We start from the raw sequence: 72089 nt of genomic DNA, 5'->3' as shown, positions 1-72089 counted from the left end.
AATCACCCAACCAACAGTGAAAACAATAGTTACCAGGCTTTATGACGTCGGAATACGTCTCTAGCCTAGACTTCTAGATGTTGTGCATTAGGTTCCAAAGCGTTTTTAGATTCATTAAATTTATTTTATAGTTGATCTTGCTTAAGAAATTTTCCTTTCAGGTTCACCACGTGATGTAGATGTACAATTCCTAAAATGCAATCTAAGATGATAAACAATCGTTTAATCTTCTTTTTGCAATGAAAATCCTAGCTGCTAAGGAAAGAGAGACGATATTCTTTCAACATAGAGCAGAGAGCACACACTATATGCACTGTCCTAAATCAAACCAACAAACAGTCTAAATGCAAATGCACATGCATGTATTTGTTTTCAGCCTTCTTAATGTGTGAATGATAAAAAGAAAGCTAAGTGCAAATCTGAATTATTTTTCAAAGCGACAATTACTAACAAGCTTCTTTTCAAAACAAAATGAAGACAATGACGACACTTTGTTATTTGGAATTGAAAACTTGCTTTCGACACTTGAAAAACTATCAATTCAAATCAAATACAAGAGTAACAGTGTAATCGACTATCAAGAACAATCGGATTCTCTTCTATGACTGAAAACGACACTTGCGACACTTCCAAATCAAGAAACGATAGTTCAATTACGCTACTTCTTTGTAAAAGAGAACTGAAAATGGCTCAAAATACATAAAAAAATTTACAGTTCTTTGCACAATGGAGGCAGAATAATGGCAAGGAAGGGGGTTTCTAACAGAGATATACTGACTACAGACAACAAAACTCCTGAATAGAGTTGAAAGGAGTAAACACAGAAACCAAATTCTAAGAGCAGAAGAGGTCTTGTCTGATCAGCGCACCTGTAACACAGGGAAAGTGAAATGCAGCGCACCTACTACACTCGGGAAGTGCGATGAATTCAGATTCCGAAGAAGAGACAGTGCGATGGTCCAGGGACGAGACTTCAACTGGGTTCTGGGTCACAGTTTGCAGCTTAGTTCAGGGATTTAGGCCGAGCAAGTGGTAATCAGTAAATGAATCACAGGGGTAGATATAAGGAGGTTACTAGAGCCACCACAAGGGCAATTAGAGAGCTTGTAAATCAATTGTTTAATTCATAAACAAAACCCGGAGATAGACTGAAGCAGCATTGATCTACTTTGGACTTGCACAACAAATGTAGTTCGAAGGCTAGCTGGCTTGACTTCAGGTTCCGTCTATAAGTTTATAAAGTAAACAAATACAGACAAACAAACAATCTATTCGCTCCCTAGTGGAGTCGCCATTTTGTTATCGGCAAATCTAGTGTCTATGCAGAGCTGCTAGTCCCACTAAGGTTGGTAGCTACCTTAGAAACAAACTAACTAAAACCACTTTCGTTTTCCTTTATGAGAAGTAGATAAGAGGGGAATAAAGGAGACCAACCTCTGTCTTGCACTTGGTTCCTTGCTTGATTCCTCTCCCTTCTGGTAGATCTTCACCACTCGCTTCCTCGTTTACCCAGCTTCAAAGAGCACCTGTAGAATCAAAGCAGCATAACACTATCCAAGAACAGAGATCTACTATCATAAACAATATAGGACCAGATATATGTTGACCACACAAATGCATAAATCATCAATCATACAAGAATGTGGAGGAAAACTTGAATAGCTTTATTAATAATCAAGAATAGCAAAGAGGATTACAACCAATTGATCTGACCCAACGTCATCCTCTCAGCAAGAAATCCCTTCTTCACCTCATGAAAAGCTTAGATCACCCAACACTATGATGTTACACCAAGAAACCAGCAGCACTTCCTTACAAGATACAAAATTCCAGCCTGTGGATCTCTGGGATGAGGGATCCATATATAGATGTTTGCAAGGGGGGTGAGTCAGCGTTTGAGATTTGATTAGTGTCCTCTCTCTGATAGTTCTTGATTCCATTTGGAGATTGATGATCTCTTACTCATCCCTAGGCGAATGCAAAGAGGCAAGTGTCACAGGAGAAGTTTCTGAAAGATTCCATGATCCTCCACCTTGCAGATTGACCTTTCCATTTGTCCACTCTCGCCCATCGCACCCGATAGAAGGGCTTTTCAACATGCATCGCACCTCCCGAGTGTATTTAGGTGGGATGCAGCGCACTTTGACCATGGAGCAGGTGAGATGGTCCAATTTTGACCAGTTCTGAGTAGTTTTTCATGGAGAACTTCTGGGAGATGATGTAATCAGTTGACCTTGTTCTTTTAGGGGTTGGAACAACACTTTTAGGGACTTAGGAGCCCTTGGTTTATGGACATTTATGATTGGGGTTGTAGTGCCCAAAAATGTCTATAACAGTTGCCCCCTAAAGCATGAGGTCGTTAATCTTTTGATGTCGGGTGAAATGCTTTATCATGAGGATCCGAAGTTTTTTCAAGCTGGAAGGCGACCTGTAATAAGATACAATACAATACATTATCTTCATAATATTTTCATTATCTAGCTGAGGCGGGCATTTCCCATGCTCAGCTTTATAAATTCATTTTCATGTACATAAGATAGACAATCGTCTGAGTGTAGTCTGATGATTCTGGTAGAGCCATCATCCCTTGGATTGGATGATTATCTGTGCAGCAATGATGTACATTTGATGTATTTATTTTCGTGAATATATATCACAGCCCGGATGGATGGAACTAGATCCGGGGTCTTCAATCGCGTTCGATCTTCACTCAAAGCACAGGTTGATCAATGTGAGAGATGTTCTGGAGTAGAACATGGAAAGACATTGCCTGATTACCAGCCAATGATGTAAGCTGTTAACAGGCGCGAGAGGAATCACCGATAATGATGATGACCCTCAAGGTACTACAGTACAATTCACGTGGTGTGAATAAGGGACTTGGCGTCGAGCAGCACGCAAAATCTTTCGGTCGAAGGCCATTGATGTAAACCTGTCGTCGGAAGTGAGAAGCTTGACATTGAGGCATGCAAGCTTCAAAGTACTTAAAGGGTTGTTCTTAGATCGATTTCTTGTATAATGAGCTGATGTCGACAAGAAGCGATCCGTCATAGGAGGGCCTTAGTGAATCCCACATCAATGACACGGAATGGAGCAAATGATTTTAATGGAGGTGAAAACGATCTTATGAAATTAGGTTCAGGGTGGCGGTCATGAAAGAATGGAGCGTGAATGTATTGTAGCGGATGAGACACAGGAGAATTCTCTCAGCGACTTCTCTTGAACATATTGGTGACACTGACATGATGGATTGGTAGCATTAACCCCAAATATGGATGGTGTGATGGACCAATGGTGATATGACCAGTGAACGGAACAACCCAACCCGACTCGGATGCGAAGTGAAAGTGTCATGTTCAAGAGCGACTTGCTACCAACAAAGTTTCTTCAAGTTTTCTTCCCAATTTTTCCCCAGTCATTGCTGACCAGTACCTCTTTATTTTTGTCAAGCTTGAGAAGGATAACATATGCTTGTTCTATAATTTTCCCTTCGGGCAAACCCATCGCTATGTTTTAACGAGCCTAGCGATAGTGAAACTTTTTCTTATCTGTAGGGACAAGTTTGTCACTATTCGGTTTTAACGAGTTTAACGACAAAGATAACTCGGTCCTTTTCAATTTTAGAGAGTCTGAAAAGGGACGTAAAGAAAACTCCAACACTCATTTTTCGTCATATAATCCCTTAAGTCCGAAAAAGTATAAAATAATACAAAAGGGATGAATTTTCGGTAATTTTAACGAGCCAAACAAAACAAGCGCTCGATATTTTTGTGTAATAATCCCTCAGGTCCAAAAAGATTAAAATCTAAAGGAGGGATAGCACTTCTGGTCACTTTAACAAGTTGGAGAGGGCAATTCCTCGACAATCTTTTCATATTTTATGAGTCAGTTGAAAAGAGCTTAAAGGAGACTCGTTTTTTGAGGAACGAATGATAAATTTGGGTAGCAGCTAATTCCAGGTAAGGTTTGGAATTTTCCAATCACGGCAGTGTCACAAGGATGGCTAACAGGATCACTCTTTGCAGCTGTTACACTAAAAAATGTCACCTTGACTACTTACAGTTAGTATGGCTCAAATCAACAGTCATGCTACCCTCTTAGGCAAGTCTCATGCCTCTGTTATCCATCTCAAACTCAAAGAAGAGAGAAAGTCTTGTAAAAACTATGTTTATCTCTGGGGTCGCAGGTTCTCTCTAGCCTTACCTGCGGGGACGCTGACCATGTTCACAAAATCTGCGTCCATGGACGCTCTGTATGTTAAGGGACAGGTGCGTCCCTCTGTAAAAGGCAAAATGCGCGAGTTTTATCTTGAAAAAGTTACTTGTGGTTACTTCTAGAACATTCTAGAGGTCGGTTTGATGAAATGGATGCGCCTCCAGTTGGTTCATGTATCTCTATTAAGGGGGAACTTATCCCATCAATAAGGGAGCTATCCCACCCATAGAGGGGGATGATCCCATTGATAGTGGACCTGAATAACCTCTTTACAGCACTATAAATAAAGGCATTGAGCCAGAAGGAGAAGAGGTTGGAACTATACATTTTCTTTGGGTAAATGCTGCAGGATTTAGGTCTTCCATTAGAGCCTTTGTGAGGAGAGATTGTCTTCACTTGATTCTACTTGGGAGAGGGTGAGCTTTGTCAAAGTAGAGGAAAACCCTTGATGGACCCTGGGAGGAACTTGCACAACACCAAGGCCAGGTTGTAAGAGTTTCTTTGTTTCGTTATTAATACAAACTGGTTTATTTTTCTCAATAGCTTGTGTTAATGAGTTATTTCATGTGTTCCTTGGTCTGCATGTTGAATATATGTTTTATTATATGAAATGCAAGTGCTTGGTAATTGTTTGATTGTTTGTGGTTGCAGGAATTGACTTGAAGGAGGAGCTCATCCGGACCGTCAAGAACGGACTTCAACAACAGCGTTTTGGAATAAGGTAAGCCTAAACACTTGTAGTTTTCATGTTGTAAAAGGTGTATTTAGAGAAAGATCACTCCATTTTGTCTTGTTTGTCATTAGAATGTCTTAGACTTCTAGGAAGGTCAGTCGTGTCCGCACCCTTGACAGATTCCGTGTGACAAATTGGCGACTCCGCTGGGGAATCCATTAATGAGAGAGTCTTTTCCTTTATATGAACTTTGCTTTGAGAAAATCATTTTTATTTTCTGGTTTTTGACTGTGAGAATTAGTATTTGGGTGGCTTAGCTTTAGATTTAGTTAGATTTGGTTTTTCTTCATTTTTCCAGAAGGACGCACCCTCTTAGTACTGCACAGTGCGTCTTTGGACGCGCTGTTGCCGTCTGCACAGAGCGGGGCCGCACCTGTGACAACGGGTTGCCTGCGTCTTCCTGTAAAACTTAAGAAAATTCCATTTTTGCTTCAAATTACTTTTAGATTTTGTTTTTCCTTAGTGTTTTCTGCCCAGATCCTTTAGTACCCTGTCAAGAATTTTCACCTAAACTTGTTTTGTGAGCTTTGAGTGTTTTAGTGGTTTTCAACGAAGTTTCGACCTAGGGTTTGATTTTTGGAAAGGCTTTGTAGTGACTTTGATAGTAGAAAGTTGTCCAGCCTTAGATCTCTCTGGTTAGTCAACCTTCTTAGAAGTCGGGCCTGTCGTAAAGTCTCCTTTTGTGAGCAACTTGCCATTTGAGTTGTTTTGGGTCAAATTTCGAATTACTTGTTTATAAAGTATTGATTTCCATTTTACAAAAAGAACAAAAAGATTAGAGTTTTGTTTTGGCTAGTTTTTGATTCTGCAATAAGCTAGTCCTTGATTTGATTGTGATGAAGTAAAACACCTTAGAAATAATCATTGTTAGTTTTGGCCTCGTTAAGATTGCTTAGAGTAAATTTGCCTTTAGTTTGCTTATGAGTGCATTTTCATAGATTTTAAGAGTTGTTAAGATTGTTTGTTGGTTACATTAGATTTACTTGTTTTATTAAAAGAAAAATACAAAAACATCTTCTTAAAAAGTCTTGTTTCAAGTAGCTTTTTGTTTTCGAAAGAAGAAAAGAGTTTTTTCGTGCATGTAAAGAGAGGTTATGTTTTTATGATTGGAAAAGAAAAACGAATTGTTTCTTTGATTGTCTTCAATTAAGAAGTTGCTTTTACAAAGATTGCATTCTCTCAACTTTTTAGTTAAAGCAATTCATCGAAAAAGTAAAGTAGTGGATAAATCATTCTAGGTGCATTTTGTAGTGGTTTCGAGTCGAGTCAACACACCACTGGTTTCACTTCCATCACCTTTTGACTTAAGAAACAACCTTAAAAGTAACGCTTAAATTAAAATCAATCTAGTAATCTTTATTTTTCTAGGGCTCTGAAGCACCAACATAGCTTAGGCTAGGGTCTTGGAGTAGGTGAGTACTTAACTCTCCAAGACTACAAAACCAAACAGATAGTCTATCTTGAGTAGAACAAATCCAATTGTTTCAGTTACATTCTGGGAAAGCTCCTCTTAAAGGAGAAGCACGAGCTCGTGTCCGAACCAGTGAGGGGATCATTCCTCCCTCGTTGGGAACGACGCCAGGCAGTACGTATTACAAACGGTAAACCTCGGATTAACCATTGTCGAGGAGCCAGGGGTCACTTATCGGTAAACCTTGGATTGTTGTCAAGGAGCCGGTAAGGGGATTGGAGCTTGCTACTCTGCCCTTGCGTGCTGTCGGAGTTTAGACTGTTCCCCCAGGTGTAATTGTTGTGATTGGTAACCTTAGTGGCCATAATATCTAGGATTCTACCCAAGGTGACGGTGGAGGGAAGGTCCCACTGTACCTGGAGCAGACGTCGGTTATACTCACTTGGATTTTCTGGGGGGTTCGCTTCACTTCGAGACGGTTAAAGTGGAGGAACTTGGTCCAGTCTATTCATTAAGCAGGTTGCCGGGGTAACTGTTCCACCCACTATTTCTGTACTGAATCCTGCGAGGTTGGGCCTAATCACCAACTAGCGTTTTTGGTCCGGAAGACTACTGTTTGTGTGTGGTTTGACGCTCTAGATTATTTAGGCGTGTGCTTCAAATTTGATTGGTTCTTTAGAAGACTTTAGGTGGTTTGATTTGAAATTTTTTACTTTGTTTTCGTGTGTTGTAGTTAAAATCTTTAATTGTGGCGGAATTACCGAGAAGGTCCCGTCGAATTGCGGGCCAGTCTCCTGAAGTTGTTTCTGTGGCCGAATTGTTGAGAAGATCCCGTAGACTTAGGGGATCCCCTCCTCGAGACGACCCAGGTAATTTAGAAGGGTTAAAGGTCCTTGTAACTCCTCCTAGTGGCAGTAGAGTAGGATCACCTGAAGAAGGAGAATTTTCCTTGGTGGTCCATCCAGATTACCAAAGTTTAGAAACAGGTTACAATCCCGAAGCTGTTACAGTTTCCGAGCTTGCTGGTAGTTTTTCATCTGCCAGTGAAACAGGCGAAGAACCTGAAATTTCAGAACCTGTTACTCCAACTCCTAGTGTTCCTGATTCACCAAGAATAGAAAGAATTATCACCGAAAATCTTCCTGTTGGATTAATTGCTATAGAAGAACTTGTTCCAGAGGAAGAAATAGGCGTTTCTGATTCTGAAGATCTAATTACCCTTGATCTAAGGGAGCGTGAATCCATCTTTTACAGTCCTCCTAGAAGTGAATCTTGGTACCTTGCATTAACCAATTTTTTAGACAACTCAGTAGGTTTTTCTACACCTCGTACTCCGGTTCCACCTAGAGGAATTCATTCTCCTGTAAATATGTCTGGTCAGTCATCTGTGTTTTCACAAAGTCCTGAATCATTTTTACATGGCGGTCCTTCTGTTCCTACTGGGTATCAATCACTTTCTGGTACCTTTGCGGGAGCATCTCCTCAACCCATTGATCATGGGTTATTAGTTGGAAACAGTGGTAATGTACCATTGAGTATAGGTGAAGTTTATATGATGTCAGGTTCAACTCCCATTAACCAACCTCAAGGTGGCCAATTACCGCCTGGGGGGCAACCTTCGTTAATGCCTGGGGGGCAACCCCAAGGTACTTCATTCATGACTGGGGGGCAACCTCAAGGGTATCAACCCCAAGGGTATCAACCCCAGCCTCAATATGTACCCCAAAGTCAACCTCAGTATCAGTATCAACCTCAAGGATGGCAACCTCAAGGATGGCAACCCCAAGGGTATCAACCCCAAGGGTATCAACCTCAAGGATACCAACCTCAAGGTCAAGGTCAACCCCAGTATTCGTATTTACCTCAAGGTTATCAACCTACGGGTCAATACCCTGGTCAAGGTTATCAACCACCTCAAGGGCAATCATATGGGACTGCACCTTACAGTTATCAACCCTATCCTCAATACGGCTATGGATCTCAGTATCCTCAACCTGTTACGAGTCAATACCCTGGAATGTTAACATGGGATCCGTCACAGGGTCAACAGATGTCGCAACCAAGTATACAGTCGGTACCTCAAGCAGGACAACCTGCAGTTCCTGGTCCACCCCAGCAACCGCAACCTGTCCAGTCAAGTGTTCAGACCCCTGTAACTTCTGTAGTTACTCAGCCGCCAATTGCACCTGGTACTCCACCTCACACGGCTGCAGCAACTACCGCTTCATCTACCATGCTTACTTCTGGAGTATCGGCAGCTCCGGTTTCTACTGTCCCTGTAACCACTCCTCAGACATCTGTACCGTTGTCTGGACCCACAGTTCAAACCACAGTCCAGATGCCTGTAGGCCAACCTGGTACAAGTACGGTTGTTACTACTCAACCTCAATTTGTTCAACCTCCGTACCAGGGACAGTATCAACCTGGGCAAGCTGCCCAACAACCGGTTTACCAGTATCAACCGTATCCTGGGTACACTTATCAACCACCTCAGCAACCCCAGTACGGTCCGGTTAATCCTGGTTTTCCAGGAGGATATAATATCCCCAATGCGACTCCTGTTCCTAGTTATCCTGGATATCCTCCTCCTGGGGCTGGTATTGTGACTCAGAGTTTTAGAGATCCTAACCGGCAGTTACCATTTATTGCAACTTTAGATTTACCCGACTTGACGCGCCTAACGAACGATCCAATTCAATATCTTCCGTTCTGGCCGCCAATGCCAAATAAGTTGCCCAGCGATATACCCAAGTTCGAAGGTAAGTCTGGAGATGATCCGTCTAATCACGTGATGACTTACCACCTCTGGTGTGCATCAAATTCCATCTCAGATGATTCCATCCGCTTACGTCTTTTCCAGCGTACACTCATTGGTCTCGCAGCCAAGTGGTACATTGAGTTACCACGGGCCTCTTTTTACAACTTTAGCCAGTTAGCTACCTCGTTCTTAACTCATTTTCAGTTACCAGTCAGATACGATAATGGTACAGAGTTATTAACTTCGCTAAAACAATCGACATCCACGTACATTTCTGATCACATCCATGAGTGGAGACGTCGAAGAAGATTAGTCAAAGTTTTTATCCCGGACCAAATCTTAGCTGAATGGTTTGTCAAATCATTATTACCAAGAATTACTGAAGATGTAGCTAAGGCCGGAGTAGTTACTGAGGAGCAAGTCATTGCTCAGGCACAATACCTTGACTTAGTTTACACTCAGTCGGGTACGTTACATGAGAAAATTACGGATCTTCCAAAGTCAAACCAAATCGCTGCTGCTCCTTCGGGATCTCATGCCGCTGATGGTATGATCGGTATCGTGACTACGAAGAGTAAGAAGAAGTCTTCCAAGGCCTCCAATACTCCAATTATCACTTTTCCTGATTCTCCGACAGGAGAGTCTTCTCCTCCTGAACTTACCGCCGACATTCACGCTGTAGAGTCATCTACGGCCAAATCCAAAAACGGTGGAAAGAAGAAAGGAAAAAAGAAGGCTAAAGCAGACAAGGCTCCAAAGGAGAAAACGGAAAAGTCGGAAACCAATGACGAAAAGCGCAAACCTCGCTATCCTTGTCTTATTTGTGAAGAAGATCATTTTACGCGAGACTGCCCTCATCGGGCCGAGGTAGTGAAAATAGTCAAAGGTTCTCCCACTCCTGCTGTGTTAAAAAATCCATTTCCAGAGCAGGAGAATAAGATGATAGGTTCTTCTTCGAATGCCAGTGAAGAACCCATTTTGATGATGTCTCATGTCAGGATTGCGACTCGATCGCAAGATTATGGTAGTAAGGCTCCTGTTGATGGTAAGGAAGCAGAATCTTCTCACTCTAACCCATCAACCTCAGCTCCTGGTTCCGATCCACTACAGATCGAAAAACCTAACCCAGACTTAGTGATTAAGCCGCCCGCCAAGGGTGTACTTCGAAGGTCTGCTTTCAATCCACATGCGAGAGCAGCCCAGAATTACAACATTGTTGAAGACTTAGCTGTTTCACCTTCAGCAATGTCGGCACTCGAAGTGCTGCAATCATGTCCAGCGCAACGAAAATTGCTTTTGTCGGCTATTGGAGCTGTCGATGTTCAGGACCCGAACCTAATGATCTTTGATCTAGAAAGTAGTACACCACGTCTCCCCCATCAAATGGCTTTCCAAATTCCAGTGATAGTCAAAAACAGGCCTATTCATCGGACTGTGATTGATGAGGGAGCTTCTACGTGTATTATGTCGATTCAATGTTGGAGATCGCTTGGTTCTCCTTCATTGAACCAATCCCCCACCATCCTTAAGGCCTTTGATGGCCGTGGGTTCCGTCCGTTTGGTATTCTACAAGAATTGCCTATAGGGGTCGAAGGTAAAACCGTTAGTCTGGATGTGGAAGTGGTTGATGCCCCTCTAGACTACAACCTTCTTTTGGGTCGAAGTTGGTCATATGCTATGACAGCGGTCGTTTCATCGGTCTTCAGAGTCATTAAGTTTCCACATAACGGTAAGATCGTGACTATTGATCAACTGACATACTTTTCATCCGACCCAACCTCTTTAGAAACTATCCAGCATGTTGGTAAAACGACAATCCCTTATAGGGACATTGGTGTAGGTTTAGTTAAGGATTCCGGTTTACTGGGAACTTTTCCTCTCCCTCCACTCAATGCAGACCCTTCGTTCACAACAATTCATATGATCACGTCAGAAAACATTATTTATGATGATCCTTGGTATGTTCCCTCTGACTCTGAGCTAGACTCACTCGGTGATGTTATGCCTTTGAGTCCGTATGAGATTGCTTATGAAGCTCTTATGTCTTTTACCGACTTTCATTCAACCGACCAAATGAATGTGGTCAGTGAAGAGTCACTTTTCACCTCACCCTTAGAACGGATAACGTTTCCCGAAGAAGTGTCATCTGACGAACAACTTCGCGAAATCCTAAGTGTAGATGATCTACCATGGGAAGATCTCCATCACAGATCTTCGTTTTTACCTAAGGATGATGCATTTGAAAATGATTTTTCATCTATCTTTACCGCTGAATATGTCAAAGACGCTCAGGATCCAACGAAACATTCTGATTCAGAGCTGAATTTAGGGAATATTTCTCGTACTATTCCCATTGATATTTCAGTGAAGCCCGGAATCGAGGAGAACATTCATATAGGTGCCGCATGTACTGAAGAAGAAATCCAAACTTACAAGGCCCTATTCCAAGAATTCCGCGACGTGTTTGCCTGGTCTTACGAAGAAATGTCGGGAATTGATCCTGCCATTGTTGTTCATGAAATCAAAACCTACCCGGATGCTAAACCCATTCGGCAACGGTTGCGTCAGATTCACCCTCGAAAAGCGGCTGCGATTAAAGCAGAAGTCGAAAAGCTGTTGAAAGCAGGTTTCATTTATCCGATCCCGTTAACGGATTGGGTATCGAATATTGTTCCCGTCAATAAAAAACAAGGAACAATAAGAATCTGTATCGACTATAGGGATATCAATCGAGCTTGTCCAAAAGACAACTATCCTACGCCTTATATCGATCAAATCATTGATGATTGTGCCGGAAGTGAGATGTTTTCCTTCATGGATGGTTTCTCAGGCTATAATCAAATCAATATTCTACCTGCCGATCAACCAAAAACGGCATTCATTTGTCCATGGGGGACATTTGCTTATTGCAAATTACCTTTTGGACTTAAGAATGCCGGGGCCACTTTTCAACGGGCGATGTCTTATGCATTTCATGACATCAAGCACATTGTGCAACCCTATCTCGATGATTTGCCTGCTCATTCTTTACAACGAGCTGATCACCTTGTCCACCTACGAGCAATCTTTATGAGGTGTAGGCATTATCGAATTCGGTTGAATCCCCACAAGTGTGTTTTCTGTATAGAAACAGGTCGATTGCTGGGATTTGTTGTTTCAAAAGCCGGCATTCGCGTCGATCCCTCGAAAGTCGAGGCTATCATCAAATTGCCTCCTCCTTCGAGTTTGCGCCAACTCCAAAGTTTGCAAGGGAAAGCGAACTTTTTACGCCGATTCATCCCAAACTACGCCGAGGTCACTAAAGGTTTTACACGGTTGTTGAAACAGAACGCACAATTCTTTTGGGACGAGATTGCCCAACAATCTTTTGATGCACTAAAACACGCGTTGACCCATGCACCGTTATTGCATCCTCCCAACTACAACCAGGACTACTTCTTATACCTCGCAGCTTCGCATTCCACCATTGGAATGGTGTTAGTTCAAGAAGATGAATTCAAAGCAGAGCATGTGATATATTATCTTAGTAGAACCTTAAATCCCACTGAGTTAAAATATTCGCATGTGGAGAAATTGGCCCTGGCAACCGTTCAAGCTGTCCAGCGTTTTCGTCACTACATTCTTCTCCGCAAGACTACAGTTATTTCGGATTGCAACCCTATGATTTATATTTTGACAAAACAACTGCTAGGGGGCAAGTACTCTAAATGGATTGTTATCCTGCAAGAGTTCGACTTGGAGTTCGAGAAGTCCAAGTCTAAGAAATCTTTAGTTTTTGCGGAATTGATGTGTGATTTCCCGAGTGCTGACACAGAGACTGTGGCAGAGGAGTCCATTGTGGACGAATCTTTGTTTCTTATTAGCACTTTAGATCCGTGGTATGGGGATATAATCATCTATCTCCAAACCCAAACCTTTCGGCCTGAAGCTTCCAAGGAAGACCGTCGAAAAATTCGGTTTCGATCCCAGCAATACAGAATTATTGGAGATACACTTTATCGCCGGGGGGCAGACTTAGTTTTTCGACGTTGTTTAACTCACGAAGAGGCTGAGAGAGTTTTGAATGATTGTCACTCTGGAGCATGTGGCGGTCATATGTCTGGGTATGCCACAGCTCAGAAGGTGTTGCGCGCTGGCTATTTCTGGCCGTCTATGTTTAAAGATTGTATCCTTGCTGTCAGAACATGCCACAACTGTCAAGTGTTTGATCGAAAGATGTGCGCTCCACCTGCTCCTCTCCACCCTATAATTGCCGCTGGTCCATTCGCCAAATGGGGCATTGACTTTATTACTTGTAACCCTCACTCGGCCGGGGGGCATGCGTATATCATCCTCGCGGTTGATTATTTTACAAAATGGGCCGAGGCGATGCCTACATTCGACGCAAGCGGCAAGACAGCTGCAGTTTTCGTATTCAATCATATCATAACTAGGTTTGGTGTCCCACAAGCAATCATTACTGACCATGGGAGCCATTTTCGAAACGTCATGATGACTGAGCTTACAAGCCAGCTTGGTTTGCGCCACGATAGCTCTACTCCTTATTATCCGCAAGCCAACGGTTTGGTTGAGTCAATCAACAAAGTTCTAGTCATCATGATTCGACGGATCATTGGTATCCATCGAACGAATTGGCATAACATGTTATTTTCGGCGCTATGGGCATATCGAACTTCAGTGAAAAATTCAACAGGTTTCACCCCTTTCCAGCTAGTTTATGGCTTAGAAGCCGTGTTACCTATTGAATGCGAAATCCCATCACTTCAAATGGCTGTCGAATTACTTCCAGCTACTTCCGAAGAGGAGAAACGGTTATTATACTTGGCTAAATTAGATGAGACTCGACATGACGCTACTTTAGCTATCGAGACTCACGCGAAACGAATGAAAGCTCAGTACGATAAAAATGTAACCCCTCGAAGTTTTTCGGAAGGAGACCTAGTACTATTATATGATCAAGCTAACGATAAGCTAGGTGCCGGAAAATTCGTTCCCATGTGGCATGGGCCCTACATTGTAAAGCGAAAGTTAGCAAAAGGGGCTTATGAGTTAGTTGATTTTGATGGGGACTCTTTGGGTAAACCCAGAAATGGACTTTACCTAAAGAGGTATTATGCTTAAAATGATGGGTATGGAGAAATTTTTAGATAGGTTAGATTTTCTTTCTAGCTAGCAAGTGTGTTAGTTTAGTCAGTGTGCTTAGCTTAGCAAGTGTGGTTTTTCGTCATTATTCTGGCTTATCTTGGTTTTACTCTTGATATTGTAGATGTCGACGCCTCTCCAAACATACATTGGATTTGCTGATGGTGCTTGTCGTAATACACGGAATATCTCTTCCGCAGCTTGGGTTATCTATTCGCCCTCTGACGAGTTAGTTTCTATGCATGGGGTAAGCCTCGGTCAAACAACGAATAACATTGCAGAATACAGTGCAGTGGTTGAATTATTATCCGAATCTATTTCATTTGGAATTCGACGTTTGATAGTGAGGTTAGATTCTGAACTTGTTGTATTACAGCTTAATAGAGTTTATGCCATTAGAAATCCTGTGTTATTAAGGTTGTTTTTGAGAGTGCGTCTCTTGGAACGTGAATTTGATTACATTGAATATCAACATATTCCAAGGTCTTTGAATACATTAGCAGATGCAATTGCTTCTCGAATGTTGGACAGACATTTACGATAATCATGCAAGTAAATTTAAAAACATTTCATCACATATGTTAAACAAGATAAGCCGGTAATAGTGATATATATAGATAGAAGTGTGTCAAAAAATATATACATCGTCTTCGATCATAGGTTTAAAACACCTTATGATTGGCAAAATGATAGTACAAAAAGTCAAAAATGTCACATGTGACTACAAAAGTGACTAGTCAATCACTGGTGGTGCTCTATGTACGACACCACTGCGCGGGCTACCTTACGCAAAAATCTCCTAAACGGTCCAGGGACCGCGACTACGAAGCGCTGAAGCCTGATAGGAATGTCGTCCATAGTAGTCTCAGGTATATCTGCCGTGAGACGCTCTAGATCATGCTCCAACTCAGCTAGTACTTCTGCTGTCGCATCCTGTGGGGCCGGTACCGGTGCAGCTGGATGTAGTCTATCATAAGGCCGGAGGTTGGCTGGACGCTGTGGACCAACATCTGCATTTTGAAAGATTTACTATTAGTTTTGAGACGATATATATAAAAGATACAAAAAATACATAACTAGAAAACTTGTGAAAATAAAAAGTACCTCTGTCGTCCCATTGTTCTCCCTGTGGAAGAACCATGTCCGGATCACCTCTGAAATCCATTCCGGCATACGGAAAGTCCTGTATCACAAAAAGCTGGCCCTCTAACCAGTCAAAATAACTATCTGAGAATCGAACTACTGTCGCACCCTCGTCAGGATGCCGGGCCATCACCGCAACCCATCGTATCAGCTTTGGCTGCTGGGGACCCAAGATATCAACAGTGAGTTGCTGAGGGATCAGCATTGGAATTCTCTCCAAGGCAAAGCTCACGACTATAGGCCCATATCCAAAAGTCTTTAGTCGTCCGTTCTTTGCCTTGGTCAGTTGGCTCTTCATATGAGCCGACACAGCTTCACACCAGTTGAAAATGGTGCCTTGGTAACAGTCAATTGCCATCCGCATTTGGGATCCGGAAGCAATGTGTAAAGCGGCCGCCCCGCAAATTCTGGTAACCGTGAACGCTATGACTTTGAGTTCCGGCAGAGTGATGTGTTTTATCTCTATGCCTTTTGAATGGTGAGCCCCAGGTGTGCACCAATTCTCGCGGAGACTATCAAGGGATTGGCCACCCGGCCTAGTCCCCGCAAGACTGAGTTGCTCGCCTCTGTTTGGCAAGCCAGTGAGAAAGTATACATCCGAGGGCTCTATCTCGAGCTGGTGCCCTCCTATGTAAAAGCATTGTTCTTGTACGTTCCATCGCTCAACCAGCCATTCCAAGAATCTTACCTGGCCCCTCATGCCCGGTATGGTCCAATATTTGTATAATCCGCATGCTCTTAGGGCATCCAGGGAAGGTTGATGATTTATTGCAGCTTCATCTTCCTCTACATGCTCTCTTTCTCTCCAGTCTAACATGATTAATGCCCTGCATATCAAAAATAGCAATTAGAAATTAATTTGGGAATTTTTGGTGGTTTTTTGAGAGAGTTGGGGTTTTGAAATGCGCGTTTCTCGGAGGACGCACCCCGGCTTTGTAGCACAGGGCGCCCGGACGCAGCTGGCCTGAAGGCGGGCTGCGTCTTCCGACCGTTTCCCCGTATGAGAAAAAGTCGGGGGACGCAGGTCACCCGAAGGGCACCTGCGTCCGCCGAGAGGCGCATTCCAAAACCAAAACCCCCCCAAAAAATGAAACTAAAACCTAAAAATTGATTCTAAACGGATAGAAATGCAGAGTAGGATGTGTAAAATACTTGGATGAGACGGCGTTCGATTCCAACGGTCAGATTTTCCGCAGCGACCACGGGAAGTTTCTTGTCAAAAGCTCTTTTTTCAACCTCAACAGTGAAACGGTAAAAATGACATGGTAAAAGGTCTTTTTATAGGTTTTTTGGATGAATTAGTTCATTTTTTACCATGAAAAGATGTTTTTGAATGTATTTTTGCCTATTTTAAACAGGTATGAGTAATGTGTCGCTTTTGTGCAGGACAAAGGGATTTCGAGGGAAATTGTAATTTTTCACAAACAAAATTTCAGAGTCATCTTTTAAGCCCTTTTCTGACTCCTAAAACATGAAAAGATCGCCGAGTGTTTCTTTTTCACTCGTTAAAACGGAATTAAAAGACGGTCCCCTTTTAGCTCTTTTCTGACCGCAAAATCAGGAAAAGATTGCCGGGTTTTTGTCGTTTCAAACTCGATAAGGAAATAAAACGACGTGTCCTTGATCGCTTTTTACTTTTCAGGTTAACGACACTATTATGAAAGTACTCCTTGGTCGCAAGATCAAGCGGTTCCCCCAGGTATTATTTTATACTTTTTCGGGCTTGAGGGACACAAATGTACGAAAAAGTTCAACGTGGAGTCTCCTTTAGTTTTTTCAGACTCTCTAAAATTGAAAAACACCGAGTTTCTCCTATACTGGGCTCGTTAAACTTTTACAGTAGAGGACCTGTTCAATTACAAACAGGAACGAACCACTCCTTCCTAGGGTTCGAATTTAAACTAGGTTGGACTCGTCCGAAGGATGAGCTTATAATCAAGCATATGTTATCCTCCTCAAGCTTGTTAAAAATAAAGAGGTACTTACCAGAAATGGTGGGGGAAAAAAGAGAAGAATGAACCTATTTGTCACCTTTTGTCTCAGAAGAAACTTTATTACCGCTCTTGAACACGACACTTTTCATTCACCTGGGTTGGGAAATCTTTTACCTCACAGTTGACCAAATCACTTTGAAAGTCTTTAACCGGGTTCCAGGGGTTAACTTTGAGTTATACGTCACCAAACCATCTGTTGTGTCGTTATGTGTTCAAGAGGTCTGCAAGAAAAAACTTTCATCTGCAAAATACTTGTCATCCATTTGACCATCCCTGAGTCAGTCCTTACAGCAACATTTCTTCAACTTGAACAATGATTTCGTGTTGCGGGCTTGCCTGCAACGGGTCGCTTTCTATCGACATCGACACATTATCTAGAAAGTTGACTTAGGAATCGACAGTACCTTGAAGTCTGCATGCATCAATGGCAGGTTTCTCGCCTTTGACGTCAGTTTACATCATTGACTTTCGATCAGAGGATTCCGTGAAGTGTTCGACATCAAAACATCTATTCACATTTCACGGGTTGTGCTTGGTACTTTGAGAACCATTGACATTACTGGTGGTTTCTCTCACGCTTGTTAACAGTTTACATCATTGACTGGTAATCAAGTGGTTTCTACCATGTTCGACATCGAATCATTTAATCACATGGTTAGAATCGTACCAATTCGGGAAGTAGAAGTGAAGACCCTGGATCTAGTTTCTACCATCCAGGCTGCGAGGAGTTTTGTATTCATTATCTATGTAGACTAATCATAAACAGATGGCTGCGTCCATACTGTGTCTACAAAAGTCTATAAAAATGATGTACTGCAAGATCATTCCTGTATCAGAATAGTTAGTCCATTAGTTAAAGTTTTGAATCTGAGTATGGGAATGCCTACCTCAGTGATGATATAATCTTATCCATGTATTTTGTGTTGAAAAATTGCAGGTTCCAACCAGGCCATCCACAAGGCAATCCTTGAAATGATAAAGCGCTTCACCCTTCCTAGAATTACAAAACCCTATTCTATTCCAGGCTTCGCACTTTAGGGGGCAATCTGTTACACTAAAAAATGTCACCTTGACTACTTACAGTTAGTATGGCTCAAATCAACAGTCATGCTACCCTCTTAGGCAAGTCTCATGCCTCTGTTATCCATCTCAAACTCAAAGAAGAGAGAAAGTCTTGTAAAAACTATGTTTATCTCTGGGGTCGCAGGTTCTCTCTAGCCTTACCTGCGGGGACGCTGACCATGTTCACAAAATCTGCGTCCATGGACGCTCTGTATGTTAAGGGACAGGTGCGTCCCTCTGTAAAAGGCAAAATGCGCGAGTTTTATCTTGAAAAAGTTACTTGTGGTTACTTCTAGAACATTCTAGAGGTCGGTTTGATGAAATGGATGCGCCTCCAGTTGGTTCATGTATCTCTATTAAGGGGGAACTTATCCCATCAATAAGGGAGCTATCCCACCCATAGAGGGGGATGATCCCATTGATAGTGGACCTGAATAACCTCTTTACAGCACTATAAATAAAGGCATTGAGCCAGAAGGAGAAGAGGTTGGAACTATACATTTTCTTTGGGTAAATGCTGCAGGATTTAGGTCTTCCATTAGAGCCTTTGTGAGGAGAGATTGTCTTCACTTGATTCTACTTGGGAGAGGGTGAGCTTTGTCAAAGTAGAGGAAAACCCTTGATGGACCCTGGGAGGAACTTGCACAACACCAAGGCCAGGTTGTAAGAGTTTCTTTGTTTCGTTATTAATACAAACTGGTTTATTTTTCTCAATAGCTTGTGTTAATGAGTTATTTCATGTGTTCCTTGGTCTGCATGTTGAATATATGTTTTATTATATGAAATGCAAGTGCTTGGTAATTGTTTGATTGTTTGTGGTTGCAGGAATTGACTTGAAGGAGGAGCTCATCCGGACCGTCAAGAACGGACTTCAACAACAGCGTTTTGGAATAAGGTAAGCCTAAACACTTGTAGTTTTCATGTTGTAAAAGGTGTATTTAGAGAAAGATCACTCCATTTTGTCTTGTTTGTCATTAGAATGTCTTAGACTTCTAGGAAGGTCAGTCGTGTCCGCACCCTTGACAGATTCCGTGTGACAGCAGCTGTTCCTCAAAAGGGGTAAACAATCAAATGGAGGTGAATGTCAGCCAATACAAAGTGGAGGTGATGATGAGAACACGACCAAGGCTTCAAAAGCTGATGATAATACATTCACGATGGTTATTTACCGGAAAATGGTTCATTTTTTAATGAGCTTAAACTCTGGGGGAACATTTGCTCATTGCTTATGTTTATTTCTTAACGAGCTTGAATTTCGCGTTAAAACTGCGCATTGCTTATGTTTATTTTTTAACGAGCTTGAATTCCGCATTAAAACTGCTCAATGGTGTAAACCCGGTTGCATTCCTTACCGATGTTCGGTATGCCCACAAGGCCGAGTACAGGATCAGGTGCCAACTCCTTTTGTGGACTCCAATCATCCTTTGCAGCATTCGCTTCAGGACCTTGTTGATTGCTTCAACTTGTCCGTTGGCCTGCGGATAATATGGAGTAGAGCTGTCGTGGGACAACCCGAATTTGGCAGCCAATTCAACCATCATGTGATTGCGAAAATGCGATCCATGATTTGTGACTATAGCCTGTGGAACGCTGAATCTAGCGACTACATGATAGAAAAAGAAAAGGGCAGCTGTTTCGCCAGTGTTGTTTAATGTAGGCATCGCCTCGGCCCATTTGGTAAAATAGTCTACCGCGACTATGATATACCCATGCCCCCCAGTCGAGGTGGGGTTACATGTCATGAAATCTATGCCCCATTTGGCGAATGGCCCAATAGCAACTATTGGCTGCAGGGGTGTGGGTGGTCTTCTGGTTTTGCTACCGAAAATTTGACATGCATGGCAACTTCTGACTGCGGTTATGCAATCTTTGATCATTGTTGGCCAGAAGTATCCTGCTTGTAAAAATTTTTGCGCCGTAGCGTAACCAGATTGATGCCCCCCACACGCGCCTTAATGGCAATCATTCAGGACTTTTTCGGCCTCCTCATGGGTGAGGCACCTCCTCAAAATTGTATCGACACCACGACAGTAAAGCGTATCACTGACGATCATGTAGCCTTTTGATTGGTATCGAATACGTTTTTGTTCAGAGCGGGAGGTATTAGGCCTATATTTTTGGGTTTGGAGATAGATGATTATATCTCCATACCATGGATTTCTTGAAGATATCAAAAACAAAGATTCATCCACGATGGTTTCTTCGGATGTTTTATCGTTGGATGACGATGGGAGATCGCAGAAAGAAAATGAACATTAGCCCAGGGAAGCCACCTAGCCGATTCAAATGCACTTCCAGTAATTCCGTGAAAACCAGGGATTTCTTTGACTTGGATTTTACAAATTCCAGATCAAACTCTTGAAGAATTGCTATCCATTTTGAATATTTTCCCCCTAGCAACTGTCGCGACAATATATAAGTCATGGGGTTGCAATATGACAGAATGGTAGTTTTTTGAAAGAGGACATAATGTCGAAATCTCTGTATCGCTTGAACAACTGCGAGAGCCAGCTTTTCAACATAGGAATACTTGCTTTCTGTGTCATTTAAGTTTCTACTCAAATAATATATGGGATGTTCAATTCCATTGTCTTCTTGAACTAAAACAATTGCTATGGTTGTATCCGCTGCAGCCAGATACAGGTTAAAGTATTTTTGATAATACGCAGTGTACATTAATGATGCTTTCATTAGGGATTCCTTTAAAGCATCAAAGAAAGCTTGCGCAACCTGATCCCAGACAAAGGGTACTTCTTTTTTCAATAGACGTGTATAACCTTTAGCAAGTTCCGCGTAATTTGGAATGAACCTCCTAAAAAAGTTTGATTTCCCTTGGAGTTTCTGAATCTGAAGAAAATTTGAAGGTGGAGGCAAATTAATGATTTCCTGAACCTTACACGGGTCGAGACGAATCCCATCCTTTGAGACTACAAAGCCAAGCAAACGACTAGAACTGACATAGAACACACATTTGTGTGGATTGAGTCGTATTTTGTAGTGTCGGCAACGTAGAAATATCGCTCTTAAATGCTGTGGATGATTGGTCCGTTTTCACGAATGAGCCAGAAGATCATCGAGATATGGTTGAACGATGTTTTTGATGTCATGGAAGGCATAATTCATTGCCCTCTGAAATGTTGCCCCTACGTTCTTTAAACCAAAGGGTAACTTGCGATACGCAAATGTGCCCCACGGACAAATAAATGCAGTCTTTGACTGGTCCTGTGGGTGGATATTTATTTGATTATACCCAGAGAATCCATCCATGAATGAAAAGATTTCGCATCCGGTGCATTCATCAATTATCTGGTCAATAAACGGTGTAGGATAGTTGTCTTTTGGACAAGCTTGATTTACATCCCTATAATCGACGCACACTCTAATCATTCCTTGTTTTTTCATTACAGGAACAATGTTCGATACCCAATCGGTTAGAGGAACTGGGTAAATGAAACCAGCATGGAGAAGCTTTTCAACTTCTACCTTGATGGCAACGGCTTTCTTTGGGTGCACCTGCCGTAGTCGTTGTCGTACTGGTTTGACATCCGGATTCATTTTGATTTCGTGTTCAACTATGCTCGAGTCAATGCCTGGCATTTCATCATATGACCAAGCAAAGACATCTCTGAATTCATGAAAAGGAGCGTTATATATTTCCAATTCTGAAGGAGAACAACATTTGCCAACATAAATATTTTCTACAACATCTATTTTGGTCGAGATATTTATGGTGATAGTCTCTTCAATATTGGACAAGTTTCGCTCGGAATCCACTGTGTTTACAGTATTTGATAAGAAATCAAAAACTGAAGGATGATGAAGGTCATCAGGAGTATCTTCTTGATAATCCAGAAGATGGGAACGATGGTGGTAGTCTTCCCATGGCGCCCCGTCAGTTATCATTGACTGAACAATTCCTTCGTCGGTGTAATGCACTTGCGACCAAGGATCTAAAGGGGTGCCATATTCCTTAGACCTATCTATCCAAATGCTTGATGAGCGTTGATTTGGGTTTTCCTCCCATGCTAGAAACATTGATTGCTACAATATTTCTATTGGGCTTGGAGGCAACACCAATAGATCCATGTTAATATCGTCTTCTAAGATCTTTTGAATAGAATATATCATATTGTAGGTTCCTATCGCTGCCACTTCTGCCAGATTGATTGGAGACGGGAGGGAAAAAGTCCCCATCAATATAGGGTCTTTTAGTAGGCCTACTCCGATATTTTGAAGCGAATGGGGGCTTCCATGGATCATCGGAATGCTTCCCGTAACTTGGGAACCATTGGGGAGAAATGTTTGTTGGTCGACGATTGTAATTCCTCCCTGAAAAGGAAATGCAATCTTCCTAAAGTAGGTCGACACAATGGCAGCCATAGCATATATCCAGGGCCTTCCCAGTAGGATGTTGTAATCGAGGTTTCTGTCGATTACTTCAACATCTATTTCTACTGTTTTTCCCCCCAGTTCAACTTGCAAGTTACTTAAAATCCCATATGGGGTATATGTTAGTCCATCAAATGCTTTTAATGTTGTCGAAGGTCATGACAAGGGTGGAGATTTGATTAGTGTCCTCTCTCTGATAGTTCTTGATTCCATTTGGAGATTGATGATCTCTTACTCATCCCTGGGCGAATCCAGAGAGGAAAGTGTCACAGGAGAAGTTTCTGGAAGATTCCATGATCCTCCACCTTGCAGATTGACCTTGCCATTTGTCCACTCTCACCCATCGCACCCCATAGAAGGGCTTTTCAACATGCATCGCACCTCCCGAGTGTATTTAGGTGGGATGCAACGCACTTTGACCATGGAGCAGGTGAGATGGTCCAATTTTGACCAGTTCTGAGTAGTTTTTCATGGAGAACTTCTGGGAGATGTTGTAATCAGTTGACCTTGTTCTTTTAGGGGTTGTAACAACACTTTTAGGGACTTAGGAGCCCTTGGTTTACGGACATTTATGATTGGGGTTGCAGTGCCCAAAAATGTCTATAACACTAGGATCAGTTCTAATGTCCTCTTGTAACTGCGGAACTTCTTCTGTAGAGGCAGGGATACCAGAAATGGTTGCAGTAACTGGAGTCTCTAAGGACGTTGAAACACAAGTTTAAAACAAACCAGGAGACTTTGACCTAGTTAAACGAGTTCGCTTGGCTCGGAATGGCTTCGTTTCCGGAGTCAAAGACGGTTGACTCGTTAGTCTCCGTGAACGACGGGGTTTTGATTGACTTTATTCCACGATTGCGGATTACTTGATCAACTCAAAATAAAAAGGGAAAATGTTATTCTGAATTAAATGAATTTTATGACGCTTTGACAAAACTTTCTTTTTCAATTTTTAAGAGTCGAGAAAAAGCTAAAGATGACTCTAGTCGCCTTCGATTTTTAATGAGCTTGAATTGACAAGTGCTTAGATGGACCTTTTCTTTTGAGGAGTCTGAAAAGGAACGAAAGTGACTACTCTAGAAATCTGGACAGAGGGATTACCAAACCAATCGCAAAACTGCAGAATAATTTTTACGGTACGACAGTCAATCTTACCGAATGTTGTGTTCAGTGCATTGTGATCGATAGGGCGGCAGACACGGCTTCCTAAGGATAAAGGATATAGCCTATTTTGGTCTCCCAATATATACTCGATGGTACATGGCAGCACAAGTTTGTACTGGCACTTATCGTCTCAAAAAGGAGGAATCACCCAACCTATGATGAAAGAGATAGTTACCAGGCTTTACGACGCCGAAATACGTCTCTAGCCTAGACTTCTAAATGTTGTGTGTTAGGTTCCAAAGCATTTTTATGTTCATTGAAATTTATTTTACAATTGATCTTTCTTAAGAAGTTTGCCTTTAAGGTTCACCGCATGATGTAGATATACAATTCCTAAATATGTAATCTAAGATGAGAAACAGTCGTTCTCTCTTCTTTTGCAATGAAAATTCTAGCTACTAAGGAAAGAGAAATATAAATCTTTCAACATAGAGCAGAGAGCACACACTAGATGCACTTTTCCTAAATCAACTTCACAAGCAGTTTAAATGCAAATGCACATGCATGTATTTGTTTTCCGATTTCTTAATGTGTGAATGACAAAAAGAATGCTAAGTATAGATCAGAATTATTTTTCTTTCAAAGCGACAGCACTAACAATTTTCTCTTCAAAAAACGAAAGGAAGACTACGACGACACTTTGAGATTTTGAATTAAAACTGCTTTCGACACTTGAAATACTAATAATTCAAATCAAATACAATGGAAAAAGTGTAATCGACTATCAAAAAGAGGAAGACTCCTTTCTTTGACTGAAAACGACACTTGCGACACTTTCAAATTAAAAGACGACAGTTCGACTAAGCTACTGTTTGCAAAGGAGAATTGAAAATGACGAAAAATACATAAAAACATTCACAATTCTTTATCAATGGAGGCTGAATAATGGAAAGGAAGGGAGTTTCAACAGTGATATAATGATCACAGACAACAAAACTCCTAAATAAAGCTGAAGATAATGAAGAAAAAACCAAAATCTAGAGGCATAAACAGTCTTATCTGATCATCGCACCTGTAACACAAGGAAACAAGGATGCATCTCACCTATAACACACAGGAGGTGTGATGCATCCAGACTACCAATGAGAGATAGTGCGATGGTCCAGGGACAAGACTGAGCTTGGTTTTTGCTCATAGTTTGCAGCTAAGTTCAGGGTTTTAGGCTGAGCTAATGATAGTCAGTAAACACAAAGTATAGAGGCTAATCTAATGAGGTTACTCAAGATACCACAAGGGCTCTTAGGATGTTTGCAAGTCAGTTGTTCAGTTCATAAACAAACCCGGAGATTGACTGAAGCAACGTTGATCTACTTTGCACTTGAATAGCAAATGCAGTTCGAAGGCTAGCTGGCTTAACTTCAGGCTCCATCTGTAGTTTATAAAGCAAACAAATAGAAACAAGCAAACAAGCTATTCGCTCCCTAGTGGAGTCACCATTTTGTTATCGGGAAAACTAGTGTCCATTCAGAGCTGCTAGTCCCACTAAGACGGGTAGCTATCTTAGAGACAAACAAACTAAAGTTACTTGTGTTTTCCTTTATGAGAGATAGATGGGAAAGAAGCAGAGAGTACCAACCTCAGTCTTTCGCTTGGCTCCTTGCTCGTTTCCTTTCCCCTTTGACAGAACTTCACCACTCTTTCCTTACTTGTCCCACTTCAAAGAACACCTGTAGAGTCAAAGTAGCATAATACCATCAAAGAATAGAGATCTATAACCATAAACAATATAGGATCAGATGTATATTAACCATGCAAATGCATACACAAATACAAGATTCAGAGATACACAAGCATATGGAGGAAAACTCAAATAGATTTATTGATAGAAGTAGTAGAAGAGAGGATTACAACCCATTGGTCTAACCCAGCACCATCCTCCTAGCATGAAAGCCCTCTTCACCTCATCAAAAGCTTAGATCACCCAACAATACAATGTTACACAGAGAAACCAACAACACTTCCTTACAAAATACAAAATTCCAGCCTCTGGATCTCTAGGATGAGGGATCCATATATAGATGTTTGTAGGTGGGTGAGTCAGCTTCTAGGATTTTGATTAGTGTCCTCTCTCTGATTGTTCTTAGTTCCACTTGGATATTTCATGATCTCTTACTCATCCCTGGGTGAATTCAGAGAGGCAAGTGTCAAATGAGCAGTTTCTAGAAGATTCTCTAGGTTTCCACCTAGCAAACTGCTTATGCCATTTGTCTGCTCTCGCTCATCGCACCCTACAGAAGGGATTTCCAGTATGCATCACAATTTTTGCATGTGACAGGTGAGATGCATAGCACCCTTAGCACTGAGTAGTCTGTATGGTCCAGTTTTGACCAGTTCTGAGTAGTTTTTTAGGGAGAACTTCTGGGAGATGATGTAATCAACTGACCTTGTTCCTTTAGGGTATAAAACAACACTTTTAGGGACTTAGAAGCCCTTGGTTTATGGACATATGAGATTGGGGTTGCAGTGCCCAAATATGTCTATAGCAATTAGGTACATGAAATGGCTTATAAGTAAAGGGGTTTTGGTGAAGTTGTTTTTATGGGAACTTCATAATTCACCAAAACCCCTTTACTTATAAGCCATTTCATGTACCTAACCCTAGTGAAAATAAACATCCCAAAAAAGAAAAAAGGTGGGGGTCTAAATTTCATCAAGAACCATCTCTTTCAATTTGATGACTTTAAGGTCTTCCATGTCTTTCATAATAATAACTTTGAGATTGACCAGTTAGTGAATTGTGGATGTAAGTTATCACAAGGGGCGCTCTAGGTAAATAAGTCTTTCATAGCCATTAAACGTGCATTCTTGATACTTGGAAAAGCATTAGGGAGACCATCCAAAGTTTAGGTTAGTGGCAAACCCATGTCGTGTAGGTCAAGTGATATGGTGATATAAGAATAATTGAAATCCTATTATCCCCCATATTGTCAATTATGTAAATATTTGTGGGTACGTCATGTATAAAAGCGAGATGTTTTCTCTTGTGCTTGTTAGTAATGGAGTTTGGAGGGATCATGTCTCTATGTATAGGATTAGGTGGGCACATATCTTTTGTAATCATGGTGAAGTGAGGCAGTGTTGAAATTGTAACTAGGTTCGGTCTTCATATTTATGATATTGTAAAAAGTAAAAAAGAATGTATTTAAGTCAAGAGAAAATGTTATTTTATCATGTCCCTTTTGGACATGGGAAGTTGGAAAAAGCATCAAATAATTAAGTAGAAGTTTATGGCTTGTATCAAGGCTCTTTTTTTTAATGTTTAGAATAATAATAATAATAATGAAAGTGAAAGATATCACATTTTTACTTCATTTATAAAAGGGTTTTTGTTAAGAGAATAGTAGACTAAACATATTTATTTTCATAATTCAAATTCTCTTTCAATTTGATGACTTTAAGGTCTTCCATGACTTTCATAATAATAACTTTGAGACTGACCAGTTAGTGAATTGTGGATCTAAGTTATCAAAAGGGGGGCTCTTGGTAAATAAGTATTTCATAGCCATTAAACATGGGCGCTTGATACTTGGACAAGCATCAAGGAGACCATCCAAAGTTTAGGTAAGCATCAGGGAGGTCATTCAAAGTTTAGGTGAGTGGTAGAATCATGTAGTGTAGGTGAAGTGATATGGTGATATAAGAATAATTGAAAGCCTATTATCCCCTATCTTGTCAATTATGTTAATATTTGTGGGTACGTCATGTCTACAACGGAGATGTTTGCTCTTATGCTTGTTAGTAACGGAGTTTGTAGGGATCATGTCTCTATGTATAGGATTAGGTGGGCACATATTTTTTTTAATCATGGTGAAGCAAGGTGGTGTTGAAATTTTAACTAGGTTCGGTCTTCATATTTATGATATTGTAAAAATTCAAAAAGAATGTATTTGAGTCAAAAGAAAAAGTTATTTTATCATGTCCCTTTTGCACATGGGAACTTGGAAAAAGAATCAAATAATTAAGTAGAAGTTTATGGCTTGTATCAAGGATTTTTTTTTAATGTTTTAGAATAATAATAATAATAATAATGAAAGTGAAAGATATCACATTTTTATTTATCATTGATAAAAGGGTCTTTGTAAAGGGAATAATAGTCTAGACATATTTCTTTTCATAATTAAAATTCTCTTTCACTTTGATGACTTTAAGGTCTTCCATGTCTTTCATAATAATAACTTTGAGACTGACTAGTTAGTGAATTATGGATCTATGTTATCACAAGTGGGGCTCTTGGTAAATAAGTTTTTCATAGCCATTAAACCTAGATGCTTGATACTTGGACTAGCATCAAGGAGACCATCCAAAGTTTAGGTAAGCATCAGGGAGGTCATCCAAAGTTTAGGTGAGTGGCAGACCCACGTCGTGTAAGTGAAGTGATATGGTGATATAGGAATAATTGAAAGCCTATTATCCCCCATCTTGTCAATTATGTTAATCTTTGTGGGTACGTTGAGTCTACAAGGGAGACATTTTCTCTTGCACTTGTTAGTAATGGAGTTTGGAGGGATGATGTCTCTATGTATAGGATTAGGTGGTCACATATTTTTTATAATCATGGTGAAGCAAGGTGGTGTTGAAATTGTAACTAGGTTCGGTCTTCATATTTATGATATTGTAAAAAGTCAAAAAGAATGTATTTGAGTCAAAAGAAAAAGTTATTTTATCATGTCCCTTTTGGACATGGGAACTTGGAAAAAGCATCAAATAATTAAGTAGAAGTTTATGGTTTGTATCAAGGCTTTTTTTTTTAATGTTTTAGAAAAATAAAAATAATAATAATGAAAGTGAAGGATATCACATCTTTATTTATCATTTATATAAGGGTTTTTGTTAAGAGAATAATACACTAAGTACATTTCTTTTCATAATTCAAATGCTCTTTCAATTTGATGACTTTAAGGTCTTCCATGTCTTTCATAATAATAACTTTGAGACTGGCTAGTTAGTGAATTGTGGATCTAAGTTATCACAAGTGGGGCTCTTGGTAAATAAGTCTTTCATAGCCATTAAACCTGGATGCTTGATACTTGGACAAGCATCAGGGAGACCATCCAAATTTTAGGTAAGCATCAAAGAAAAATTTATTTTATCATGTCCCTTTTGGACATGTAAAAAAAATAAATTTGAATTTTTAAGTATGTTTTTGTGTCTCCAAGCTGACCAAGTAAGCGCTCCAAAAGACAAATCAGCCTCCTCAAAGAACATGTCCCTTCACATGAACAAACAACTCTATATTGGCATTTATACTTCATCACTTGGCAACTAGTTTGTATCTCTTTTGTGGAGGACAAGATTCAGATCTATCTCAGGCACTTATCTTCTATGGTATGTGAATTATTTTAGGGATAATCTTCTATGATTGTAACACGCCACCCCACATTTACCCACTTTCGCGAGCCCTCTCGGGTAAATGTGAACTGACTTTCCACTATGACATGACCTGACCTTCTAGTTAAGGAAGTGGGGCCTACGACTGATACTTACTAACGTTCCTTAGGAACCACATATCACTAAGAGGTTGAAGAACCACCCTAGGTGACCAATCCCTGAGCTAGAACCATTTTTCTCTAACATAGACCTATAATTTCACCCTTGACACTGCCTGCATGTGGTTGTGAGCCTCCAACCACATGCACAAGCCTTGCTCCATGTGGTTATGACATCAGATCCTTCGTTTTGTGCCTGAAGTCCTGAGATCTGAGCCACTTTTCTAGTCTAGTCTCCATACCATTACCCAAAACTTTTTGTAGCTTTCCATAATCATATTTCTCATAGCAACAATGTTAAACAACTTGAAGAAAAAACTTTACCTAAAATAGCTAGAACACAATAGACATTTCGTCAAACATATGGTAAACATGTGAGTTACAGGTCATGAATGCATATTTGAGTGTAAATATCTGTACTTTACCTAAAAATCACTAAGAAGGTCTAATGTCCTCTCAATTAGCTGAAACAACACTTTTTAGCCCATGATATTGGAGGACATGTTGAGGATGTATGTGAGGCATCAACAGTGGAAGTGGGAAGAGTATCTTCCACCGGTTGAGTTTGCTTACAACAATGGGTCCCAGGAATCTTTGAGGATGAGTTCGTTTGAAGCATTGTATGGGTGGAGTTGTAATATTCCCATCATTATTAGTGATACAATGAACACGGTGTTGATTGGACCAAATATGTTGGAAAAGATGGAATAGGAAATGAAGGTAATCATGAAGAATCTGAAGGCAACATAGGAAGGGTAGAAAAGTTATGCAGATCATAACAGGTTTTTTAAGGAGTTTTAGGTTGGCGAAGAAGTGTATTTGCGCATCAAGCCCAATAAGAGCACCTTGAGGATTGGATCATGTGCCAAGATGGCACCTCAGTTTTATGGACCTTCCAAGATTATTGAAACGATTGTACCAGTGGTCTATCGACTTGCATTGCCTGTGACAGTGAAAGTCCATGATGTTTTCCATGTGTCATTGCTTAAGAAGTATTTTAAACATGTTGATCATGTGATTGGTTGGTCTATATTGCATAGGGAGCTAAATGGATAATTTCAGCTGGAACTGAGCAGTCGGGCAGGTTAAAGTGCAGTGGAAGCACTTTGGGCCCGATGAAGCTACATGGGAGATGGTGGATCAGATGTCCTCTCAAGTAGGTTTGCTTCTTCCCCAGGACTCCATATGATGGAAAATCAACATTTTTAGAAAGCTTATGACCCCCTCTCAGAACCCATTTTCCCACTTTCCTAGCTCGGGGCTCAGTTTTTGAGAATTTGCAAAAAAGAGGCAAAATCACCTTTTTGCCCCTCTTTTTCCATTTCGCTACACACTTGGAGACACCTTGGGAGAATGGCCATATCTCGACAAAACACGGGTCCTTTTGAGTGAAACAATACTCTAAAGACATATACTCTCTCCCATATTTCCAGAATAAGTTTCAGATATGGACTTGGACTTCATAAAGGCACTCAAAAATGGCCTCCAATAGCTCGTTGGACACCTGGAAATTTCTGAGATTTTTGTAAAATTTTCATTGTTTAATTTTTTGTAATTCCTAGTTTGACTTTGGTAAAAGTCAAAAGGGTGGAGTAAATGAATGTGAGGGTTAAAAGTAAATGTAAATAATGGGTGGTAGGTCTTTGTAAGATGTTTTTGTTGACACCTAATCATCAGGATTGAGTGAATGTAATTAATGTAAATAAATAATAAGAAATATGAACAGTCATCAGGAGATGAAGTGAACAGTATCTCCCTGATGTATATAATAAAGACTAACCTGAAGGAATAATATACGAATTGATTTGGTGGAGTTACTACATGGACTGACATGGTATTGGAGCCAGCTCCCGAAATTAGTCTTTATGTAACTCCTAGTGTCTGAGTGTCGGTTTTCTGCATATATTCTGCCTGGTTGCCTGAAGCCTGCTCTAGGCAGTGTCATATGTGCGTTTCTCTATCAAGTCTGCGCCCTTTGTCATATGTGTTTTTTCAAATGAATGCTGAATGTTGTGGTATGAACACTGGTGTTCTTAAAGGTGGATGTCGATGAAACAACTGAGGTGAGTGCAGAATGGGACGTTTGAGCAATTCTGACCTTCATTTTCATAAAACATGGGAAACAGATTGACAAGCTTGTTGGACTCAGTCAACCAAAGTTGGAGAAGAAAGTTTTAAACTTTGTCGCCATGACCCAATTTTCCTGAAATCATCTTCATGAGTATTTATGTATGTTTCGTTGATACTTGAAGTTGCGTCAGAAGCTAAACCATGACTATAGAGGTTAATAACTTGGGCGTTTGTGTCTGTAATATGTATTAGATAATGTGTAATAGTTTTCATTTAGTATGCTTATGATGCTCTTGGTATGAATGTTGTTATGAAAGTTGTTATGACCGCTGTGTGAAACGTTGTCATGAACGTTGATGCTCCTGTGCATACATCCCAAGTTAGCAGCAACGACCACAATAAGAGTGCAGGCATTCATCTTGTTTGGTGCCACTCAGAGGTTTATGAGCCCTGTGTTGATTCATTTGCACTTGTAGATGCCCTGCTCATAGGAATGCATCAATAGCCTCATCAGCAGAGGCAAATAGGAATGCAATGAGGATCTGAGAAAAAAAAGAACATGCAGTTGTCAAAATTGATCTGGCTGATGTAGATCTGATTGCAACTGAGCTTGATTTGGACAAGAAAGTGGCTAAGAGGACATTGTGAGAACATAAGGGTGATGCAATAACAACTATACAGTCTTTGCTTCATTGATAAAGCTCATTTTCATCTTTAAAGAAGATAGTAAACTCAATAAATCTAGTTGCATTGTATCCTAGAAGCTCGCAAAGGAACAATTTCAGAGAAGTTAAGATTATGCTGAAGACTTCCAATTAATTTTTGTAGACTGACTCATTTGTGGAATTGCTTATACAAGTCTCAATAGTTTTCTGTAGATTCCTTTGACAACATAGACAATAATTGCTAAGATGCCATGAAGGTGAAAATAATTTGTTCACATATATCTTTGATATTTTTTGTGAATTTGGATTGAGATAGCTTTGAAGATAAATTATTTTGCATACCTCTGTCTCCATATATCATATATCAGAATCAATTTTTTAGCAGTAGAAGTTTTTTTTTCTCCACAAAAGCACATTTTTGCTAGCAGAAGTATTTTTACAGCACTCAGATTTTATAATGCATTCAATCATATCCATTGTGGGAATAGTTCTCACTGGCAAGGAGAACTATCCTGAGTGGTCTAGGATGATAAAACATACCCTCATTTTCAATGAGTTGTGGAAAGGAGTGTGTATTGGAGACGAAGACAAAGAACCAGAACAACCTACCTCAGATGAAGAGCTTGCCATTTGGGAAAATAAGAACAGCAAAGCTTATGCATTAATCGCAGCATCTGTAAATGAAGAGGTGAGTCACCATATTTCTCCATTTTCAACTTCTTTCAAAGCCTTACAAAAGCTGAAAGAACTCTATGACTCACATTATGCACTTGAAGTTGTTCAACTCATGATTAAACTCTTCACTCTTGAATTACAAAATAATGATCCTCTTGCTCTTGCATCCAAAGTCAAATCTATAATGCATGATATCAAATCCACTAAGGTTGAATTGGATATTCCTCTTATCGCTTTTCTCAAGGCACTTTATCCTACTTACTCCAATTATCTTGAGTCATTGCAAGCAAATGGAAATCTCAAAGATATTACCTTTGACTCTCTTGTGAAAAAAATTGCTGAAAGAGAGAAAGCTTTTGGAAAGAAGACAACCCATAAATCTTCTAAAGAGGCTATGTGCCTTGCTCATAAAGAAAAGAATCCTGCTCAAGATTCTTCCAGAGGAGGAGGTGGTCGAAGAGGACAAGGAAGATATCTCAGAGGTAAGGGGGGCAGACACTCTCAAGGACAAAAGGTAGATTTGCACTACATATGCCACAAAAGAAATGGATCACATGATGCCTCTACATGCAAGTTACCATGGGATAAAATTGAGCAGCAAAGAAACCAACAAAAAGGTAAAACTAATGACACAGACAAAGGTAAAGCACCTGAATCCGCTCACTATGTTGTGGCACAATGTAATATTGGATTAAATGAAGATTTATTTAATGCTTCACTTGCTTCTTGGAAAAATGAATGGTTGCTTCATTCAGGAGAAACTTTACGCATGACTCATAGAAAAGATTTTTTTGAAGAATTTACTGACAATGTTGATGGAGCAGTATACTTTGTAGACCAATAAAAAGTCAAGTCATCAGGGCTTGGCACAATCCGGCTTAAATTGCCTGGCCTTCCAAACTTTCTTCTGCATCATGTTCTATATCTCCCACAATTGAAGAGAAACTTGCTATCCTTGGTCCACATCCGCCAGCAAGGTCACTTCATTCATATGTTTGATGGTAAGCTTGAGGTGAGAAAAGCATCTAAACACTCACTTGTCATGAGGGGAATAGAAGAAGAAAGGCTTCTCAAGCTGCAAGGTACCTCTGATCGTGCACAACATTTCTCATACAATTCTCATTATGAAGAAGTTACACTTCCATCAAGTTTATTATGGCATGCTAGATTTGGACATGTGAACTATGATAGCCTTCGCTTGTTGAAGAAAAATGGTGTTGCTGGTTTTCCTACAATTCCTAGGAAATTTAAGCAATGTGATGCTTGCATTCTAGGAAAGCACAACAAACAGTCTTTTCATGATTCACATTCAAGAGCACATAGAAAACTTGAACTCATTCATTTAGATTTATGTGGTCCAATGCCTGTTCCTTCTGCAAATGGAAATAAATATATGATGACATTTATTGATAACTACACCAGAATGTGTTGGGTTTATTTATTGAAGAACAAATATGACGTTTTTCAAACATTCAAGAACTTTCATAAATGAATTGAAAATGATGCACAATCTCATATTGGGTTTATTCGCACTGATAATGGAAAAGAATACACATCAAGTGAATTTGAAAACTATCTTCGCCAACATGGGATCAAACATCAAACAATTGTACCTTATAATCCCCAACAGAATGGTGTAGGTGAAAGAATGAATAGGACATTCTTAAATATGGTACGCTCCATGCTCTTCTTCAAAAATGTAAAGATAATGTTTTGGGTTGATGCTGTTCTATGTGCTGCATATATAAAGAATAGATGTCCATCTAATGCTATTAGAAACAAGACTCCATATGAAATGTGGTATGGGCATGTTCCTTCGGTAAAGCATCTCAGGGTCTTTGGTTCCACCTATTATGCCTTGATACCAAAGGTACATAGAAACAAACTTGGTGCAAGAAGTCGTGAGTGTATCCTCCTGGGGTATTCAAACACCTCCAAAGCATACTGTCTCTATGATGAAGTCAATAAAAGGTTTGTTGTATCTAGAGATGTAATTTTTCTTGAATCATCCAAAACTGACAATGTTGTTGAGCGGCAACTCGATCACTTGGATAGATTCACTAATGCAAAATCATTTCAAGAATTTGATAATCAGATTACACATCTTGAGGGGGGGGTTCCTATACTAGATCAACATGTAGAATCTTCTTTTGAAGAACTCTCTCCCCCGCATGAAACTCCAACAACGGATGATGCTTTAAGTGATGTGATTGATAGAATTGGGAGACTCAATATTGATTCAGTCCCAACTCAATCAACGGAGCAGCCTGGACCATCTGAGCAAGGTCCCCCAAAGTGGCTAACAAAGACACTTGAAAGTGTTCATCCCGATGAGGTTGGAAAGATAGGAACTAGAAATTCAAACCGGCAAAATGGAGGTGATGTAGATGACTCTAATTCACTTGTTGATATGGATGTTTCTTATGATTGTGAATTGAACTTGTCTACATATTTTGAACCAAATTCCTTCAAAGAAGCTGCTTTTAATGATGAATGGAAAGAAGCGATGCAAAAGGAGTATGCTGCCTTCATAAAGAATGACACTTGGAAGCTGGTTGATCCTCCATTAGGAACAAAACCAATTGGTTGTAAGTGGGTCTACAAGAACAAGTATAAAGCTGATGGCTCACTTGACAAGCACAAAGCTAGGCTTGTGGAAAAAGGTTTTGGATAGAAGGAAGGGGTCAATTATGATGAGACTTTTTCCCCCATAGCAAAATGGGCTACCATCCAGACACTCTTTGCCCTAGCAGCTTAGAACAGTTAGAAAGTCCATCAAATGGATGTAAAACTGATTTCTTTAATGGAGATCTAAAAGAGAATGTTTTTATGTCCCAGCCTGAAGGATTTTCTGGGAAAGGACATGAACATAAAGTATGAAAACTTGTGAAGTCCTTGTATGGCCTCAAACAAGCACCACGAGCCTGGTATGAAAAACTAACTGAGCATCTTCTGAGACTCAATTTCAAACATTATGATTTTGATGATGCAACTTTATTTGTCAAGAAAGTTGGCAAAATAGTTGTATATCTTGTGGTATATGTAGATGATCTTTTGATGACAGGGAACAATGAAAGCTACATTGCATCCATAAAGAAGGAATTGGGGAAAAGTTTTGAAATGACCGATTTGGGCTATGTTCATTACTATCTTGGTATTGAAGTAACTCAACATCCAAAGTCCATATTTGTTTCTCAAAAGAAGTACATTGGAGATCTGTTGAACAGATTTGGCATGACAGAATGCAATCCTCTTACTACTCCAATGGAACAAAACTTAAAGCTCACATCTATTGAATGAAAAGAATTAGAGGATGCAACAAAGTATAGACAGCTTGTAGGAAGTCTCAACTACCTAACTACTACCAGACCAGACATTTGGTTTGTTGTTGGAATCCTATCCAGGTTTATGCAAAAGCCTTGTGAGGGACATTGGTTTGTTGCAAAAAGAGTTCTAAGGTACTTGAAGGGAACTCAAGACTTTGGAATCAAGTATACACAGGTGGACGGCTTCAGCTTGATTGGATACTTTGATTTAGACTTCGATGGAGACAAAGAAACTGGGGTATCTACTTCAAGATATGCTATGAGTTTTGGATCAAGAGCTGTCTCTTGGAGATCACGCAAACAATCAGTTCCGGCAGATTCCACAACAAAAGTAGAATACGTGGCAGCAGCTGAAGCAACAAAAGGAATTCTGTGGCTCAGGAAAATTCTTGAAGATTTGCAGGTAAAACAAGTACAATCAACTCTACTCATGATTGACAATACCTCTGCAACAAAGTTGGCCAAGAACCCAAAGTTCCATGACCGAATGAAGCACATCGATACTAAATATCATCTGATTCGACATCATGTTGAGGCCAAAACAATCCATCTCCGCCATTGTTCCACTAATGAGAAAATTGCAGACATCTTCACCAAAGTGCTTGGAAGAGAAAAGCTTGAAAGATTCAAAATGATGCTTGGACTCACCAACATCCCTTCAGATTAAGGGGGGTGTTATAGACATTTTTGTGCCTTACAGCATTGAGCATGAAATTTCCATAATCTAAGGGATCCAAAGTCCCTAAACATGTTGTTCCTACCCCTAGAGGAACAAGGCCAACAAACCACAACAATTCAGAGAAGTTCTCCACCTGAAACTGCTAAAAAACAAGCCAATTCTGGATCATGTCAACTGCTCCACTGAGCATCTGCGCGGAATGTCAACTGCTCCACTATCCACCTGCGTTGAATGTCAACTCCAACAAAGGCTACCTACGCTGAGCGATTTTGGACAAGTGGAAGGCTCATTCCTCAATGTGTCAATGCCCAGGAAGCTTCCAAAATGACACTTGGATCAGGGAATTCGACTGGTGATGAGTAAGAGGTTCCAAATCTCCAAGTGGAAGCAAGAACCTCCAAGTGGAATCAAGAACTGAAAGAGGGAGAGGACACTAGTCACATCTCAGGCTGACTCATCCTCTCTCCAAACATCTATATATGGATCTCTCTCCCATGAGATCTGGGGGCTGGAATTTTGTGAAAGCAAAGAATTGCTATTGGTTTCAGTTTAGAACTATTGGGTGATTTGCTTAGAAGGAGGTGAAGAGGAGATTCCTTTCTGCTGGGAAGGTGATGCTGGATTGGGCCTCTTATGGTTGTATCACTTCCTGAACTTTACTTCTTCCATCAATAAAGCCATTTGAGTTTCTTCTATATGCATGTATCTCAATGATGTTTTGTTATACTTGTGTATTTGGTTTATTCTAATCCTTAAACTAGTTATGAATGTATGCTTCTTGTAGTTTCCCTCTCTTGCCATTTTGCAGGATCTTGGTGTAGCTGGGCCAGTGAAAGAGCAAGGAGCTGGAAGCAAGCAACAAGGAGTGAGATTGGATCAACAACTAGCGGAAGACATCGGTTAGTTAACTTTTTTCTCCTCTCTTTACATTTCATAAAGAAAAAATCTTAGATAGTTTTGTCTTGCTTGTTGCTGAGGTACTATCACCCTTAGAGTGGGATAGGGTCATTCCGTATTGGATACTTTTCCCAACAACAAATTGGCGACTCCGCTGGGGATCGTATCTTGTTGGTTTGTTTGTGTTTTTGCTATTCATTTCATAAACTCAGGGAGTACCGAATCGAACTGCATTTGGATTTTTCAAATGCAAAGTAGAGGGCAGCTACTCTAGTCCAGTTACTGGACCTGTTTATGATCTGAAGAGCTGATCCACAAGTTCTCTAACAGCTCTTAGTGATAGATCTTCATCCTCCTTTGAATCATCCCTTAGTGTGTACTTGATTGCTAGCTTTGATTTGGCCAAAAACTGTTGATTTTTGAGCAATTTGTGACCCAGAACCCAGGAGAAACGAGAGTTTCTCCTTCAGCGCAACTGCTGTGAAGGCAGTCTGCATTTCAACGCAGGTCCTGTGAAGGCTACCTGCGCTGAATGTCAAACCCACAGTGTTGAGGTTGCGCTGAACCAGTTTGGCCTTGTGCAACTGGGGTTCTCTGCTCTCTGTTGCCCTGTTTTAATCCCTGTTTTTGCAGCCTGTTATCAGTCAATGTACCTATCTGAAACCACCTTTCTTTGCCTCCATTCCGCCTCGGTTGTATAAAGAAACTGTATTTGTTCTTTGTGTATTTCTTACATCATTTGCAGTTTCCCATTACGAAAGTGAACTAGTCTTACTGTGGCCTCTTAGATCTAGACCTGTCATAAGTGTCGTTTTGATGTTAGGAGTTAGTTTGTTTGCTGTTCACAGCTGATTGAGCTTTTACTTTCGTCATATGGTTTGAATTTATGCATTTCTAGTGTTGAAACAAGTAAATCATAAGGTGTCTTTTGATTTTGGACAAAAAGCATGTTTGTGTGTTCACTTGAAATCGAATTCAAAGTTATACAACAACTTTCTTTATATAAAACATCAATATTAAGAAAGAGAAAAGAAATACCTGCATTGTGCATTTGCATTTTGACAGCTTGCATGTTGATTTAGGAAAAAGTGCATTAGTGTGTGCTCTATGATCTGTGTGAAAAGATGATGTCTTTCTTTTCCCTCAGTAGTTAAGATTTTCATATGTTGAAAAGATAGAAAAGCTTGCTTATCATCTTTAGACTGCATTTAGGAGTTGTTCTATACATCTCGTGGTGATCCATAAAGGAAAACTGCTAAACAAGATCAACCTAAAATAAATTGAATGAACATAACAACGCTTTGAAACATAACGCAAACACATAGAGGTCTAAGCTAGAGACGTGTTCCGGCGTCGTTAAACGTGATATCTTACCGTTGAGTGGTTGGGTGATTCCTCCACGGTGAAGCGATAAGTATCAATACGGACTTGTGCTCCCACGTACCATCGCGTATATATTGGGAGACCCCTATAAGAATAAAGCCTTTATCCATAGGAAGCCGTGTCGGCCGCCCTACTGATCGCAATGCAGTGAACACAGCATTCACGAAGATCGACCGCCCGTACCTTAAAACGTATTCTGCGGTTTTGCGAAATGTTTGGCACACCCTCTGCCTAGAACTCCAGAGAAGTTCCTTTTGGCCTTTTTCAGACTCTATAACAGAAAAAGTCCATCCGAGCATTTGTCACTTCGGGCTCGTTAAAACATCGAAGGAGACTAGAGTCATCTTTAGCTTTTTCTCGACTCTTAAAAAGTGAAAAAGCAAGTTGTGTCTAAAGCGTCGTTAAAAATTTATTTTAAATGGAACATAATCACCTCCTATTCTTGCGTTGATCTTTAGGTTGAGAACATGGAACACACCAACCAAGGAATTCCCCATGATGGAAATCCTAGTCCTTTCTCCTCTTGGGGAGATGTTGGTGCGCCCCACATGGCCACATTGTCGCTTCCAGGACTGACAATTGGCCTGCCAATCTGGCTGTTCTCAACAAATGTAGTTCAGAACACCACGGTTCCTGAACAGTCGAGTCAACAGTCAGATCAGTCTAGAGCTGCCCACCAGCCTTCTACTTCCTATAACTCTTCTTCTCCTCCTTCCTCCTCGCAAGGTAGAGCCGGCAAAAGCCAAGCTCCCAAAGAGAAGAAGGAGAAGAAGAAGAGAGAAAAGAAGAAGAAGGAGTCAAAGGCGACTGGGGGCAAGCAAAAGGCATCTGACAAAAATCCACACACAGCACTGACTGGGCCTAAATCGCCATGTGTCATATGTAGAGGAGACCATTCCCATAGAGATTGTCCCTGTATTCCCCGGATACTAAGGGACTGGTCCCCTCGTTTGCACAATTCGGGAGCATCAACCTCTGATAGCCATGTTGAATGCTTACCGTCAACCAGCGAAAGTGAAGGTTCAAGACAAAGAGGGGGAGCAAGATCCCCCTGCAGACTGTGTGAAGGTGATCACACCATCTACCGTTGTCCCTTCTTAGACGAGGCGAAGAGAGTTTTGGAAGATCGTCCGGTTTCACCGTTACGACTTCCTCCTGGATACAAAAAACTCGTGCCAAGTCCTTCGTTAGTTGAGAACACAGCTGGTCCGCTCAAGTGGTCAGCTGAAGCGTCAGTCATTGAAAATGAACCTACTGAATCCAGACTGGACGAAAGTCCAAAGGTCGAAACGGTAGCTGACCCGGTTCTGCCTTCAGAGGTTTCATCTTCAAATGACACCGTCACTGAAGATTCATCTTCAAATGACACCGTCACTGAAGATTCATCTTCAAATGACACCCTCACTGAAGAGAATAAGGATGACACCATCCAGATTCTTTTCAACAACACAGACTCTGACGAGCATCAGGGCAATGCGCCCATTCCCTTATCGCAGGAAGGAACTTCGTCAAGCTCATATCCGGCCGTATATTCGGTCCCACCACCAAGCAACCTGGGTGTGTCCTTTGATTGGAACCAACTAGGCAGACCCCGGTTGCCAGCTAGTATACCATTCAGAATTATAGTCCAAATATACAGAATGGTAATGACTGGCACTATCATTGATGAAGGGCCATCTGTGAGTATCCTTTCCTCTATTGCTTGGAAAGCACTGGGTTCCCCAGCGCTTTTGCCTAAGATAAGAAATCTCTCGGGCTTTGATAAAGGAACCAGTCGACCATTAGGGATCCTCCCCAATGTGCCCATTACATTGAAAGGGAAGGCCATTCAAATGAACGTGATGGTCGTTCAAGGACCCTTGGATTATAACCTACTCCTTGGACGAGACTATATATATTGCATGGGAGCAATAGTCTCCTCACTCTTTAGAGTAATGTGTTTTCCACACGAAGGAAGAATGGTCAAGCTCGTAGACCAACTTTCATTTTCGGGATCACGCATCGAAAATAGTCACATACCAACCCTGAATTGTCTACTCAATCAAGAAATGTCTCCACCCCTAGTCCTTCTTCCCGATGAGTGCGAGTGATTCGGAAAAATAGGACTGGAACCCAGGGGGCATGCACCCTGGCCTGCTTCAGGCAGAGAAAACCTTGGGTGTAAGGTAGGTTTCCGCGGGAGAATATGACTAGTCCGTACCCTGTCCGAAAGAAGGAAGAGGGGTTGTTCTGGAACAAGATTCTTTTGTCAAAGTTATGTGTTTGATGAAATAATGGTCATTCACCTTTGTCTATTTCGGTAGACACCGCCGAGGAAGGTTCTGTTTAATCTACTGATGGAACAATCTTTGGATAACCTGAAAGAGGTAGGCCTCCCTCAGTAAAACAAATGTTTTAACAGAGGTGAAAAGCAGGGGTAACCTTGAAATCATACTTTATACCTGGGGGCATGCAAACCTTTTGGAGTGCAAGCAAGGAGCGGTTATTTATCTGCTTTTTGGATTAGTCGTAACCAAACTTGCATAAAGAAAGGATGTGGGGCAAAAATCCAAAAGTTTCCATTTTTCATAGGAGACATTCTTATGTTATGACTGGTAAAATCGAGCAGTTTTAGCAAAGTTCATGCTCGTTAAAAAATAAACGCAAAATTGAGCAATTTTAGCACGAGTTCATGCTCATTAAAAAATAAATGCACCTGTGAGCAAGCTTCACCCTAGAGTTCAAGCTCATCCAGAAAAAATGAACCAGTAAATAACCATTGTGATCGTAAATTCATCAGCCATAAAAGCCTTGGTCGTGTTTGCACCGTCACCTCCACTTTTCATTTGGCCGATCATTCACCTCCATCTTGATTGTTTACCTATTTTGAGGAACAGCTGCGAAGAGTGATTTCACCTAGCCATCCTTGTGACACTACCGTGATTGGAAAATTCCAACCTGTACCTGGAATCTGCTGCTATCCCTGTTTATCACTCGTTCCTCAAAATACGAGTCTTCTTTGAGCTCTTTTCATCTGACTCGTAAAATATGAAAAGTTTGCCGAGTTTTGGCCTTCCAGCTCGTTAAAGCGACCGAAAGAGCTATCCCTCCTCTAGATTTTAATCTTTTTGGACCTGAGGGATTATTGCACAAAAAGATCGAGCGCTTGTCTAGTTCGGCTCGATAAAACTATCGAACATTCATCCCTTCTGTATTGTTTTATACTTTTTCGGACTTAAGGGATTAGATGACGAAAAAGGACCTTTGGAGTTAACTTTACGTACCTTTTTAGACTCTCTAAAAATGAAAAGGACCGAGTTGTCTTTGTCGCTAGACTCGTTAAAAGCATTAAATAGCGACAAACTTGTCTTTAGAGGAGAACGAGTTTCCCTATCGCTAGGCTCATTAAAACATAGCGATGGGCTTGCCCGAAGGGCAGGTTATAGAACAAGCATATGTTATCCTCCTCAAGCTTGACAAAAATAAAGAGGTACTGGTCAGAAATGACTGGGGAAAAATTGGGAGAAACTCAAAGCTTTGATGGTAGCAAGTCGCTCTTGAACATGACACTTTTCCTCCGTACCACATCGGGTTGGGTTGTTTCATTCACCGGTCACATCACCATGGTCTCGCCATACCATCCATATTTGGGGTAATGCTACCGATCCATCGCATCAGTGTCGTTATATGTTCAAGAGATGTTGTTCAGAAAGAGTCAACCGTGTCCCATCCACTGCCATACATCATCTTTCATCCTTTCATGACCGCCACCCTGAATCATATGTCACAGATCGTTTTCACCTTCATCACAATCATTAGCTCCGTTCCGTGTCACTGATGTGGGATTCATTAAGGCCCTCCTGTGACGGATCGCTTCTTGTCGACATCAGCTCATTATCCAAGAAGTTGATCTAGGAACACCCCCCTCAGTACTTTGAAGCTTGCATGCCTCAATGGCAAGTTTCTCACTTCCGGCGACAGGTATACATCAATGACCTTCGACCGAAAGATTTTGCGTGGTGTTCGACGCCAAGTCCTCTATTCACACCACGTGAATTGTACTGCAGTACCTTGAGGGTCATCATCATTATCGGTGATTCCTCTCGCGCTTGTTAACAGTTTACATCATTGACTGGTAATCAAGCGATGTCTTTCCACGTTCGACTTCAAAAATTCTCACGTGGATAGACTTGTACTTCGAGTGAAGATCGGATGAGATTGAAGACCCCGGATCTAGTTTCATCCATCCGGGCTGCGATATATATTCAGGAAATAAAGACATTGACATGTGCAGCAGATGATCATCCTACTCAAAGGATGATAATTTCATCAGAAAATTATCAGTCTACCATCAGACGATTGTCTGTTCTATGTACAGAAAATGTATTTATAAAGCTGAACATGGGAATGCCCGCCTCAGCTAGATCATGAAAGCAGTATGAAAAATAATGTATTGTATTGTATCTTATTACAGGTCACCTCCCAGCAATTGAATGAACTTCGGATCCTCCTGATAAAGCATTTCACCCGATAAACGGCCTCATACTTTAGGGGGCAACTGTTATAGACATTTTTGTGCCTTACAGCATTGAGCATGAAATGTCCATAATCTAAGGGATCCAAATTCCCTAAACATGTTGTTCCTACCCCTAGAGGAACAAGGCCAACAAACCACAGCAATTCAGAGAAGTTCTCCACCTGAAACTGCTCAAAAACAAGCCAATTCTGGATCATGTCAACTGGTCCACTGAGCATCTGCGCTGAATGTCAACTGCCCCACTGTCCACCTGCGTTGAATGTCAACTCCAACAAAGGCTACCTGCGCTGAGCGAGTTTGGACAAGTGGAAGGCTCATTCCTCAATGTGTCAATGCCCAGGAAGCTTCCAAAATGACACTTGGATCAGGGAATTCGACTGGTGATGAGTAAGAGGTTCCAAATCTCCAAGTGGAAGCAAGAACCTCCAAGTGGAATCAAGAACTGAAAGAGGGAGAGGACACTAGTCACATCTCAGGCTGACTCATCCTCTCTCCAAACATCTATATATGGATCTCTCTCCCATGAGATCTGGAGGCTGGAATGTTGTGAATGCAAAGAATTGCTGTTGGTTTGAGTTTAGAACTATTGGGTGATTTGCTTTGAAGGAGGTGAAGAGGAGATTCCTTTCTGCTGGGAAGGTGATGCTGGATTGGGCCTCTTATGGTTGTATCACTTCCTGAACTTTACTTCTTCCATCAATAAAACCATTTGAGTTTCTTCTATATGCATGTATCTCAATGATGTTGTGTTATATTTGCATATTTAGTTTATTCTAATCCTTAAACTAGTTATGAATGTATGCTTCTTGTAGTTTCCCTCTCTTGCCATTTTGTAGGATCTTGGTGTAGCTGGGCCAGTGAAAGAGCAAGGAGCTGGGAGCAAGCAGCAAGGAAGGAGATTGGATCAACAAACTAGCGGAAGACATCAGTTAGTTAACTTTTTTCTCCTCTCTTTACATTTCATAAAGAAGAAATATTAGATAGTTTTGTCTTGCTTGTTGCTGAGGTACTATCACCCTTAGAGTGGGATAGGGTCATTCCGTATTGGATACTTTTCCCAACAACAGGGGGGAATGTTGACAACTAATCATCAGGATTGGGTGAATGTAATTAATGTAAATAAATAATAAGAAATATGAACAGTCATCGGGAGATGAAGTGAACAGTCTCCCCCTCATGTATATAATAAAGACCAACCTGAAGGAATAATATACGAATTGATTTGGTGGAGTTACTGCCTGGCCTGATAGTTTTGATGTAAATTGACCTCATTTATGAAAGAGGTTGGAGTCAAAGTTAATTGTAGAAGTTGTTTTTAACTTCCCTAGACATTAGGGTTTGGTTAGAACACCTCATGGAATAGTTTCTAGAGTCATGGATTCGACCCCTCAAAGTGGGGAGATGTTGTTTTGGTCTTTGTGTATCAGTTTTTCAGTGATAGAACGGGTTGCATTTCAGAGGAGAGAACTATTGTAGCTTGTACTTGGACATTTTCTCGAAGTCAAAGGACACAATTTGCAGCTATTATCTAGGAATTCAGGTGCAGTAAGTTTGTGGTTATTTTTTATCTGTTATAGTTTTATATGAAAGATATTCACCTTCTCTTTCTATTCATCAATTCTTCAATGGTTTTCCTTACAGTTTATAAACACAATTCTTTGCATAAAGCTCTATTTTGATGGAAAAAATATTAGGTGTTACTTTCTTTCTTGCTTAATGAATTCATGTTTCATGCTCATTAAGATTTTTTGCTTCTTCTAAACACTACACTACACCGAAAAACCCTAAGATCCATCACAAAAGTAATGTTTCCTTTCTCCTTTATATCTTTGTTGTTGTAATCCTTTGATCCTCTGACCTAGCGACCTGGTTTTTCTCCCTTATCCAGCAAAAAAACCCTAAGTTTTACAAAACCCACATGGGCCTAGCTATCTAGCCTTATATTCCTTTATATTCCAATAATCTCTTGGTTGTGATTTCATAGAGAGAGCCCTCTTTGGTTTGGTAGGGGTAGCTACCAAACTAAAATCTTGGTCTGTGGTTACCTCTGTCGATCTCCTCATCAACCTCAGACATTGTGGAGGATAACAGAGGGCATGACAACTAGGGAGTGCCAAGGTGTTCTAGTGAATGTAAGGTTCCCAACTCATGGAAAAATGTACTACTAGTTGTGAGGTCATGATTGCTAAGGTATGTTAGGGAATGCTAGGGCATGCTAACATGTGATAGATAATACAAAGACATGCCAAACAATCTAAGATGTGCCAAGTGCTAAGGCATGTCAAGATGTACAAGGGTGTGACAATGCATGCCAGGGACTGTTAAGGCAACAAAATGGAGGAACAAGTTAAACTACAAGGAAATGAGCACATAATAGGGTTAATAAGTCACCAATTTACCTTTTCCATGAGGGGCATGCTAGGCACACCAACACTAGATGCCAATAGGTGCCAAGTGCCACGTTTCAATGCATTCTAAGTGGCAAATCTTCCTCTATTTTTTCTCATCTATTTTCCAATAATTGATCTCAAATAACTTTAATATTAAACCATGCCAAATCATACCAAGTCATCTCAACGCATGCCAAACATGCTAAGACTTGCCAAATGCCAACACATGCCAAGTGCCAATGTGCATCAGGGAGTGTGATGCATGCTATGAAGTGGCAGAGCATATTGTAGAGTACTACTAATGTGTGCTAGAGAGTGCCAATGCATGCTAAGGAGTGTTAGGGAGTGCTAGGAAAACATAAGGGAGAACTAGGTCAAAATGCATGGAAGTGAATGAATATGAGGGTGTGTCGGGGAGTGTCAATGAGTGCTAGCTGTCATGCCAAGGAGGGAGTTACAAGGTATGCTAAGCATGGGTAAGGCATGGCAGGGAATATCAGGGCATGTCAAGAAGTGCTAGAGTGTGCTAGGTAGTTTCAAGGTGTGCTAACATTTGCCAAATAGTGCCAAGGAATTCCAGGTGCTAAGTGTTGCACAAAAAATTGTCACCGTGACTTTCTGCAATCAGTGTGAGTCTATCACCACTCATACTTACCTCCTTGGCAAGTCTTAAGCTTCAGTTTTTCATGTCAAGCCTTGAAAATGAGAGAAAACCCTTAAAAATCTCTAAAACTCTGGGCCTGTACTTTCTCTTAGCCTTGCCTGCGGTCCCGCACCCACTGGTCATGTTCCCTGTAGACTTGCCCGCTCTGTCTCTAAAGGAATGGGTGCGGACCCCTATAGAAGTCAAAAAGGTGGAAGTTTATTCTTAAAAACTCACTTTGGGTAATTTCTGGAAGCTTCTAGAGGGAATATTGTGGTGGCAAGTTCGCTCCTTGGTGGTTCATGTATCCCATTACGAAAGGAGCTAACCCCTTGATGTGAGGAGCTTATCCCATTGAAGGAGGACTCTATCCCTTCATTGGTGGCCCTTGTAACTTCCTTCCACTGCACTATAAAATGAGGCATTGGGCTGGTTACTAAGGAGGTTGAAAGTTGAATATTTTTGAGGGTAAATGCTGTTGGAATTTAGACTTCCTAATTGAGCTTGAGAGGAGAGATTACCTACCTTTTGATCCTATTGGGAAGAGAGTGAAGCTTGTCAAGGTAGAGGTGATTCCTGTCTGGATCCTGGGAGGAGCTTGTACTACATCAAGGCACCAAGGTTGTAAAGTTCTTCTTATTTTTCAAAGATAATACAATAAAGTTTATTTTTCTCAATAAGCTGTCTTCTATGGTTTATTTCATGAACTCCTTGATCATCATGATGAATATGATTTATTATATTGGCTATGTAGGTGTTATTTGATGTGTGCTTGTTTGTGTGTGCAGGTTCTCAAAATGAAACTTGTTCGGATGATCGAAGCATGGCTGCCACAACTAGCATTGGACTTAAGGTAGGGTCTAAAACACCTCTTGGTTTTTATTTACAAATCGCAATATATTTAGAGAAAGGTAGATTTGCTTGTTTTGCTTGTCGCTAGATATCAGTTGATACTAGGGAGATCGGTCTTGTCCACAAGAACGATTTATTCGGCCGACAAAATGGCGACTCCACTGGGGACTTGAATTTTAGTTTTTGCCTTTACTTTTTCTTTGACTTAAGAAACTGTTTCTTTGTTTCTGGTTTTTGCTTGATGTGTGTGGGATTGGGTAGGTTAGATTGTGAATTGTTTTTTGTTTTTTCACGTTTTTGAGAGAGGACCGCACCTGCTGTTTGTAACCAGGGGCCTGCGGACCCTGTCAAATTTTTGAAAAAACTAAAATCTTTTCATCTAGTTAAGCTTAGGATTTGTTTATGTTGTTTAGCCTTTGCCCAGAACTGCATGTGTCTTGTCTAAAATTTTTTGTGAGTGAATTCCATTGGCATTTAGGTTTTAGGTGATTTTCTAGAAGCTTTGTGTGCTTGGCTTGATTTTCATTTGGTCCTTGTAGTAACTCAGAGATTGGAAGCCTAAGAAACCTCAGATTCCCTGGACTTTTTGGTCTTCTTGATGAGTTTGACTGATGTGTTAAATCTGCCTTTGGTGAGAAATAGATCTCGTTTTTCTCTTTGCAAAGCTTTGAATGAACTTGTTGGAAAGTTGTGAATTTCATTTTTAAAAAAAGAAAACATAAGCTGGTTGTTTTTTGATTAATTTGTTATTCTAAACGAATTAGTCCTTAGTTTGCTGATAACTGAGTAAAACATCCTCAAAAACAAAATTTTCAAGCTTTTTCTTCAAGTAGGTTTTTAGAAATTGTAGATCTCAAGATTAGGTTTTTTTTATCGTTTTGAGTGTTTTTTAGAGATTTTAGAATCTCTTTTGGAAGAACTTATTTTTTTTGTAATTTTTGATTGTTGAAAAGAAAAAGGCTTTTTTCGTGAGCATAATTAGTAGTCTGATTTTGAGTTTGCTGGAAAAGACAAAAAGATTTTCTTTTCGTTTATATGTTGAAGAAAGATTTGTTTTCAAAGAATTCCATTCTCAACTCTTTCTTTAGCTAGGAATTCATTGAAGAAAAAGGATTGTTTATCATCTTAGGGGCATTTTTAGTGTTTGGAGTTGAGTCTTCACACCATAAAGTTTCATCTCCATACCTTTGACTTAAGAAACAACCATAAAAATAGCGCTTAAAGTAAAATTTGATCTAGTAATCATTTTATTTCTAGGGCTCTTTATCACCAACATAGCTTAGGCTAGTATCTTGGAGTAGGGAGTAATTAACTCTAGAAAGATAGTTTAAACAAACAAGTAGCTATATCTTGCAGTAGGAGATAAATTCCAATTGTTACATCTATGCTCTGGGAAGCTCCCCTTAAAGGAGTCAAGCACGAGATCATATCTGAACCAGTGGAGTAATCAATCCTTCCTCATTGGGAATGATAGAAGATATACACGTATTAAAAACGGTAAACCTCAGATTGACCATTATCGAGGAGCCTGGGGTCACTTGTTGGTAAACCTTGGATTATGTCAAGGAGCCTTCAAGGGGATTGAGCTTGTTACTCTGCCCTTGCGTGTGTGTCAGATCGTAGACTGTGTTAGCCTCTTATTGCAATAGGTGTTCATTTTTCATGATTGACAGTGGAAGTGCCAAAAATGTTCATCTTTTCCGTGCTGCAAAAGTTCCATTTTTGAAGGATTTCACAATAAAGAATTGTGATCCATTTCATGTTTTCAAGTGTTATATCTATTTAGATCACAAATATGAAGCAGTTTTTAATTTGGGCAGCTCAAGCGAGGCATGTCTAACTTCCCCTTCTTCCTCTTTCCCAATCACTCACTAATTCCCCTAAAAAGAGATCAAGATCTGCTTGATATCTCTTAATTTCATCATTTTCATATCATTTTCCTTAGTAAAGATCTGCTTTACTTAAGGAGTGTTCATATTTCCTCTACGAAGTTCTATTTCCCCTTTATAGCCTAAGATCTCCATACTTAGCGCTTTCTTCACAATTCATATTAACTTCTAACTTATTATGTAAATCCCTATCTATTTCCCCTTCCCCTACCAAAAAATATGCTAAATAGCTCCCCTATGTACATATCCCCTCCCTCTGGTTGAAAGATAACCATAAGTATGCTTGGGAATTGCTAAGTTTGCCTGAAACTTAGCAAGAACCCTCATTCACCTCTCAAACCACCTTCCAAATGCTTTTGGACCCCTTCCTAAAGCATAAAATCCCCTCCAAGGTATAAAAATCATCTTTTTACCTTGTTTTTACCCTTCAAAAGGCATAAAAATCCTCTTCTCATGTTATCGGAACTCTTTTGATCATGCAAAAGCCCCTTCCGATGTATAAAATCCATCCTTTCAACATTATTCATCCTTCTCCGATCGCATTGACCCTTTTTAAGCATGGTTTAAGCCCCTCCGATTTCATAAAAGCCTCCCTTATATGCAAAAACCCTTTGCCGATTGCATGGACCCTTACTTCATATATAAAACATGCCACCGATTCATTCGCCCCCCTCCGACGCGATATCGTTGTCGGAGGTCGCGGTAGTGTTGGCCCCTTTACATATATTGTGTCCTGATTACAAAGCCGCCAATGCGATTTCGGCGATCGGCATATCGCAAAGTTTGGGCCCCCAATACATACCCCCGACCTCTCCGTCAATGCAATATCGCTATCACACCCGAAAGCGTATCGCATCGGAAAGCATCCCTTATCGCATTCCCCCAATGCACATATATCCCCGCAAGTCCTTGTTTTTTCGTTAATCCATCGTTTAGCGCAAAACTTGTATTGTATTGCAAAGCCAAGTCATATCGCAATCGCATCGCACATATATATTTTGGCCTGCACCCACAGTTCCCCGCCGATGTGATATGCCGACTGCACCACAGTCGTCTGATCGCATCCCAGATCCAACGGTCCATGCCTCATCGCATCTCTCCACCCATTTATGTTATCGCATCGCCCATTCCTCCCCGATAGCCGATCGCCGATGCAATATCGGCGATCGGCCCATCGCAAGTTTTCATATATGCAAACACTCCTCCCCATGGTCCTCCCAATATGCGATATGTCGATTTAATATTGGCCGTTGGATTGGCCCGCGCTGGATCTAATGGCCCAGATCTAATAAAATGTACAGTGCCGCGCCCGCCCATATTCTTCACGAATTTTGCATAGAAATGGGTCTTTTCTGTGTAAAAGGGAAAGGAGGCAATTTTCCATATTTTCACATATATGCCTGTACGCGCTCCCGACAAGGGAAATCATGCATCCTTAAGCCATTTTGGATCGCTCCAAGCCCAGTTTGTTCCAGAAAGCCAGCCTCGGCCTTAGCACAGTCAGCAGCATACAAATCCTCCTCTTTTGCAGCATTTCTTCAGATTTTAGTACTATTTTTGATCGGCCAGTGCCGATAGCATTCGAAAGGCCACGGAAATAATTGCAGCAGTTATTTTTGCCTTGAAAGGGCAGAAAAGGGGCGATTTGACAGTTTAAAGTATATCAGGGAAGAGAAAGTGGCCCGATTCAGTGTCAAAGTGTATCAGTGAAGCGGCAAAGAGTATCAGATCAAAAATATCAGCAGCCCGAAGCAGGAGAACATTAAAGAGCCCCCCAAGCAAAGTCAAAGAAAGCGGTGAAGCCACTTAAGGCTCTCAGATCACAGTTAATGCACATTAAAGCCACCTAAAAGCAGCAGAACCGCCTAAGAGGTGTCGATGAGAGATTAAAGGCACAGTTATTGCAGAAACACTGCACCGAGCCACCAAGGACACCATATTAACTCATTTTGATGTAGCTACCTCCAGCGCAGCTCAAATAGATATCTTCTTGCATTTATTTCAGTAGATGTTAGGTTAAAGACAGTTATTTCCCCAGATCTGCTATCAGATCTGTGTTTGTAGATATTTTGCTTATAAATACCACCCAGTTCATTGTTTAAAGGGTTGGTTGGTTGATAAAATCATTTCTGGACTTGCGTTGTATACTTCGAGAGATTTAATGAACAAAGATTGCTGGAATGTTGGTTTATGGGTTGTCTCTTTGTGGATTTGATGGCTAAAGATCTGATTGCAGAATTCTAATGCTTTCTTCATGGAACAATAAGTCTTTCTCCCTTGTTTTCAGTTTCTATGTATGCTATATCATCTATATGTCATGATCTAAATTGCAAGAAGAAAGAATAGTTCAGATGTTGCTTAGTTGTACTATGTTCTCAATTCCTGTTATTTCTCCATGTTTTCCTCTGAATTAGTCCTAAATATGAATACTTCTTTTCTCATATTTACACTAGTTCTTTCATATATGACTGTTACTTAGGAATCCTTGATTGCTCCTATATAATGTTCACTCGCCTTCCCTCTGTTAGCATAATGAAAGCTGCTTAGCTATCTTTCATTCCTTGACATCCATTTCATCCTTATTCCAGCTTTGATATTGTTCCTTGTTTAAACTATAATGCTCTGTAGTTCCTCTTGTGACCAAGAAAACGCACCAGCAGCCTTAATCCTTGACTCCATGCCCAATGGTCTAAACTTCTCACACTATGCAGGCCAACTCTGTCTGAATCATCATCCATCCCACCGAAAATCAAAACAAAACCCATGTACACCATAACTAGCCTAAAATCATATCAAAACAAAGCTAAATTATAAAGAGAGAGCCCTCTCTGATTGCAGGTAGGCTAGGACCTGCAGTCCAAAGATTGGTTTGTGGTTACCTCGGCCGTATCCCTTAAGGAGCCAAGGGACAACCTAAGTGATAACATACTGGCGACTCCACTAGGGAAATCTTCAAAAAATTCCAAGAAACAACTTAGAATAGATATCATTTTGGGATTCAACTGCGTTAAGTAAGTCATTCACGTATGACCATTTCCATGAGAGGTAGTCGTAATTGACTAATTTCTCATGATTTTTGAATAGTTCACTTACCACTCATTACATCGGGTGATGCTCATAGGGGTGAAGAAGTGGGATTGAAACTAGTGAAATGTGGAGAACGAATCACATAGCATCAATCATCACTTCCGGGGCTTGCACCCGGTAACCAGGACTTCCCAGGAGGTCACCCATCCCAGAACTCCTCTGGCTCAAGCGCGCTTAACTGTGGAGTTTTTCCCCACAATCAAGCCCACTTAGCTTGCTACCCCATTTGCAAAACCTTAGCAAGTATTGTGCCTCATGAACCATTCAAGTAGAGATCCCTTGACTCTTTTTGAATTTAAGTATGGGGGTTTACGCAGTGCATTATATTAGATATCATTTTGGGATTCAACTGCGTTAAGTAAGTCATTCACGTATGACCATTTCCATGAGAGGTAGTCGTAACTGACTAATTTCTCATGATTTTTGAATAGTTCACTTAGCACTCATTGCATCGGGTGATGCTCACAGGGGTGAAGAAGTGGGATTGAAACTAGTGAAATGTGGAGAACGAATCACATAGCATCAATCATCACTTCCGGCGCTTGCACCTGGTAACCAGGACTTCCCAGGAGGTAACCCATCCCATAACTCCTCTGGCTCAAGCACGCTTAACTGTGGAGTTTTTCCCCACAATCAAGCCCACTTAGCTTGCTACCCCATTTGCAAAGGTAGCAAGCTAAGTGGGCTTGATTGTGGGGAAAAACTCCACAGCTAAGCGCGCTTGAGCCAGAGGAGTTCTAGGATGGGTGACCTCCTGGGAAGTCCTGGTTACCGGGTGCAAGCCCCGGAAGTGATGATTGATGCTATGTCATTCGTTCTCCACATTTCACTAGTTTCAATCCCACTTCTTCACCCCTGTGAGCATCACCCGATGCAATGAGTGCTAAGTGAACTATTCAAAAATCATGAGAAATTAGTCAGTTACGACTACCTCTCATGGAAATGGTCATACGTGAATGACTTACTTAACGCAGTTGAATCCCAAAATGATATCTAATATAATGCACTGCATAAACCCCCATACTTAAACAACTTAGAAGCTGGCTCCAAAGAGGAAATCTCGTTTTCTGAAGAAAGTCAGCTTTTCTTCAGAACCATTTTACAAGTTTAGTTCTGATCTGTGATGGTGGACAGGGATCAGAAACACCAAGGTTAATTCATCCACCTGGTGACTCCACTTCATTTTCAATCAAGACTCCACTGGAGGAACGGACCTGAAAGAGAAAATCTTTAAGTTTCCTCTCAAACAGTTCAGCAAAGCTATTTTCCAACTCCTTCTATTATTTCCTCTTCCATCCCAGCTGTTCTGTTTCTTCCTGCTGTTCCATGTATCCCGGAAAATATGGCGAATCATTATGCAGCTTTACAGTTACCTGCAAATCTAGGGGCTATGCCTCAGGATTATCAAACCAAAATCACATATTTTGATGGTACTGGTTCTTGCACAACCCTGCAACATACCAAAAGAATGCAAGACTATTTTGAGATTTATGAAATAGATGATGATGCTATAAGAATGAAGATTTTTGTCCAAAGTTTAAATGGAGATGTAAGACCCTGGTTTAGAGCTCTCCCTGCAAATTCCATAGCTAATCCAGAGGCTCTTTACCAAACATTCCTTAACAGATGGGAGAAAAAGAAGGATCCCCTGCACATATTATCAGAATATGATACTATCAAAAGAGGCCCTCAAGAGGCTGTCTTAGACTATTGTGCAAGTTTTAACAATGTTTATAATGAAATCCCACAGAACCTCAGACCTCCACCTGATCTTGCTTTTTATAAATTCCCAGATGGTTTTGATACCGACATGGCATATCAATTGAGGGAGAGAGCCCCTCAAACCTTAGCAGACATGCAGAATGTAGCTGTTAGTGTGGAGGCAAACCTGATTGCCAAACGAAACAGAGCAAGAGCTGAAAGAAGAGCTACTTTCAAAGATGAAACTTCAGTTTCTGAGCAATATATGGATGAATCTCCCAATCTATTGTATGAATATAATTGCTTTTCTTCTTTCAGTGGTCTGCCCAAATATCATGAATATGATGAAGATTTTGCGCCTCAAATCCAAGTTAACCTTGCACAGGAATCAAAAACTATTTTGGGTGAAGACAGAGTTCAAGTTCAGCAGCCTGAACCTAGTGATCAGCTTGCACATTTCAGCTATGAAGAGGAGGAGGAAAATGCAGAGAATTTTGATTTCAGCGAAGGAATTTTACCATTTTGTTTTGAATCTTTTCAGTTCATTAAGGATAATTATCATGCAACCTGTAATCTAGTGTCAGCGTGCTTTGATACTGACCATCTAGAGGAGAGTCAAATCCTTGATCATAATACATCACCTCTAGATTTGCAGCCCCAAAGTGCCATTGAATGCCAGATTGAAGAAGAAGACTCGGAAGTAGTAGCATATGATCAAGAGGTTCCAGATGATTCCCTGCTGCTTTGTTTTGAATCTTCTGAGTTATCTAAAGAAAAGGAGGAGCAGCCAGTGCAGATTTGTCAGGTTCCATCTGAGCCTGTATGCAACAAATTGCAAGTATCATTCCATGTTTTGTATGATCCATCAGTTGACAGGCTGAGTGATGAAATAAATCACTACTCTGTTCCATTAGCAAGCTGTAAGGCTCAAAATCAAGATGTTGGTGATCTCCCAATTCAAAGGCATGATAGTCATCCTAAACCTTTGTACAGTTGTTTATTTCAGCTTAGCAATAATGTATATATGTTGCAGGATCCTTTTGTACAGTGTTTAGATTCAGCAAAGGAGATCAGGACTTTCCTTATCTTCTCAAGGATTAACAAAGCTATATCAGATTGCAAGGTTTCCATTTCAAGCACCAGTAAGCACAAGCAGCAAAGCTCATTGATGTTTATAATACTTAACTAGCTTCATTGGCTGTTTCATTTCACCTAACCAGCAAAGTAAGTGCTGATTAGAGCAGGTAGGTAGGATTTCAGTTTTCTATTTGGATAGCAGCTTGCTGCAGTTGAAGCCTGAAGTGAAGGCCCTAAGCTCTTCAAGTCTGCTATCATGTTCATAAATAAAGCAGCCAGCAAAGGGAAGTTTTCAGAATACAGAAAATAGTTGAAGATCAATGCAATCTGACCTGCTGTTCTTGACTTTTCATAAGGAAAAGCCATCCCCAAGTGGAGCCACTGTTAGCCTCCTATTGCAATAGGTCTTCATTTTTCATGATTGACAGTGGAAATGCCAAAAATGTTCATCATTTCCATGCTGCAAAAGTTCCATTTTTGAAGGATTTCACAATAAAGAATTGTGATCCATTTCATGTTTTCAAGTGTTATATCTATTCAGATCACAAATATGAGGCAGTTTTTAATTTGTGCAGCTCAAGCGAGGCATGTCTAACTTACCCTTCTTCCTCTTTCCCAATCACTCACTAATTCCCCTAAAAAGAGATCAAGATCTGCCTGATATCTCTTAATTTCATCATTTTCATATCATTTCGCTTAGTAAAGATCTGCTTTACTTAAGGAGTGTTCATATTTCCTCTACAAAGTTCTATTTCCCCTTTATAGCGTAAGATCTCCATACTTAGCGCTTTCTTCACAATTCATATTAACTTCTAACTTATTATGTAAACCCCTATCTATTTCCCCTTTCCCTACTAAAAAATATGCTAAATAGCTCCCCTATGTACATATCCCCTCCCTCTGGTTGAAAGATAACCATAAGTATGCTTGGGAATTGCTAAGTTTGCCTGAAACTTAGCAAGAACCCTCATTTGCCTCTCAAACCACCTTCCAAATGCTTTTGGACCCCTTCCTAAAGCATAAAATCCCCTCCAAGGTATAAAAATCATCTTTTTACCTTGTTTTTACCCTTCAAAAGGCATAAAAACCCTCTTCTCATGTTATCGGAACTCTTCCGATCATGCAAAATCCCCTTCCGATGTATAAAATCCATCCTTTCAACATTATTCATCCTTCTCCGATCGCATTGACCCTTTTTAAGCATGGTTTAAGCCCCTCCGATTTCATAAAAGCCTCCCTTATATGCAAAAACCCTTTGCTGATTGCATGGACCCTTACTTCATATATAAAACATGCCACCGATTCATTCGCCCCCCCTCCGACGCGATATCGCTGTCGGAGGTTGCGGCAGTGTTGGCCCCTTTACATATATTGTGTCCCGATTACAAAGCCGCCGATGTGATTTCGGCGATCGGCATATCGCAAAGTTTGGGCCCCCAATACATACCCCTGACCTCTCCGCCGATGCAATATTGCTATCGCACCCGAAAGCGTATCACATCGAAAAGCATCCCTTATCGCATTCCCCCAATGCACATATATCCCCGCAAGTCCTTGTTTTTTCATTAATCCATCGTTTAGCGCAAAACTTGTATTGTATCGCAAAGCCAAGTCATATCGCAATTGCATCGCACATATATATTTTGGCCCGCACCCATAGTTCCCCGCCGATGCGATATGCTGACTGCACCACAGCCGTCCGATCGCATCCCAGATCCAACGGTCCATGCCTCATCGCATCGTTCCACCCATTTATGTTATCGCATCGCCCATTCCTCCCCGATAGCCAATCCCCGATGCGATATCGGCGATCGGCCCATCGCAAGTTTTCATATATGCAAACACTCCTCCCCATGGTCCTCCCGATATGCGATATGCCGATTTACTATTGGCTATTGGATCGGCCCATGCCGGATCTAACGACCCAGATCTAATATAATGTACAGTGTCGCGCCTGCCCATATTCTTCACAAATTTTGCATAGAAATGGGTCTTTTCTGTGTAAAAGGGAAAGGAGGCAATCTTCCATATTTTCACATATATGCCTGTATGCGCTCCCGACAAGGGAAATCATGCATCCTTAAGCCATTTTGGATCGCTCCAAGCCTAGCTTGTTCCAGAAAGCCAGCCTCGGCCTCAGCACAGTCAGCAGCATACAAATCCTCCTCTTTTGCAGCATTTCTTCAGATTTTAGTACTATTTTTGATCGGCCAGCGCCGATAGCATTCCAAAGGCCACGAAAATCATTGCAGCAGTTATTTTTGCCTTGAAAGGGCAGAAAAGGGGTGATTTGACAGTTTAAAGTATATCAGGGAAGAGAAAGTGGCCCGATTCAGTGTCAAAGTGTATTAGTGAAGCGGCAAAGAGTATCAGATCAAAAATATCAGCAGCCCGAAGCAAGAGAACATTAAAGAGCCCCCCAAGCAAAGTCAAAGAAAGAAGTGAAGCCACTTAAGGCTCTCAAATCACAGTTAATGCACATGAAAGCCACCTAAAAGTAGCAGAACCGCCTAAGAGGTGCCGATGAGAGATTAAAGGAACAGTTATTGCAGAAACACTGCACCGAGCCACCAAGGACACCATATTAACTCATTTTGATGCAACTACCTCCAGCGCAGCTCAAATAGATATCTTCTTGCATTTATTTCAGTAGATGTTAGGTTAAAGACAGTTATTTCCCCAAATTTGCTATCAGATCTGTGTTTGTAGATATTTTGCTTATAAATACCACCCTGTTCATTGTTTAAAGGGTTGGTTGGTTGATAAACTCATTTCTGGACTTGCGCTGTATACTTCGAGAGATTTAATGAACAAAGATTGCTGGAATGTTGGTTTATGGGCTGTCTCTTTGTGGATTTGATGGCTAAAGATCTGATTGCAGAATTCTAATGCTTTCTTTATGGAACAATACGTCTTTCTCCCTTGTTTTCAGTTTCTATGTATGCTATATCATCTATATGTCATGATCTAAATTGCAGGAAGAAAGAATAGTTCAGATGTTGCTTAGTTGTACTCTGTTCTCAATTCCTGCTATTTCTCCATGTTTTCCTCTGAATTAGTCCTAAATATGAATACTTCTTTGCTCATATTTACACTAGTTCTTTCATATATGACTATTATTTAGGAATCCTTGATTGCTCCTATATAATGTTCAGTCGCCTTCCCTCTATTAGCATAATGAAAGCTGCTTAGCTATCCTTCATTCCCTGACATCTATTTCATCCTTATTCCAGCTTTGATATTGTTCCTTGTTTAAACTATAATGCTCTGTAGTTCCTCTTGTGACCAAGAAAACGCACCAACAGCCTTAATCCTTGACTCCATGCCCAATGGTCTAAACTTCTCACACTATGCAGGCCAACTCTGTCTAAATCATCATCCATCCCACCAAAAATAAAAACAAAACCCATGTACACCATAACTAGCCTAAAATCATATCAAAACAAAGCTAAATTATAAAGAGAGAGCCCTCTCTGATTGCAGGTAGGCTAGGACCTGCAGTCCAAAGATTGGTTTGTGGTTACCTCGGCCGTATCCCTTAAGGAGCCAAGTGACAACCTGAGTGATAACAGACTATTCCCCCAGGTATATTTGTTTCTGTTGGTAACCTTAGTGACCATAATCTATAGGATTCTTTCCTAAGGTGACGGTGGAGGGAAGATCCCACTGTACCTGGAGCAGACGTCGACTAGACTCACTTGGACTCTCTGGGGGTTATCTTCACTCGAGACGGTTTAGTGGAGAAACTTGTGCTAGTCTGTTTCATTGAGTAGGGTTGTCGGGGTAACTGTTCCCACCGCCCTTTCTGTATTGAATTCTGCGACGTTGGATTTCATCACCAACTAGTGTTTTCGATATGGAAAAGTTACTATTTGTGTTTGGTTTGAACTCCTAGATTTTTTAGGCGCGTGCTTCAAATTGTTTGGTTCTTTAGAGACTTTAGGTGGTTTTATTGAGATTTTTTTTGTTTGCATGTGAAGTAATTAAAATATTTAATCATGGCTAAATTACCGAGACATTCCTATAGACTTCGAGGACAACCTCCCGAGTATTCACCAAGTCAGCTAGAAGGGCTACGAGCTCTTGTTACTCCTAGTGACAGTAGAGTTGGGTCACCGGAAGAAGGAGAATCTTCTTTGGTTGTTCATCCTGATTTTCAAGTTCAAGCAACAGAGTATATTTCTGAACCAATTTCATTTTCCGAAGTTACTGGTAGTGTTTCTTCTACTAGTGAAATAGCCGAGGAACCTGAAATTTCTGAGCCTGAAACTGAACCTGCTGCTACTCAATCCTCAGGATTTTCTTCTCCAACTTCCAGTGCTCCTGGTTCACCCAGGGTAGGAAGAATCATTACCAAAAATCTTCCTTCGGGACTTATTTCTATTAAAGAACTTGTTAGTCCATAAGAAGATATAAGTCTCCCTGAAAATCAATAAACTTTAGAACTTAGGGAGGGTGAATCAATTTTCTATAGTCCACCTAGAGGTAGCACTTGGTACATATCATTGATGAACTTTTTAGAAAATCCGGGTCTTGCTTCTTCACCACCTCGAATTCCATTTCATCCAACACATAGAGGTTTTTATCCTCCTTTGAATATGTCGAACCGGTCATCCATGTTTTCCCAAACACCAGAAACAGTTTTATTTGGCGGTCCTTCTGTTCCTGCTGGGTATCAGTCACTTTCTGATACTTTTTCGGGAGCTTCTCCTCAACCTATTGAACATGGGTTATTAACTAGTAATAACAGAACTAAGCCGTTGAGTGTAGAAGATATTCTTATGATGTCAGGTACCATTCCAAATCCGCAACCTCAAGGTAGTCAGTTACCGCCTGGGGGGCAGCCGCAAGGTACTCAAATTTCGCCTGGGGGGAAACCTCAGGGTACTCAATTTTTATCTGGGGGGCAACCCCAAGGACAGTACATACCTTCGGGATAGTACATACCTCAGGGTCAACCCCAGACTCAATATATACCTCAAGGTCAACCCCAGTATCAATATGTACCTCAAAGTCAACCCCAGTTTCAATACGTGCCTCAAGGTTATCAACCTCAAGGTCAGTACCCAACCCAAGGTTTCCAACCACCTTCAGGTCAATCTTTTGTTCAAGGAGCTGGAAATGTACCTTTGAATTATCAACCCTATGCTCAACCCGGTTATGGTCCTCAATATGTTCAACCTACTATGGGTCCATACCCCGGAATGAATGTGTGGGATCCATCACAATCTCAATAGATTTTGTAGCCTAATGTGCAGTTGTCATCTTAATCTGGACAACCTTTAGTTTCCGGTTCAACCCAGCAACCTGTCCAGTCTACTGTTCAAACTTCTGCACCTAGTGTAGTTTCTTAGGCTGGGCCTAGTACACCTCGTACTACGCCTCAAACATCTGCTGCAACTACGGCAGCTTCTGTTCAATCTACCACACCTACTTCTGGAGTAACGACAGCTCCAGTTTCTACTATTCCTGTATCAACTCCTCAGGCCTCTTTACCACAGTCAGGACCCACAGTTCAGACTTCGGTTCAGATGCCTGTAGGGCAAGCTGGTCCAAGTACGGTTGTCACAAGTCAACCTCAATTTACTTATCAACCATACCAGGGACAGTACCAATTCGGTCCTGCTATGCAGAACCCAGTCTATCAGTATCAACCGTACCCTGGATATACTTATCAGCAACCTCAACAACCCCAGTACGGTCCGGTTAATCCTGGTTTTCCGGGAGGATATAATATCCCAAATGCATTTCCAATTCCAAGTTATCCTGGATATCCTCCTCCTGGGGTTGGTCTAATGACCTAGATTTTTCGTGACCCTAATCGTCAGTTACCGTTTATAGCAACTTTGGACATGCCTGATTTGTCGCGCCTAACGAACGATCCCATTAATTATCTTCCATTTTGGCTGCCAATGCCGAATAAGTTGCCCAGTGATATCCCAAAGTTTGAAGGTAAATCAGGAGAGGATCCGTCAAACCATGTGATGACTTATCACCTCTGGTGTGCATCTAACTCCATCATAGATGATTCAATTCGCTTACATCTTTTTCAACGCACTCTGATTGGTCTTGCGGCCAAATGGTACATTGAGCTACCGCGGGCTTCTATTTATAATTTTAGTCAGTTAGCTACTTCATTTTTAACTCATTTTCAGTTGCCTGTTAGATATCACAATGGCACGGAATTATTAACTTCATTAAAACAATCAACATCCACATACATTTCAGATCACATTTATGAATGGTGGCGTCGACGAAATTTAGTGAAAGTTTTTATTCCGGATCAAATCTTAGCAGAATGGTTTGTTAAATCATTATTACCTAAAATCACTAAGGATGTAGCTAAGTCCAGAGTTGTTACTGAAGAGAAAGTAATTGCTCAAGCTCAGTACCTTGACCTCGTTTATACACAGTCAGGTACTTTACACGAGAAAATCCCCGACCTTTCGAAAAACAATCAATTAACTATAGCTCCTTCAGGGTCTCATGCCGCTAACGGTATGATTGGTTCAATTAATACCAAAAGTAAGAAGAAATATTCCAAAAATTCTTCTCCTATTATAACTTTACCAGATTCCCCGACAGGAGACTCTTCCGTTGAAATTCCTGCCGATATTCATGTCGTAGAATCATCTACGGCCAAATCAAAATACGGCGGTAAAAAGAAGGGGAAGAAGAACAATAAGCAAATTCGAAAGAAAAATCAGATAAAACGGAATCTACTGACGAGAAACGTAAACCTCGCTATCCTTGTCTCATTTGTGACGAAGAGCATTTTACAAGAGACTGCCCTCATCGTGCTGAGGTTGCGAAAATCATCAAAGGTTCTCAAACGCCTGCTGTCTTGAAGGATCCTTTCCCTAGTCAAGATAGTAAGATGATCGGTTCTTCCTCAAATGCCTTGGAGGAACCCATAATGATGATGTCCCATGTTAGGATTGCGACACGATCGCAAGATTATGGAAGTAAAAGTCCTGTTGGTGGGAAGGAAGCAGAATCTTCTAACTCAAACCCATCAACCTCAACCCCTGGTTCTGATATGCTACAGATCAAGAAACCTAACCCAGACTTAGTAATCAAACCGCCTGCAAAAGGTATACTTCAGAAGTCAGCTTTCAATCCGCATGCGAGAGCTGCTTAGAACTATAACATTGTTGAAGATTTAGCTATTTCTCCTTCAGCAATGTCGGCTTTGGAGGTGTTGCAATCATGTCTAGCACAACGTAAATTGCTATTGTTGCCTATAGGAGCTATTGATATTCAGGACTCGAACCCTATAATTTTCGATTTAGAAAATAGTACACCTCACTTACTTCATCAAATGGCTTTCCAGATTCCAGTGTTAGTCAAAAACAGACCTTGTTTTAGGACTGTGATTGATGAGGGAGCTTCAACGTGTATTATGTCAATCCAGTGTTGGAAATCGCTTGGTTCTCCTACACTCAATCAATCCCCAACGATTCTAAAGGCTTTTGATGGCCGTGGGTTCCATCCTTATGGCATTCTACAGGATTTACCTATAGGGGTAGAAGGAAAAACTGTTAATCTAGATGTGGAAGTGGTTGATGCCCCTCTGGATTACAACCTTCTCTTGGGTCGTAGTTGGTCTTACGCTATGACTGCTGTTATTTCATCGGTCTTTCGGCTTATAAAGTTTCCTCATAATGGAAAGATCGTAACCATAGACTAGCTTACATACTTTTCATCCGACCCAGCCTCTTCTGAAAGTATGTAGCATGTCGGCAAAGCAACTATCCCTCATAAGGATGTTGGGGTAGGATTAGTTAAAGATTCTGGTTTACTAGGAACTTTTTCCTTTCCTCCTCCTAACGTATCACCTTCTTATCCAACTATCAATATGATTTTATTGAACACCATCACTTTCGATGATCCTTGGGTCGTACCTTTCGATTTCGAGATAGACTCATTCGGTGATGCCATGCCCTTGAGTCCATTTGAAATTGCATACCAGGTCGTACAGTTATTTTCCGACCCTTCTTCAACCGAAATCGATCTAATGAATGTGGTCCATGAAGAATCACTTTCAATATCAAACTCAGATTCAACAAATTTTTCCGAGCTTGTTCATACTGATGAGTAGATTCGTGAAATTTTGTCTGCTAATAATTTACCATGGGAAGATCTTCATCATAGATCTTTGTTCTTACCTGAGATTGATCATTTTGAGAATGATTTTTCATCTATTTTTACTACTGATTATGTCAAAGAACCGCAGAATCCACTGAAACATCCTAATTTTGAAATGAATTTGGGAAATATATCTTGAATGGTTCCTATTGATATTTCGGTAAAACTTGGAATTGTTGAAAACATTCATATAGGTGCTTCCTGTATGGACGATGAATTCCGAACCTATAAAGCCCTATTTCAGGAATTCCGTGATATGTTTACCTGGTCATACGAGGAAATGCCAGGAATCGATCCAACAATTGTTGTTCATGAAATCAAAACTTACCCAGATGCTAAACCCGTCTGGCAACGTTTGCGTCAGATCCACCCGCGAAAAGCTGCTGCTATTAAAGCAGAAGTTGAGAAATTACTTAAAGCAGGTTTCATTTATCCAATTCCCTTAACAGATTGGGTATCGAATATTGTTCCTGTTACCAAAAAGCAAGGAACGATAAGAATATGTATCGATTATAGGGATATTAATCGAGCTTGTCCCAAAGACAATTACCCAACTCCCTATATCGATCAAATCATTGGTGATTGTGCCGGCAGCGAAATTTTCTCCTTTATGGATGGTTTTTCCGGTTACAATCAAATTAACATACTCCCTGCTGATCAACCAAAAATGGCTTTCATTTGCCCATGGGGGACTTTTGCTTATTGCAAATTACCTTTCGGATTAAAGAATGTCGGAGAAACTTTTCAAAGAGCTATGTCTTACGCGTTTCATGACATCAAGCACATTGTGCAACCTTATCTCGATGATTTACCTGCCCATTCATTACGTAGAGCCGATCATCTCACTCATTTACGAGCAATTTTTATGAGATGTAGGCATTATCGAATTAGGTTGAATCCACACAAATGTGTTTTCTGTATAGAAACGGGTCGTTTACAGGGATTTGTTGTTTCAAAAACTGGCATTCGTGTCGATCCTTTGAAGGTTGAAGCTACTGTCAAATTGCCTCCTCCTTCGACTCTTCGCCAACTCCAAATTTTGCAAGGGAAAGCGAACTGTTTACGTTGATTTATTCCTAACTATGCCGAGATAACAAAGGGTTTTACCAGGTTGTTGAAACAGAACACTCCATTCTTTTGGGATGAGATAGCTGACAAATATTTTGATGCACTTAAACACGCATTGATCCATGCACTGTAATTTCATCCTCCCAACTACAACCAGGATTACTTCTTGTATCTCGCCGCCTCTCATTCCACCATCGGGATGGTGTTAGTTCAGGAAGATGAAATCGGTAGTGAACATGTGATTTACTACCTTAGTCGAACTCTGAATCCGACTGAGTTAAAATATTCACATGTGGAGAAATTGGCCTTGGCAGCTGTTCAGGCTATCCAATGATTTCGTCATTACATTTTACTACGCAGAACTATCGTAATTTCTGACTGTAACCCTATGATCTATATTTTGACCAAACAATTGCTAGGGGGCAAGTATTCCAAATGGATTGTCATCCTGCAGGAATTTGACTTGGAATTTGAAAAGTCTAAGTCAGAAATCTTAAGTTTTTGTGGAATTGATGTGTGACTTCCCGTGTGCTGATACTGAAACTGTGGCGGAGGAGCCCATCACAGACGAATCCTTGTTTCTTATCAGCACTATTGATCCAGGGTATGGAGATATCATAGTTTATCTCCAAACCCAATCTTTTCGGCCTGAAATTTCATGATCTCAGCGACGGAAAATACGTTTCCAATCCCAACAATACAAAATTATTGTAGATACACTCTATCGTCGTGGGGTGGATTCTATTTTCCGACGCTGTTTAACTCATGAAGAAGCTGAAAAGGTTCTAAATGACTGTCACTCTGGAGCATGTGGCAGTCATATGTATGGGTATGCCATAGCCCAAAAGATATTGCGCGCTGGCTATTTCTGGCCGTCTTTGTTTAAAGATTGTATTTACGCGGTCCGAAAATGCCACAATTGTTAGATTTTTGATCGAAAGATGCGTGCTACACCTGCTCCTCTCCACCCTATAATTGTCGTTGGTCCTTTTGCAAAATGGGGTATCAATTTTATTACATGTAACCTTCACTCGGCCGGGGGGCATGCGTATATCATCCTTGCGGTATATTCTTTTACTAAGTGGGCCGAGGTGATGCCTACATTTGCAGCAGACGGCAAAACTACTGCGATTTTCATTTTCAATCATATCATTACTAGATTCGGTGTTCCTCAAGTGATTATTACTGATCATGGGCGCAATTTTCGAAACATCATGATGACTGAACTGACAGATCAGCTTGGCCTTCGTCACGATAGCTTTACTCCTTATTAGCCACAGGCTAATGGTCTGGTTGAAGCCATCAATAAAGTTCTAGTCACCATGATCCGACGGATCATTGGTATTCATCGGTCAAATTGGCATAACGTGTTATTTTCAGCGCTTTGGGCATATCGAACCTTAGTAAAAACATCAACTTGTGTCACTCCCTTCCAACTGGTTTACGGTTTGGAAGTTGTGTTACCCATTGAATGCGAAATCCCGTCATTACAAATAGCCATAGAGTTACTCCCAGCCACTTTTGAAGAGGAGAAGCGTTTGTTGTACTTAGCTCAGCTAGATGAGAATCGACGTGATGCTGCACTAGCAATCGAAACTCACGCCAAACGAATTAAAGCTTAGTACGATCGAAATGTTACACCTCGTCATTTTTCGGAAGGAGACCTAGTCTTACTATACGATCAAGCAAACGATAAGCTAGGGGCTGGAAAATTTGTACCTATGTGGCATGGTCCTTTTGTTGTTAAGCGAAAGCTGGCTAAAGGGGCCTATGAATTGGTAGATTTTAACGGTGTCTCTTTAGGTAAGCCCAGAAATGGTCTCTATCTAAAGAGATATTATGCTTAAATCTGGGTGTGGAGATTTTAGTTAGATTAGTTTTCTTTCTAGCTGGTGTGTTTTAGATTAGAACGTGTGCTTAGTTAGAGAGTGTTTTTCTCATTATTCCTACTTATCTTGATTTTACTCTTGATATTGCAGATGTCGACGTCTCTTCAAACATACATTGGTTTCGCTGATGGTGCTTGTCGTAATACACGAAACATTTCTTCCGCAGCTTGGGTCATCTATTCACCCTCTGACAAGTTGGTATCTATGCATGGGGTAAGCCTTGGTCAAACAACGAACAACATTGAAGAGTATAGTGCAGTGATTGAGTTATTATCTGAGTCCATCTCATTTGGGATTCAGAGTTTGATTGTGAGGTTAGATTCTGAACTCATTGTATTGCAGCTTAATAGAGTTTATGCCATTAGAAATCCAGTGTTATTAAGATTCTTTTTGAGAGTTCATTTCTTGGAATGTGAATTTGACTATATTGAATATCAGCATATTCCAAGATATTTAAATACATTAGCAGATGCAATTGCTTCTCGAATATTAAGTAGACATTTGCAATAATCGAACAGTAAATTTAAAAACATTCCATAACATGTTTTACAAGATAGCCGGTAAATAGTGATATAGCATAACATAGAAGTGTGTCAAATATACATCGTCTTCGATCAAAGGTTGAAAAACACCTTATGATGGGCAAAAATGATAGTACAAAACGCAAAAACGTCATATGAGTCTACAACAGGCGATCATCCTATCACTGCTGATGATCACGATAAGAAACCACTGCTCGGGCCACCCTACAAAGGAACCTCCTGAAAGGTCCTGGGACCCCAATCACATAGTGCTGTAACCTAAGAGGAATATCATCTATGCTCGTCTCTAGAATATCTGTTGTCAAACGCTCTAGATGATTCTCCAATTTGGTCAGGGTCTCTGTAGATTCGTCCCGTGGGGCCAGTATTTCTGTAGCTGGGTGTCTCCTCTCATAGTGCCGGAGAGTGGCTGGTCACCATGGACCCACATCTGCATTTGAAACTTTTTACTATTAGTTTGGATGATTTAAAAACAAAAAAAAAAATAAAACTTAGAAAATATTGAAAATGATTTTACCTGAGTCATCCCACTGCTCTCCTGGTGGAAGAGCCATGTCTGGATCACCACGATAATCCATCCCAGCATAAGGAAAATCCTGAATAGAGAAAACTTGGTTCTCCAATCAATGAAAATACTCAGGAGGAAATCGAACAACCTCTGAACCCTCCTCAGGATGACGGGCCATAACTGCAACCCAATGCATCAGCTTGGGCTCTCGGGGAAGTCCGGCCTCAACGGAAAGATGTTGTGGGACCAACATCGGGACTCTCTCTAGACCAAAGCTCACAACTAATAAACCATATCCAAAGTTTTTTAGTTGTCCGTTCTTTGCTCTAGTTAGTTGGCCTTTTACATTAGCCAACACAGCTTCGCACCAGTTGAAGATGGTGCCTCGAAAACAGTCTACTGCCATACGCATTTGGGATCTAGTGGCTACATGCAGTGTTGCGCTTCCACAAAGTCTGGTGACAGTAAATGCAATCACTTTGAGTTTAGGATGGGAGATGGTTTTGATATCAATCCCTTTGTCCCTGGTTTGGTCATTACAAAACTCTAGCCGGAGACTATCGACAGACTGGCCACCTGGCCTAGTCCCGAATAGAGACAATCGTTCACCTCTCTTGGGAAAACCAGTCAAGAAGTAAATTTCCTTTGGCTCCATTTCGAGCTGGTGGCCACCAATAATGTAACACTGGTCCTATATATTCCATCTGTCCACCAACCACTGCAAGAAGTCTACATGGGCCCTCATGCCAGGTATGGCCCAGAATTTATATAGCCCGCATGCCCTCAATGCATCTATTGAGGGTTGATGATTTAGTGCGGCACCATCCACATCTTCGTGCTCCCGTTCCCACCAACTGAGCATTGTATATATCCTACATTTGAAAGAAAAGCGGATTAGAACATCTTGGTTCAAAGTTTTTGGGTGAAAATTGAAAAATTCAAGTTATAAAACCTAGATCGCGGGGTCTGCACTATCTAAGTTAGAGATAGTGCATAGGTCTGCACTCTACCTTAACAGCAAGTGCGGGCCGCTGGCTCTTTCCTCTATGCGAAAAAGTCGGGGTCCGCAGGTTTCGCATGCTGCGCCTGTGGACCCCCACGAGCGGTCTTATTAACCTAATTTCTCTCTAAAAATCAAAATAAAAACCTAAAAACAAAATTCAAATGGTTGAAATGCAAGATTAAAGTGATGTGGATTACCTGGAGGTGATGGTTCTCGATTCCAATGGACGGATTTTCCGCAATCTTCACGGGAAGTTTCTTACCCAAAAGCTCTCTTTTCTCACTCTGAAGTCAAACGGTAAAAATGAATTTACAAAAGCCCTTTTTATAAGCTTTTTTGAATAAATGAATTTTTAATTTATTTATTTTCCACTTTGAAAAGGTAACTTTTTGATGCATTTTTATTTATTTTAAACAGGTATGAGTAATGTTTGAGTTTTTGTGTAGAATTTCGGATTTTTCAGGCGAAATTGATCATTTTCAACAAAAAACATTCGAGTCATCTTTAAGCTCTTTTCTAACTCCTAAAATATGAAAAGATTTCCGAGTCTTCTCTTTTTAAACTCGTTAAAACGAAATTAAAAATACGGTCCACTTACAGCTCTTTTCTGACCGTATAAACATGAAAAGATTGCCGGACTTTTGTCGTTTCAAGTTCGATATTGGTAATAAAATGACATGACTTTGATCACTTTTTTACTTTTTCAGATCAGGGCCACTGAATATGAAAAGTATTCCTTGATCGTAATGATCAAGTAGTTCTGTCAAGTATTATTTTATACTTTTTCGGGCTTGGGAGACACAAATTTACGAAAAGGGACAACCATGGAGTTTTCTTAAGTTTTTCTTCTGACTCCCTAAAATTGAAAAACACCGAGTTTCTCCTATACTGGGCTCATTAAAATTTCATAGTAAAGGACCTGTTCAATTACAAACAAGAACGAAGCACTCCTTCTTAGGGTTTGAATTCAAACTAAGTTGGACTCATTCAAAGGATGAGCTTATAATCAAGCAAATGTTATCCTCCTCAAGCTTGTTAAAAATAAAGATGTACTTGCCAGAAATAGTGGGGGAAAAGAGAGAAAAATGAACCTGTTTGTCATACTTTGTTTCTCAGAAAAGCATTCAACCACTCTTGAACACGACACTTTTTGTTCACCTGGGTTGGGAAATCCTTTGCCTAACAGTTAATCAAACCATATTGAAAGTCTTCAGCTGGTTTTTGGGTATTAGCTTTGGATCAATTGTCACCAAACCATCTGCAGTGTCGTTATGTGTTCAAGAGGTCAGTGCAAATAAACCATTCATCTGCAAAATATCTGTCATCCATCTTGACCATCCCTGAGTTAGTCCTTGCATATATGTTTCTTCAAACATGATCTATGATTTCGTGTTGTGGGCCTGCCTACGACGGATCGCTTTCTATCGACTTCAGCTCATTATCTAGAAAGATGATCTAGAAATCGTCACTACCTTGGAATCTGCATGCCTCAATGGCAGGTTTCTCACCTTTGACGACAGGTTGCATCATTGACCTTCGATTGAAGGATTCTATGACGTGTTCGACATCAACTCATCTATTCACATTTCATGGATTGTAATAAGTACTTTGAGAGCCATTGACATTACTGGTGGTTTCTCTCACACTTGTTAACAGTTTACGTCATTGACTGGTAATCAAGTGGTTTCTACCATGTTCGACTTTGACACATTCATTCACATGGATAGAATCGTACTAGTTCGGGAAGCAGAAATCAAGACCCTAGATCTAGTTTCCACCATCTAGGCTGCGAGGAATTTTGTTATTCATTATATAGTGGACTATTCATAAACAGATGGCTGCGCCCATACTGTGTCTACATATGTTTCTACTTGTGATGTATTACAAAATCATTCCTGTATCAGAGCAGTTTAGTTAGTTTTCTAGTCAGTTTTGATATGAGTATGGGAATGCCTACCTCAGCGATGATATGTTCACATATATATATTTTGTATTGAATGTTTTTACAGGTTCCAACTAGGCTCTCCACTGGATGATCCTCGAAATGATAAAGTACTTCACTCTTCTTAGATGAAAAATACTATCCTCATCTATTACAGAGTTCGCACTTTAGGGGGCAATCTGTTGCACAAAAAATTGTCACCATGACTTTCTACAATCAGTGTGAGTCTGTCACCACTCATACTTACCTCCTTTGCAAGTCTTAAGCCTCAGTTCTTCATGTCAAGCCTTGAAAATGAGAGAAATCCCTTAAAAATCTCTAAAACTCTGGGCCCACACTTTCTCTTAGCCTTGCCTGCGGTCCCGCACCCACTGGTCATGTTCCCTGTGGACCTGCCCGCTCTGTCTCTAAAGGAATGGGTGCGGACCCCTGTAGAAGTCAAAAAGGCGGAAGTTTATTCTTAAAAACTCACTTTGGGTAATTTCTAGAAGCTTCTAGAGGGAATATTGCGGTGGCGAGTTCGCTCCTTGGTGGTTCATGTATCCCATTATGAAAGGAGCTAACCCCTTGATGTAAGGAGCTTATCCCATTGAAGGAGGACTCTATCCCTTCATTAGTGGCCCTTGTAACTTCCTTCCACTGCACTATAAAATGAGGCATTGGGCTGGTTACTAAGGAGGTTGAAAGCTAAATATTTTTGAGGGTAAATGCTGTTGGAATTTAGACTTCCTAATTGAGCTTGAGAGGAGAGATTACATACCTTTTGATCCTATTGGAAAGAGAGTGAAGCTTGTCAAGGTAGAGGTGATTCCTGTCTGGATTCTAGGAGGAGCTTGTACAACATCAAGGCACCAAGGTTGTAAAGTTCTTCTTATTTTTCAAAGATAATACAATCAAGTTTATCTTTCTCAATAAGCTGTCTTCTATGGTTTATTTCATGAACTCCTTGATCATCATGATGAATATGATTTATTATATTGGCTATGTAGGTGTTATTTGATGTGTGCTTGTTTGTGTTTGCAAATTCTCAAAAGGAAACTTGTTCGGACGGTCGAAGCATGGCTGCCACAACTAGCATTGGACTTAAGGTAGGGTCTAAAACACCTCTTGGTTTTTATTTATAAATCACAATATATTTAGAGAAAGGTAGATTTCCTTGTTTTGCTTGTCGCTAGATATCAGTTGATACTAGGGAGATTGGCCTTGTCCGCAAGAATGATTTATCCAGCCGATACTAAGACATGATAGGATGTGTAGGGTGCCAGAGTATGCCGATATACGTCAAGGAGTTTCAAGGCAACAAAAGGAATAACCAAGATAAAATGTAAGGAAATGAACACATAAGAGGGTTAATAAGTCGTGACTTTATCTTTTTCAAAAGGGGCATGCTAGGCACACTAATAATATGTTCTGATACCTGCCAAGTGCCAATGTGTGCCAAGTGCTAATGTTTGTCAATGCAATATTATCGGGAATGTTAGGGACTATAGGGCATGCCAACACACGATAGGGGAGTGATATGCTATGCTAGGTCATGCCAACATGTGCTTGGGTGTCCTACTCATGGAAAGATTTTCTAGGTACAAATATGTTCCAAGACATGTGAGGTGCCAAGGAATGTTAGTGTATTGTTCCAAAGCATGTT

Source organism: Pinus tabuliformis, chromosome 1_2 (assembly GCF_031772625.1).
Source record: "Pinus tabuliformis cultivar Carrire ecotype Pingquan chromosome 1_2, CPIR1, whole genome shotgun sequence".
Lineage (NCBI taxonomy): Eukaryota > Viridiplantae > Streptophyta > Pinopsida > Pinales > Pinaceae > Pinus > Pinus tabuliformis.
This window is presented reverse-complemented; position numbering follows the sequence as displayed.